At 39.4% G+C, this 53,496-nt stretch overlaps 2 protein-coding genes and 1 long non-coding RNA gene across 14 annotated transcripts; 2 read left to right on the top strand and 1 right to left on the bottom strand.

Annotated features, from left to right (window-relative positions):
* The first annotated feature begins 850 nt into the window (after positions 1–850).
* LOC307117423 lies at positions 851–3,298 on the top strand. The gene is made up of 3 exons (XR_013815432.1): positions 851–974; positions 1,744–1,793; positions 3,196–3,298. It is a non-coding gene; the product is annotated as an uncharacterized lncRNA (long non-coding RNA).
* Positions 3,299–21,583: 18,285 nt separating this feature from the next.
* On the top strand, positions 21,584–26,673 carry LOC307118064 (tyrosine-protein kinase STYK1). 2 transcript variants are annotated; one of them, XM_079803421.1, is made up of 10 exons: positions 21,584–21,789; positions 21,897–21,979; positions 22,116–22,265; positions 22,386–22,583; positions 22,767–22,948; positions 23,034–23,117; positions 24,405–24,622; positions 24,714–24,754; positions 24,894–24,990; positions 25,144–26,667. In XM_079803421.1, exons 2-10 carry the CDS (start codon positions 21,928–21,930, stop codon positions 25,343–25,345), a joined length of 1,224 nt encoding a protein of 407 aa, XP_079659547.1. In that variant the 5' UTR covers positions 21,584–21,789; positions 21,897–21,927; the 3' UTR covers positions 25,346–26,667. The 2 variants fall into 2 exon arrangements, with proteins under 2 accessions (XP_079659547.1, XP_079659546.1); XM_079803420.1 differs by having other exon boundaries at positions 21,631–21,789; positions 21,897–21,983; positions 22,111–22,265; positions 25,144–26,673.
* On the bottom strand, positions 25,488–46,107 carry tmem269 (transmembrane protein 269). 11 transcript variants are annotated; one of them, XM_079803442.1, is made up of 8 exons: positions 45,728–46,107; positions 40,270–40,333; positions 36,529–36,577; positions 32,696–32,802; positions 32,359–32,456; positions 28,655–28,798; positions 27,899–28,099; positions 25,488–27,236 (listed from the first exon to the last, which is right to left on the bottom strand). In XM_079803442.1, the coding sequence occupies exons 4-8, from the start codon at positions 32,734–32,736 to the stop codon at positions 27,127–27,129; spliced, it is 594 nt and encodes a 197-aa protein (XP_079659568.1). In that variant the 5' UTR covers positions 32,737–32,802; positions 36,529–36,577; positions 40,270–40,333; positions 45,728–46,107; the 3' UTR covers positions 25,488–27,126. The 11 variants fall into 11 exon arrangements, with proteins under 11 accessions (XP_079659568.1, XP_079659562.1, XP_079659560.1 ...); XM_079803436.1 differs by having other exon boundaries at positions 32,696–32,843; positions 45,728–46,025; XM_079803434.1 differs by having other exon boundaries at positions 45,809–45,933.
* Positions 46,108–53,496: the final 7,389 nt, after the last annotated feature.

Here is a 53,496-nt window from a genome sequence, read left to right as displayed (position 1 = left end):
TATAGCGGTGAATGAGAGAATACAATAATTATATATTTTTTGTGTGCCCATTTGCTCAAATAGCAAAAGAAAAACTCCACAATAGTGATTTCACAACTTTCAAAAAGAGGAAAAAATAGAGTATAGAATAAATAGAGTAAAGTATTAGTGTTATAAATGTATTTCGAATTCGCCTCATAGGAGGAGCTTCTGCCAGCGGCTCTTCTCGTTGAGAAATGACTGACATGGGCTGTGTTTACACGTCTTTTTGTGTTAAAACTGTTAATGTGTGACAAAACGTAGTTTTAAGACTTTTTTAGTCGGTAATGTAGTTGTTTAAAGCTCAAATCTGTGGTTTATTTATAAGAAGAGTGCCTATTTTAACATTTTATCTGGTGTTTTCGGAGATGTGAGCTCCAGTGAGTCAGCGGCGTTCAGCGCTTGTTTACCCGGCGAGAGTAGACTTTCCTCGGCTAGCCCTTCTGACGTCTGCCGCTGGCTCTGATGTCTCTGTGGCGTCTCCAGCTATAATTAGTCTTGTGGAGATTTAACGGCCCATATTTGCTCTCATGGATCTATAATTTGTTCCCTGGCAAATCGTTTAGGCTGAGGGCAAAGTGAAGTTTCATTACTTGTTTATTTTTCGGCTATAACTGTACGTTGCAAAATAAAATGACGGATCATGAGATATAAAATGCTAACGGTAGGCTACACACACACACCTACTGTTAGCATTTTATATCTCATGATCCGTAATTTTATTTTATTTATTATTATTTTAATGCCAGAGTAATACCAGTACAAGTGTGGTGATATAAATGTAATTTTTAAATGTTTAAAAAATATATTTATAAACTTTGCTTACACCTCACACAATTTAAATTGTTTACTCGCGTGCCAAGCCCGCGCAAATGAGGTTTGTGTCGAGTGCGCGCATAACGGACGTCCCTGCCTGTGGATCGGATCGCCAGACACCAGCTGCGAGCTTTCCTGAGGTAAGAAGTTTTTATTTGACAAATTTGTCACAAATGTCTTTGATACTTTTAAAACGTAAACCAATATCCATTAAATATAGCTACATATATGAAGAAAGTAAATAATAATATCGAATTGCTATTACTAACGTATATGACAGTCTCGGGGAACTGTTCATTTTCCTCAAGAACCGCTTTCATAACCCATTAAATTTGCATACAATTGACTAACTGTTACCTGCATTGTACATTATGTACCAAATGTTGTATTTACGCGAACAATGGTTTCCGTCTTTTCACGGCCAGTTATAGTTACATATTTTCGTTGACAGTTAAATGTGTGTGACGCCATTTGAAGTAACGTTAGCGGTGTCAAAGGCTGTCTCGCGCGCCCTCTCTCTCTCTCTCTCTCTCTCTCTCTCTCTCTCTCTCTCTCTCTCTCTCTCTCTCTCTCTCTCTCTCTCTCTCTCTCTCTCGAAAATAGAACATTTACGCCAGTGTATACACCAGAGGATTAATATATATTCAAGTAAAATAATAATTAGTTCAAGTATGTTCATTGTGGCTTCTTATTTATTATATTATTTCATATGAATTCATTTTTACATGCCACTGAAGGCTCTATTATTGTCTTCTCTCTTTTTTCAGTGTTGATAGTCATTTGATTGTGTAAGTGGTCAATCTAGCAGTCATCCTATATCTGTGAATTATCATGTGCATAACATTTAGGCACCATTATAGTCAATAAACATTAATGAAAATTTCTTATTTTTCTCTCTTGTGTCAACAGGAGCTAACAACACCCCAGAAAGAGCCACAGCACTGAGCATCTTTGGCTTTGTAAGTATATATTTTGACTAACATTATGTGATTAACGTCTTTTAATGCATTTGCCTGCATTTCCTACTTGGCATCTATTTGTTATCTTGTTGTGACTGTTTAGTCTCATGTGGGATATGTCACTGCATAACATGACAAAGTAATTAAAAATGATTCATTGTATGCACTTAAAAATTTGTGTAACACTTTACAATACGGTTCATTAGTTAACTACATTAGTTAACATTAACTAATAATGAACTGCACTTATAAAGCATTTATTTATCTTTGTTAATGTTAATTTCAACATTTACTAATGCATTATTAAAATCTTGCTAACATTAGTTAATGCACTGTGAACTAATATGAACAGCTGGATTTTTATGAACTAACGTTAACAAAGATTAACTAATGCTGAACAGAGGTGTTGTTCATGGTTAGTTCATGTTAACTAATGCATTAAAGGGTTAGTTCACCCAAAAATGAAAATTCTGTCATTAATTACTCACCCTCATGTCGTTGGAGACCCGTAAGACCTCCGTTCATCTTCAGAACACAAATGAAGATATTTTAGTTGAAAGCTGATGGCTGAGAAAGGCTTCAGACAGGCCTCCATTGGCATTCAGTACATTGACACTTCCAAGATCCATGAAAGGCACTTAAAACGTTGTTACAAAGTCCATCTCACCACAGTGGCTCTACAATAATTTTACGATGCGACGACAATAGTTTTTGTGCGCAAAAAAAAATCAAAATAACACCTTTATCCAACTTGTTCTCGACTTCCGTGTGTGCCTCCACGACGCATGCGCGAGAATATGACGCAGATCCGGCGTTCGGGAATCCATGAAATGCACACTTAAGCCCCATTTTGAGAACTACGCCGAGACCTAAAGCACGATCAATGTAGAATCCAACAGCTTAGACACGCGCGTCTTCCTCTGCTCGTAAACAAATCGCTTCTGGGTCATATGTCCGAACGCCGGATCTGCGTCATATTCTCGCGCATGCGTCGTGGAGGCACACACGGAAGTCGAGAACAAGTTGGATAAAGATGTTATTTAGATTTTTTTTGCGCACAAAAACTATTGTCGTCACATCGTAAAATTATTGTAGAGTCACTGTGGTGAGATAGACTTTGTAACGATGTTTTAAGTGCCTTTCATGGATCTTGGAAGTGTCAATGTACTGAATGCCAATGGAGGCCTATCTGAAGCCTTTCTCAGCCATCAGCTTTCAACAAAAATATCTTCATTTGTGTTCCGAATATGAACGGAGGTCTTACGGGTGTCCAACGACATGAGGGTGAGTAATTAATGACAGAATTTTCATTTTTGGGTGAACTAACCCTTTAACTAATGTTAACTAATACAACCTTATTGTAAAGTGTTACCAAAATATGTATACATTATTTTATATGCAGATCATATCCAACCAGTGACCAGAAAACAGAGAGACTGAGGAATAGACAGAGAAACGGACAAAGCTGGACTACAACTAAAACCTGAACTAAAAACTAATCATGCAAGTATGTACAGGTGCAAGTATTTAATTATTTGCAATTTCTGAGAGACTTTTATCTTTTAATTTTCAGCCAACCTCGTCTTATGCTGCCTTCATGTGCTAGAAATTTCCTACTTCCCACTTCTGAAGTTGTGATTACGAGCTCATCACATTCAGATTTTGACTTGAGAGGGCGTTCATGTCCAATTTTTTAACTAGGAAACTAGTTCAGTAATTCCTATAGCACGTGAAGGCAGCATAAGATGTCAGTTGAGCAGGAGGTGACGTTTGCCTACCACACCACAGGTGATATGAAGTATATCATATCATGAAATTGCTCTTATAGTCAGGGTGTCCGCGGGGTTGTAAAAGGTAGTAAATGAAATTAGCCAAAATTAAGGGCATTAAAAAGTAGTAAAAAGTACTAAACGTCATCTGACGAGGTATTAAATTTTCGAGCCCAATTTTTTTTAGATAAATTTGTCAATTTGGCCTTTTTTTTCTAAAATTCGCGTGGATTTATTTATATGTTTAGAGTAGGACCTGCGCGATATCGTGTGAGGTGGTGTTCGTTCGCGCGCGCTGAAACAAACTGGGTCCGCGGCTGGCTTGCTGACAAACATGTACGCGAGCTCGCTTCCATTCAGTAATTAAAGCATGGGGAAATGCAAGTTTTCGGACCTCTGGCTGGAGGACTCACGATTTAAAGACTGGCTTAGGCCAGTAGTTTGCAACAGCCACGAGGCTTATTGCCACGTCTGCAAGAAGACAATTAATATAACCTGGGTGGGGGTGAATGGCGTCAAATCGCATATGTAATCAAATAGTCACCAAGCTAGGATGTGCGGACGTAGCGAGCAGCTTCCCATATCAATGTTCTGCTTTACAGATGCATCAACGACCTCAACCTCCACTGCTTTGCCCTCAACCCCGACTGCTCTCCCGATTCAAACCACTGCCAGTAGCCTAACGTTAGTCTAGCAGCATCATCAACAGGTGCGTGACAGGCGTCAGACAGCAGACGCTATGCCCTATCACCACCGCTACATTGCGAGCTGAGGTGCTGTGGTGTTTAGACCTTGCAACTAAACACCACTCTTTAAATTTGAATCTATGGCATTGAAGAGCTGTTTCGAAATATGCAAGTTGCTTAAAGCTTGGCTTACACTGTGCGATTTCTGTGCGATTTCAGCAAGGTTATCTACTCACACTGTACGAGTAGATCGCATGCGATGTAAAGCCAAAGCTCACGGTTTATATGCTCACACCATGGCTCGGATCGTCGAGCGCGACTTGTCTGCTCACTGTATGAGTGAAGATTTAGCATTTACTATTTATGTATATAAATGATTATTATTATTATTAGGGTAGGCCTACTTTTATTATTAAATTGATAATACATTTAATTTGCTCCCGTGATAATTTCATAATGCATCAATGCACAACCGACATGTTGCATAATAAAAGAATAGATAGATTAGCTTACTCCTCATTATTTAAATACATTTTGCACAATTAAACAAGGAATTATAGGCCTATAATTAAAATGATTATCAGTCTATAATATGTCAGAACACTACAATAATATCAGTATTATCAGAAAGTAAGAGCAGCTTTATTTAAAAAAAAACTTGTTTAACACGAAATGGGCCTATACTTCTCTTTTAATTTGTTTCACAATATGGGCCAAAAGAGAAATATTAAGAATATAAATTCAGACAGTTATAGGCTATACGTTATCAGCATATGTTAAAGCAGATTTATATAAATAAAGAGATATCTCTTGTCTCTGTGAGAATATGCGCCGAAAGCTTGTCAGATTTTACGTTCACTTTCAGTAGTGAATAATTGACCAGGTTTGAGACTTCACCGACTCTCGCACACATTACGTTTTTGTGTGATATCCACTGACTCGCCTTCATGATTTAAAACGAAAAAGAAAAAAAATCTATATTGCGCCGTGAAAATTGCTCTGTACACTGCATGAACTATGAAGAAGAAAGGTAGTAAAAGGTATTAAATTCAACTTAAGAAGTTCTGTATATACCCTGATAGTGTATGGAATGCTTTTTAAAGAAAATTTGCGGGGGGGGAAAGGAAAATGTTTAGATGAAGTAATGGAGATGGTGTGAACATGGCCTTTACATGTTCCAGCGTGAGCTGGAGGGAGGTGTCTTCCGTCAGCAGCTTGCTTTCTGATTGGGTATTGTTGCGTTTCACATGATAATCTCCAGAGCGCACACGCTTGTCCTCGGGATAGAGATATATAATATAAGTATAACTATGAATAATAATAATATAACAAGTATAACTATGAATAACTGCTGTTGCACAAGTTGTTACCTCATCTGTCCATGAACAAATTTAGATGAGATAAACCATTTCTCACACATTTTCCCTCTGTTTTGTTTCAGATCAGCCATCAGTAGTTTACCAGTAGGGAGGCCAGCCAAGACCAGCTGGGGTATTTTGTTCATATTTTTTGTTGCCATATCGTCATGATCTCTGCTTTGATTTGTTGTAATGAATTCAGTTCTCTATTTTTTTTCTGTTTTTTGTAATTGATTGTGACGGTGAATAAAAAATATACTGATGTACATGGACTCAAGTCTCTTATTTGGAATTTATTAAATGTATTATTTATTTTATTGCATTCATGTAAAATATTCAAAATAAAGTAATAACATATTAACATGCATATTTTGTAAAATAAAAAGTAAAATAAATTACAGTAAAATTACTGTAAAAAATATTATACTGTAAAAATAAATTGCGGTAAGGGCATCATACTGTAAAATTAAATTGCGGTAAGGGCATCATACTGTAAAATTAAATTACGGTAAGGGCATCATACTGTAAAATTAAATTGCGGTAAGGGCATCATACTGTAAAATTAAATTACGGTAAGGGCATCATACTGTAAAACACATTTACAGGTAAGCTACTGTAAAGGGGCAATTACAGTAACTTACTGGCAATAGTGCTGCCAGTAAGTTACCGCAAAAATACAATAAAATGTCTAACAGTGCAGCACATGTCCAGGCCCGTCTTAAGTTTGCCAATGACCATTTGGATGATCCAGAGGAGTCATGGGAGAAAGTCTTGTGGTCAGAAGAGACCAAAATATAACTTTTTGGTCATAATTACACTAAACGTGTTTGGAGGAAGAAGAATGATGAGTACCATCCCAAGAACACCATCCCTACTGTGAAGCATGGGGGTGGCAGCATCATGCTGTGGGGGTGTTTTTCTGCACAAGGGACAGGGTGACTGCACTGTATTAAGGAGAGGATGACCGGGGCCATGTATTGCGAGATTTTGGAGAACAACCTCCTTCCCTCAGTTAGAGCATTGAAGATGGGTCGAGGCTGGGTCTTCCAACATGACAATGACCTGACCAACACACAGTCAGGATAACCAAGGAGTGGCTCTGTAAGAAGCATATCAAGGTTCTGGCGTGGCCTAGCCAGTCTCCAGACCTAAACCCAACAGAGAATCTTCTCAGCGACAAGCCAGAAACCTGACTGATCTAGAGAAGATCTGTGTGGAGGAGTGGGCCAAAATCCCTCCTGCAGTGTGTGCAAACCTGGTGAAAAACTACAGGAAACGTTTGACCTCTGTAATTGCAAACAAAGGCTACTGTACCAAATATTAACATTGATTTTCTCAGGTGTTCAAATACTTATTTGCAGCTGTATCATACAAATAAATAGTTAAAAAATCATACATTGTGATTTCTGGATTTTTTTTATTTTAGATTATGTCTCTCACAGTGGACATGCACCTACGATGACAATTTCAGACCCCTCCATGATTTCTAAGTGGGAGAACTTGCAAAATAGCAGGGTGTTCAAATACTTATTTTCCTCACTGTATTAGGCCTACAGTATAACATACAATATATTACAGTAGGCTTATTTTAGATAGTTATAATATTTGTGCACCGGGGTCTATGATTTCTAGGTTAAAGTTATGCCACTGATGCGAACATGAGCGGTCCGTGGCGGCACCTGTTACCCGTGGCTGTTATGAACTGCAGGCTACATCAATAAATTACGATACTTTCGTGCTATGGGCACTGCCACTGATACAGGCAGCGGAAGAGTCTATTTTACGCTGAGCTTGCTTCTGCTTTTCAGACATGGAAGTGTGACAAATGTACAGTGCCACCGCTCCCATTACACACATCACGCGCTGCGCATAGGGCACCAAGTGCTCAGGGGGGCACCACAAGAAAATGCTCTCTCTCTTTTTTCACTTTTTCTTCTTGTAGAGTAGAATAAGTTATTATTAATGTTTAAAATCTATCTGAATTGGTAGCCTATGTCTGTGACTGTCTTTTCTCTTTTTCTTTCTTTATAATTTTTTTTTAAGTTATAAAGTTCAGCAAATTTTTGTTAGCTTTTATTCACATCTTAGCCTAGCCTACATGCAAACATACAAAATATTTGGGCCTAAATAAACTCCTTTGTCGATGTTATTGTTTTCACTTAGTGATCATCATTCTTCGTTTCCATGGCAACATTTAACTTTTCATTGAATATACTGCTTCTCACATCTTCTCTTGCCCTTAAATTTAGCATTCATTAACTCAGTTCATTACAAGCCGTTAATTATCAAATGGCGAGTCCTTAAATCATTCGGGTACATCGAGGCATGCATCAATATAATAAAGTAGGTGTGTGTGTGTGATTGTGTGTGTGTGTGTGTGTGTGTGTGTGTGTGTGTGTGTGTGTGTGTGTGTGTGTGTGTGTGTGTTTGTGCATGTGTGCACGTGAGTGAGTGTGTGTGTGTGTGTGTGTGTGTGTGTGTGTGTGTGTGTGTGTGTGTGTGTGTGTGTGTGTGTGTGTGTGTGTATGTGTGTGTGTGTGTGTGCGTGCACTAATAACAAATAAGTATAGATAAATACAAAGCAGCGGGCGAAATAAGTAGCCAGGCCACCGTTTTGCCCGCTGCTCCCGATGGCCAGACCTGAATTCTACATTTAGCACAGTTATTAACAATAAAAACTATGGCGTCCTCTGTGTTAGCCTTTTAAACTATAAGTTACTTCTCAACGTGCACACAGGCTATAGCCTACATAAACGATGTAAAACAGTCCGCGACCTCCCCCCGCTAACGTTATATGGCACAGTCCACGTAAATTGGGGGAAAAAATAGAAGGAAAATAAAATCGGTTAGATTTCAATTTATTCAAAAGATAATTTCTTAAGTCATAATTTAGCAAAAGGAAATTTGAAAAAAGGAGAGAAAATGGCAAAAATCCACTGATGAAGTAACCGAGAAAAAGGAAAAAATGGACGTTTGTTTCAATATTTTATTTTTTGCATTTGCACTATATGGTCTGAAAATTGAATTGTGAAGCGTTACACGGACCAGGGGATCTCTGGATAATCCGTAATTCGTTTGGAGTTATAAAACGAAAATACCGTTTTTCTGTTTTTTGTTTCAAAACGAATAACCAAATAACCGTTTTTGGTGTCAGAATCAAAAAACGAAAAACCAATTAAAAACGGTCCGTTTTTCGTTTTGAACTTCAGTCAGTTCGTTTTTCGTTTATAAACCAAAAACGGAAGTCACGTGGTCTATTCCTTTTTTGGAAGCGAAAGTTACCGGTAACACTTTCAAAATAGAAGTAACTATGGTTAACGAGGTGATTGTAGACTAACTATAACGTTTTTTAGTGCCACTAAAGTAGCACTGGGTGTGAGAAAGAAAAAAAAACACTTAAGTTAACTGAAATAAAAATTAAAACTAATAAAATAATAACTCTGGCTGTTAGGGAGAATTAAACATTTGTAAGAACATTGGTGACCTGTAACTTCAGATTAAGACAAGTGAACTAATTTTATATGTAGCTTAGGATAGCAGGAAGCCTATTTATTTATAAGTTTCTATTATTTAATTCACATTTTAGTTTTGTAACATATGTCTTGCTATGTGGAAGCTCAACCAGCAGAGGTCACTCTACCCCCTTCTGCGCACCGACTCTTTCTGTGGGACAACAGGCAACAAGGGTTTGACCTTTTGACTTGTGTTTATATCAAAGAGAAGGCAAGCACTGCTACCAACAGAAGCTAATCACTGAGTTTGAAGGGTGTGCAGAACTTCACGTGCCTTCCAGCTCCTCTTTCTATGGCACTATAGCTGTTAAAAACTCCCAGCTTCCACCATCTACTGTTACCCCTTCTGTGTCAAAACAAAACTCTTCCAAAACAAATCTATAAAGTTGTATACCTTTTATTTTCATTCGCATTTTTCTCCAGTGTAATATACTTATTATGTTAGTAAAGTAGATGAAATATTTTTTATGCAGCTTGTAGTTCTCATTAGTTATGTAGACCTACTTGTGTGTGAAACCTAGCCTTACTCAGTCAAATTATCTCTAGCCCTGGGACTTTCAGATCTTTTAGTGCTTTTTTGGGTTTAATTCTGTTTGATGAACCACCAGGGAAAGGCAGTGCTCTGTACTCTAGGTACTTGTGTAAAGTAAAATAAAAGTGAAGTTAAATTATTTAGTTTTGGTACTCTGGTACTACCCTAGTACTCGTGTCAGGGCCTCCCAGAGTTTCCCCAATACCTGGAGGATGTGAGCCTGTGCACTGTGTGCTGGGTTTAAGGACTGATGATAGTAGCAAGACTGGCCCCAGTCACCTACCATCACTCTCTCTTCAAATAAATGCTGGACTGACAGGACACCACTCCTTCCTCCGGCACCATAAAAGGGCCTTTGTTGTCACTTTCAGATATTTACATCATGGTTTATGGTAAGCCACATCTTTGAATTGTGGCACTACTTTTGTGGAATTAGATGATGTCAACTTATGTCTTTAAATACAAATGTACATCACAATGTACAAAGGTACAGTGAAGCAGGGCTCTGCATTGCAACTCTTTCACTTGCATATATGCCCTTAAATGATTTACAAGCATATTGGGTCAGTGAAGACTAAAACCTAGGCAAGGCAAGGCAAGGCAAGTTTATTTATATAGCACATTTCATACACAGTGGCAATTCAAAGTGCTTTACATAGAAGAAATTAAAAAATAATAAAAAGAAATAAGAATAATTAAAACAGTTAAGAAAAAAATAAAATAAAATACAGTACAGTACAGTCGGACGAACATTGGCACAGTGCTCATTCATTAAATGCATAGCTAAACAGATGTGTTTTGAGTCTGGATTTGAAAGTGACTATTATTGTAAAACGAGTAAAAACCATGTGAAAATCACCCATTAAATGAAGCCTCTTCTAAAGATGTGTTTTTCATTTATAGGCCTATGCAATGTGAACATGGTTGTACAGTGGTGGTCCAGACACAAAAAAATCTCTGTAAAGCTGCTTTGAAACAATCTACATTGTTAAAAGCGCTATATAAATGAAGATGACTTGACTATAACATTTACAGTAGGTGTAAAAGAGGTAATCTAGTAGGGCTAGTTCATCTAGGGTTTCAGGCAATAAACAGGATGGTGTATCGGTCAGAATACAGGAATAAAGACGAGGAGATATTCTTTCTTCTTTAGATTGTATTGGACTTCAGCAGTGCTCATCAGAACATTCCAATATCCAGTATTGTCATTATAGTCTGATAATAAAACAAATAAATCACCATTAGGTACTGCCATCTAAACAGTTACAGTACATACATTTCTATGCAACGTAAAGAATATATCCACACATATAATACAAATCAGGTTCATCTAACATAAATATCTCAATAAACATTAATATGCCCCTTAGAACATAATCTACAATTACATAAACATGAAAATTACTGCTTGGAGAAATATAAAGCGCTTCACCTATTTCACTGACCAGTTCACATTAAACTGTATTAGAAAAGGTTTACAAAAGGAGCAATGGCGACATCTTCTGGCCAGACAAGGCTACTACTCAAACAGCGTCTGCACATGGTCTCGTGAGCACGATATTAATTCCCTTAACTCAATATTATAAACGTAACGATGAAACTTATATATCAGAAGGCTCACACTAGTTAACTTATTATTTCCTACAGTGTTTTACAACATAAACATTGTTCTATCACTATAAATCTCACTCATCACGCTGGCACATGATAATGCATAATAATTTCTACAATAGAAACATTAACACAGCAAAGTAGCAGTCACTTACTTTCCGTCATTAACTCAACGCATGAACATTGGAAGCTGGATTGTTCAGTAGGGACTAAGGAAGCTGCACAGCACAGATACGTAGGCTAAATGATGTCGTTAAACTTGAACTCGTTTCCATACCCGCTATATCTGACGCTAACCACACATTTCTCTTCCGTCACCACAGAATAAGAGTCTTAAAGGGGAAGGCACCCTGAAATGTCAGAGCCTTTTATACAGCCGCCCCCAAATGTGCAAGCACATTTGCTCCCTTTAAAAGGCTTATCAGTCAGGCTGTGAGGGGCTCACAGAGGCATCGTCCATCCCCGACGGGAGAGCTGGCAACATCACCAACCGAGCTACCGGTCGGGTGTACACATGTCCTTTGATGTCCACATCGGCAGATCTAATGCGTCCATCGTCGCTGCGGTGACTCTTGATTACATGCCCAATGGGCCACAAGGCTCGAGGTAGCTGCGGGTCCACCAGCATGACAACAGCCTTTTCCAGTAGTTCAGGGGAAGAGGAGTGCCATTTCTGTCTAGTTTGCAGCCCAGGGAGATATTCCCTGATGAATCTGGACCAGAACTGATCAGCGAGAACCTGTGAATGCCTCCAGCGTCTACGGCTCAGGAGCTCCGTCTCAGGATAAACCACTTGGGGAAGAGATCCATCAGGCCGCCCCATAAGCAGACTATTGGGTGTCACGGGGTCGATATCCGCGATGTCGGCAGATACGTAACCCAATGGTTTGGAATTGAGAATTGCCTCAACTTCCAGGAGAACGGTGAGCAGGACGTCCTCATGAACAGGTTGGGCCCCCACACAGGTGTAAAGTGCAGACTTGACAGAGCGGACCTCTCTTTCCCACACTCCACCGAAGTGTGGAGCTGCGGGAGGGTTGAACTGGAACTTAATCCTCTGTCGCGCGAGTTGTTTCTGCAAGGTTGGCTCCATACTGGCAAAAGCCTCTCTTATTTCCCGTTCTCCTCCTTTAAAATTGGTTCCCTGATCTGACAACAACTCTGCAGGTGTCCCCCTTCTGGCGATGAACCGTCTCAGGGCCATCAAATAAGCATCCGCATCCATATTTCTGAGGAGATCCAAGTGTACCGCCCTGGTTGTTAAACACTTAAATATTATCCCCCAGCGTTTCTCCTGACGTCTGCCTATCTTCACTAACATGGGCCCAAAACAATCCACGCCAGTGGAGTGGAAGGCTGGTTTGTGTAATCGGAGACGAGCAACGGGAAGGTCCGCCATTCGGGGAATGGAGGGTTGAGCTCTCCAATGCTGACAATCGGCACAAGAATGCTGGTGTCTGCGAATTGCCTCCCTCCCACGGATTATCCAGAATGACCGCCGCATCTCCGCAAAGACTCGCTCTGGACCAGGATGATGCAGGTCGCTATCATACTTTTGGATAAGCAAGCGTGTAAAGGGGTGTGAGGCATCCAAAACCACAGGGTGCAATGTCAAGTCGTCTTGACCTTCCAAACGTCGCAGCCGACCTCCTACTCTTATAAGGTCCGTGGATTTGTCCAACTCTGGAGCCAAGGTGAGTAACCGACTCCCATGTGCGACAGGCTTCCCTACTGCAAGGAGTTTGTAGTCCTCTGGGAAAGACTGTTGTTGGGCTCGCTGGAGAACTATCATCTCCGCCTTTTGGTACTCTTCAGCACTCGGTGGGAAACTAGAAGGGGTTTGTCCTAGGATTTCTTGAGCAGTGGCATCTATGAGCTCCTGCCAGTTTCGGTACAGCTTGTCATCCCTGCTGATTGACATTGGTGAGGTAATCGTTACTCCACAGAAGGTGGTCTTCCGGAGTTCCGCTTTATCCTCAAATGGTTCGGTGCTGGGTCTTTCTGGCCAAATAGCTGGGTTCTGGAGAAGGAAGGGAGGTCCTTGAGACCATCGGTTGGGATCTATTAAGGCCTCCAGGGTCTTCCCTCTCGTCAGATCGTCAGCAGGATTATTTGCAGAGTCCACGTAGCGCCAAGTGCACTTCTCCGTTAACTCCTGGATCTCAGCTATTCTGGCGCCCACGAAGACCTTGTATCGACAAGACTGAGAGTGTAGCCAGGTCAGTACAGTAGTGGAGTCGGACCACATCACAGTTCGAGCCACTGTCAAAGTAAGTTCCCTCTCGAGAACGCGAGCCAGCTGTGCTGCAACCAGAGCTCCGCAAAGCTCCAGGCGTGGGATAGAATGCAGACGTCTTGGAGCTACTCGTGAACGAGCAAGGATAAAAGACAGGTGGACCTGTCCTTCCTTGTCTTCGGTTCTCATGTAGGCTACGGCTCCATATGCTTGCTCAGAGGCGTCTGCAAAGATGTGCACCTCACGTGTGGCACCCGCAAGGTTAACGTCCGCCGGAACATATGCACGTGGGAATGTAAGTAGAGGTAAGGACTCAAGTTCAGCCTCCCAGCTGAACCAGGCCTGCAGGAGGTCGGCGGGTAAGTTTGAGTCATCCCATCCTCGCTTCTTATCCCACAGCTGCCTGATGATGAGCTTTGCTCGGGTGGAGAAAGGTAACATATAACCCAGGGGATCATATTGTGTAGCTAGAACTCTGTAGATGTTCCTCAAGGTTGGTTCCTCGTAGGACACAGGCCTATGTTTGTAGCCCAAGGAGTCGGTTGCCCAATTCCAGCTGAGACCAAGTGTTGACTCGAGAGGGTTGGACTTATCCTGTGCCAGCCACAGGTCCAGGCTTTCCGATCTGGCCTCTTGAGGCAAGTGACGCAGGACGCTTGGATCGTTGCAAGCCCATTGGCGCAACTCAAAACCTGCAGATATCAGAAGATCCCTGAGTCGATCAACAAGTCGTTTGGCCTCACCCGATGTACCCATGCTCTGCAGGCAATTATCCACATAAAAGCAGTTCTCAACCGAGAATTTCAGGTCATCGTCAGGCCCGCAGTGGTCAACAACATGGCGCTGTAAGGCATATGTCGCACAGCACGGGCTACAGGTTGCGCCGAAAGGCAAAACTTGCCACTCAAATGTTCTTGGGGGCTCTTCCACCTTCAGGTCCCGCCACAGGAACCTTAGAAGGCGGCGATCTTCAGGGATGAGGCGGACTTGATGGAACATCCCCTTGATGTCTCCACTAACCGCGATGGGGTGTTCACGAAATCTCAGTAAAACTCCCAGCAAAGGGGCACCAAGAGTAGGGCCCGGTAACAGGTACTGGTTCAGGGTCTGCCCAAGGTACTGGTGAGAGCAGTTAAAGACCAGGCGGGGTTTCCCGTTGTGGCTGACGAGATGATGTGAGATATACCATCCTTCTTTGGTTGAGGTATCCTCAGTGATTTCCCTCACAGCACCTGCTTCAATGAGCTTCTGCATTTCCTTCCTGTATGCATCCGCCAGCCTGGGGTCCTTTAAGAGTCGCTTCTCAGTACTACGTAACATGGGCATAACTGCCTCCTTTGGCGAGTGCAATGGTGGCATGCTTGCCTGTCGCAGCAATGGTGTGGCGTACCTAAGAATTCCATCCACATTAGTACGGACAGTCTTAGATTCAAGCAATGCTACAGCCTGTTGATCCTGCTTTGACCGAGTCACCTCTCTTTCTGGTCGGTAAGGTACAGTGTCTACTTGCCATAGCCTCTCAACATGCTTGTAAAGCTCATCCATTGATGGCGCATATGAAGTATACAGGCACTGTGCAGGTTGGATAGGCCGCCCCATGAATGGGGTGGGGCCCTGAAGAGTCCACCCAAGCCGGGTGCGGACTGCGGCTGGGCCACCTGATGGACCAAGTCTGACTGGCTCAACAGGTGTTATCAGCTGAGGGTTATCAGATCCTACAAGGAGTGTTGGCTGAGCATCTCTTAAGGCAGGTAGGGGAATACCACTTAGGTATTTGTATTTTCTCTTCAGGCGGTCAATGGGGTAAGTATGCTGTGCTAGGCTGAGGCGGCCAGCTGTGAAGGCCCCCTTGATCTTATAGCTTATGTGAGGGTTCGCCACTGGTGAGACGCTGAAAGACACTGTGTGGCCATGGAGGATCTGGATGTCCTGTCGGACTGTACGCAAAGGAAGCGCTTCGGGTTTGCCCTTTAGGCCAAGAAACTTAGCTGCTGCTGGCAACAACATGGTCCTCTCTGACCCATCATCGAGGATCGCAAAGGTGTCCAGCGTCCGATCTCCATAATGTACAAGCACCGGGACGACCTTCAACATGACTCGATTCCCGGCTCCAGGTCTGTCCAGGTAGAGCGAATCAGCCGCAGAGCTAGTTAAGCAGCTCTCTTCTTTAGCAGCTACATCTTTATTGCCCCTCTCTGCTCTTGTATTTATCTCGTGAAGAGCCAGTAGGTGCTTTCCCTGACAGATGTTGCAAGGTTTCTTCAATGTGCACTGAGCAGCTTGATGAGTTCGTGCGCAGCGCCAGCACCGTTTGTTAACCCGGATCCATTCCCTAAGCTGGTCTCTAGAGAGTTTGGTGACAGCACTGCATTGACTAAGATAATGTTCAGTACTCTCACAGTAGGCACAGTAGGCTTTACTCTTGGCTCCTCGGTTAGTTGAACTCTCTTTAAGATACGAAGAAGCTGTCTCTGCCGACTCACCAGCTCCATGAAGGACAGTCACCGTCTGTCTACCAGGACGACCATCAGTCTTCATGTTCTGCCTTTCCTTTATGCTGCGTCCAGTAGCCTGACTGTCGAAGCCCTGACACCATGATTCATAGCGGAGCCATTCTGACAAATCATGTAAAGTGTGGGTCGCCCCTAACTGCTTGAACTGATGTCGACGGAAATCAGCTCGCTGCTCCGGAGGGAGCTTACTCAGCAGACGAGCAACATGTGATCCGCAGTTGAGTTCGATTTCCCCTTCAGGTCCCAGAGTCTGCAATAAACCCACTAAAGATTGTATCTGGAGAGAGAATTTCTGGAATGCCATAGTATCACCTCGCCTCACCTCGGGAGTCTCCAGGACGTTCGCTATCTTCTTTAAGGCAAGTTGATGAGGCTGCCCGAATTTGTCATGGAGGGCTGACATAGTGTCACTATAAGGGGTGGGTGAGTTTAGATAAGCATCAGCTATCAGCTTGGCTTCCTCCAGCTTTAAATGATCTACAAGTATCTGATACTTGAAGAGTTCTGTAGCCGTGGATGGGAGTAGGTTTTCTAAAGCTATGCGAAGCCGTGCGAACTCACTGGGATCCGGGTGAATGAACCTTGGGATTGTGGGTTGAGGCCCTCGATACACTTGTTCATTCCCCAGCGGCTGCATAAACGGGTTAGATGGCGGCATACCATGTACCGCTCCGTATCTGGCCTCTAAGGGATGGTAGGCACGGGCAGGTGCCGATTTCATTACAGGTGCATGAGCTGGGGCAGGGTGTGTGAGCAACTGAGAGGGCCGTTTAGAGTGGTATGATGATATCCCTCTATCAGAAGCAGGAGCGGGGTACTGAGGATGCAGTGGAGGCTTACAAGGCATACATACTCTACCTCCGGGGGAAAGGTCGAGCTGGTTACGGTCTAGCCCTTGTTCTTCGACCCTGAGATTGCACATGCCTCCCGTCAGGTTCTCATCAGGTTCAGGCCAGGGTGGAGGATCAGGCCAGTCCTCATCCTCCATTTTCTTCGAGTGTGCTGCATCAGTGAAACTTCTTGAGGCCACAGCACCGGCCTGTGGAGATGTGGGGTTGCTGTAGTTTGCGGCTGGACTATTAACTTGGGCCAGGTTTTCCCTCAGCGAGCGGGCTACTTCCAACAGCTCTTTCATCTCATGCCGTGCTTCATTGAGTTCCTTTATGCCAGTCTGGAAGGCCTGTTGTGTTTGGAGCAGCTTAATATTCTCCTCCCGAATAGCTCTAATTTCCTCCGAGAAACGAGAATCCAGATATGGGCTCTGATGGGATGAGGGTGTTCGCGCAGGCTGAATAAACCCATCCAAATCTCTCCTCTGGCCGTGGTCTGAGACTAACTGATAAATCTCAGGGTGAGCAGCATTCCCAGGGAAACCCCCAGAGTGAGAGTGGGCTGTCTGGAAAGGGGTCATCTGGTCTGGACCCTCCCGAGTGGGGAACACCCTCCTATCCAATGCAGGGGATGACAGATCCCATTTTAACTGATCTCTTTGACTATATCCCATATAGTCCACTTCGAAGTCCTGAAGTCTGACAGGTCGACGTATTTGACGTTTAGGTCTCACATCAGGATACATCTCTTCATCTGCCTCCATCCTGGATACTGTATCCGGCTCGAAGGACCAATGTAAAAGAGGTAATCTAGTAGGGCTAGTTCATCTAGGGTTTCAGGCAATAAACAGGATGGTGTATCGGTCAGAATACAGGAATAAAGACGAGGAGATATTCTTTCTTCTTTAGATTGTATTGGACTTCAGCAGTGCTCATCAGAACATTCCAATATCCAGTATTGTCATTATAGTCTGATAATAAAACAAATAAATCACCATTAGGTACTGCCATCTAAACAGTTACAGTACATACATTTCTATGCAACGTAAAGAATATATCCACACATATAATACAAATCAGGTTCATCTAACATAAATATCTCAATAAACATTAATATGCCCCTTAGAACATAATCTACAATTACATAAACATGAAAATTACTGCTTGGAGAAATATAAAGCGCTTCACCTATTTCACTGACCAGTTCACATTAAACTGTATTAGAAAAGGTTTACAAAAGGAGCAATGGCGACATCTTCTGGCCAGACAAGGCTACTACTCAAACAGCGTCTGCACATGGTCTCGTGAGCACGATATTAATTCCCTTAACTCAATATTATAAACGTAACGATGAAACTTATATATCAGAAGGCTCACACTAGTTAACTTATTATTTCCTACAGTGTTTTACAACATAAACATTGTTCTATCACTATAAATCTCACTCATCACGCTGGCACATGATAATGCATAATAATTTCTACAATAGAAACATTAACACAGCAAAGTAGCAGTCACTTACTTTCCGTCATTAACTCAACGCATGAACATTGGAAGCTGGATTGTTCAGTAGGGACTAAGGAAGCTGCACAGCACAGATACGTAGGCTAAATGATGTCGTTAAACTTGAACTCGTTTCCATACCCGCTATATCTGACGCTAACCACACATTTCTCTTCCGTCACCACAGAATAAGAGTCTTAAAGGGGAAGGCACCCTGAAATGTCAGAGCCTTTTATACAGTAGGTTTTAGTCTTCACTGACCCAATATGCTTGTAAATCATTTAAGGGCATATATGCAAGTGAAAGAGTTGCAATGCAGAGCCCTGCTTCACTGTACCTTTGTACATTGTGATGTACATTTGTATTTAAAGACATAAGTTGACATCATCCAATTCCACAAAAGTAGTGCCACAATTCAAAGATGTGGCTTACCATAAACCATGATGTAAATATCTGAAAGTGACAACAAAGGCCCTTTTATGGTGCCGGAGGAAGGAGTGGTGTCCTGCCAGTCCAGCATTTATTTGAAGAGAGAGTGATGGTAGGTGACTGGGGCCAGTCTTGCTACTATCATCAGTCCTTAAACCCAGCACACAGTGCACAGGCTCACATCCTCTAGGTATTGGGGAAACTCTGGGAGGCCCTGACACGAGTACTAGGGTAGTACCAGAGTACCAAAACTAAATAATTTAACTTCACTTTTATTTTACTTTACACAAGTACCAAGAGTACAGAGCACTGCCTTTCCCTGGTGGTTCATCAAACAGAATTAAACCCAAAAAAGCACTAAAAGATCTGAAAGTCCCAGGGCTAGAGATAATTTGACTGAGTAAGGCTAGGTTTCACACACAAGTAGGTCTACATAACTAATGAGAACTACAAGCTGCATAAAAAATATTTCATCTACTTTACTAACATAATAAGTATATTACACTGGAGAAAAATGCGAATGAAAATAAAAGGTATACAACTTTATAGATTTGTTTTGGAAGAGTTTTGTTTTGACACAGAAGGGGTAACAGTAGATGGTGGAAGCTGGGAGTTTTTAACAGCTATAGTGCCATAGAAAGAGGAGCTGGAAGGCACGTGAAGTTCTGCACACCCTTCAAACTCAGTGATTAGCTTCTGTTGGTAGCAGTGCTTGCCTTCTCTTTGATATAAACACAAGTCAAAAGGTCAAACCCTTGTTGCCTGTTGTCCCACAGAAAGAGTCGGTGCGCAGAAGGGGGTAGAGTGACCTCTGCTGGTTGAGCTTCCACATAGCAAGACATATGTTACAAAACTAAAATGTGAATTAAATAATAGAAACTTATAAATAAATAGGCTTCCTGCTATCCTAAGCTACATATAAAATTAGTTCACTTGTCTTAATCTGAAGTTACAGGTCACCAATGTTCTTACAAATGTTTAATTCTCCCTAACAGCCAGAGTTATTATTTTATTAGTTTTAATTTTTATTTCAGTTAACTTAAGTGTTTTTTTTTCTTTCTCACACCCAGTGCTACTTTAGTGGCACTAAAAAACGTTATAGTTAGTCTACAATCACCTCGTTAACCATAGTTACTTCTATTTTGAAAGTGTTACCGGTAACTTTCGCTTCCAAAAAAGGAATAGACCACGTGACTTCCGTTTTTGGTTTATAAACGAAAAACGAACTGACTGAAGTTCAAAACGAAAAACGGACCGTTTTTAATTGGTTTTTCGTTTTTTGATTCTGACACCAAAAACGGTTATTTGGTTATTCGTTTTGAAACAAAAAACAGAAAACGGTATTTTCGTTTTATAACTCCAAACGAATTACGGATTATCCAGAGATCCCCTGACCTTGACGCCACCTACTGGCTGTTTTATTTTCATATTTATACTTTGCATGGACTTTTTATTTAAAATATAAATATTTTAACTAAGTTTAAGTTTAACTTTAACTTGTACATAGCCTATTTCTAAATTCAAAAATTTCAAACATTTATACAACATTATTTACCCATGAGCTGCATGTAAATGTATCTAAACACCACTTCAGATAGAGCTTCTGTGCCACTTCTACTTTTGATGCTGATTTAATTAGATTGGTAACAGTCTGGTTATGTCTTATTGCTCTAACTGAATTTATTGTTTAAATTAACATTTTAAAAACAACTTTTCTATTTTAATTGAAGAAATTGACAAAAGATGATGCATACATTTAATAAGATTAGAAAACATTGCTCTTATAATGGTAAAAATGCCCCTGGACATTAATTTAAAGGGACAAAGATGGTCCTGTAATGGGAAAGTTATAATTGGAATACGTGTTATTGATCAGAAAGTGCTCCTGAATTTTTGACTGTGCTCCTAATTTTTTTTAATTAGGAGCACAAGTGCTCCTCAAGAAAAATGTTAGCGTAGAGCCCTGTATATATATATATATATATATATATATATATATATATATATATATATATATATATATATATATATATATATATATATATATATATATATATATATATATATATATATATATATATATATATATATATATATATATACAAAAATGGTTCTTGGCTCGTAATCATAGGGGAACCTTTTTAAGTGCTATATAGCACCAATTTTGGTGCTTCAGTGGTTCTTCAGCGGTTCTTTAGCGGTTCTTTGACTAAGGTGCTATATAGCACCTCTGAAGAACCGCTGAAGAAACACTGAAGCACCAAAATTGGTGCTATATAGCACTTAAAAAGGCTCCCCTATGATTACAAGCCAAGAACCATTTTTGGTGCCATATAGAACCTTTTTTTTTTAGAGTGTATATGAATATATAAATATTTAACTGCCCATTTTTAATTGAAGATATGTCATAATAGCTACAGTATGATACATAACACCTATATGTTTTAATTAATTGCAAAAATTTCTTAAATGTACATCTAATTCATTGAATTATTGAATAATATCGCCACAAAATACAATAAATATTAAATAAAAAAAATAACAACACTAGTACTAACATGCTACTCTGTGCCAATTCTGGGATTCCATCTAACTCACTTCAAAATAAAAACATACAGTTTTTACACTTATACTTAATTTCACAAAATGTTGCTATTCAGATGAACTGACAACAGAGCATATCTATTCATTAAATTTGTTGAGGTGAGATTTTGTGCCATCTATGATCAAGAGAAAAAAATAAAGGTGGGGGAAGTGCATCTCACGTCATTTTACCCTAATTCAAGAGAGAGATGAGTGAAAATAATCTGCAGTTCAGAAAAACACTGCACTCCTGGCAACAGTTAAAAGGCTTCTATACTTAAGTTAATCATTAACGTGTAGGGCAGTCACCCTCACGGTCATTGCTCTGAAAGTCAAAATCAGACTTTATGCTAACAGAAAGGCAAACAAAAACGGCTACCGAAAGCAGTCACAAACCTCTTTAAAAGTTTCTTTTCCACCTTTACTCCAGTAAGGTAAGGATGATATGCACTCACAATATATGTTGAGATATTTAGATATTATGTCTTGCGATTCATCTCTAATAACAAATGTTCTTTTCAAATTATTGTCTTTTATCAAGCCTGTTTTGGAAATGTTAAAGATACCCCCTTATGGCTGTACAAGCCCAATGCAACAGCTCTTCTGGCTCTGACCCAGCCGGTTGTAAGTAAGAGTCCACCTTTCTTTCCGTACCTACAATTGACTCCAACATACTTTAAATAATTTTAACTTTGATTTCAGATATAATGAGGAAATATTTAGCATATGTATTTCACCTTGTGTTTGTGTGAAAGGACAGATGAGGAAGGATCAGGTCCATTTGCGGTCATCATTATCCCAAGCTTGCTGGCTCTCAGCACCCTGATTGTTGTGTCTCAGATAATATGGAGCTTTGTTACCAAAAAATCATCAGCTCAGATTATCACAGACTCATCTTCAAATGTAAATGGTAAGTGAAAGAGGCAACACTTTGAACCCAAATTTCAGATGCATAAAGTTTGTTTTTTTAGTTTTATTGCATGATTTTTGTGAGGACAAATCATGAGAAAAAGTATCAACCATCTTTAAGAAGGGGAGCTCGTACCCTTGGATACAGGGGTCGGGACCCCGCGGCCTGCACAGGAAGCTCTGGGTCTATGGGAGATACCTGCTCAGTGCACCCTGGTGGGGCTTGAGCCGCTTCAGATGGGACATTATGGGCCAATCTGCAAGGGTCAGCTAAAACAAGACAGCACATCCACTGCTGTGGTGATTAAAACTCTTAAAGGTACAGAACAACACAAATTAATCATTCTGAAATGCTTCTTCTGAGAATTTAAGTGTTTCTTAATTTGTTGTCCATGGTTCTGCTCCACCATGCTGATTATTTACATTAGTGAAATAAAAGTAGAATTTATGATTTTATTCACACTGAAAGACTGCAAATTTTGGATATATGCTGTTGTTTCAGACAGGTCAAATCAATCGGAGGCTGTAGAATTTGTGGATTTTGTCCTCTTCCATGCAGCAGTGAGCAAACACGAAAATATAGTGAAGATGCTATACTGCCAGACACACCGGACGCCCATGTACCTGGTTTTGGAGGCAAGCTTTCCAGGGAACCTCCTGCATTTCCTCTGGAGTCTTCGAGAAGTAAAAACACCTACGTTGACAAAGAATATACATGGATTAAGTCACATCACTCATTTTTCTTCTCAACTTAACTCTTTCTAAACAGGACAGAAGTGGCGCAGGTGACAACGTCCAAGTGTTTTCAGAGAGTTCTGTTTATCTAGTAGCTAAACAGGTAGCAGCAGGTCTGGTGAGTCATTTATGTCCTTACACTCATACTTAAAGGTGCAATATGTGTGATTTTTAGTGGAATTGCACAACCCAACGCTCACCACTCCCTTTTGGAGCACAAAGAGAAGCTACAGGGGCCGACACAGGACAAAAATGTTGTCGTCGGAGAGAGCAGAGAGTGACTAGCGCTCTGTAGAGAAGTTTGTCCATTTAGGGCTACTGTACAAACATGACGCGCAAAATTTCGATTTCACTAGCTGTGTCTGATTTCATTTAATTTCAAATGCTGCTTCCTCCGCAGGACACTCGGGAGTGTCCTTAATTAGAATTAAACGAGACGTCCTTCGTTGGACACAAAGGCAGGAAGTATCACGTTGCTATGCCAACACGTTCACAGTGGAGTTGCGCTCTCACACCAGTGATATGAATGAAAATTATTTATAACTTGAAAATGACTTTGAAATGTGTCTTGCCTTGACAGCAAAGTACTGTTCTAAACGTTTAAAAATCACTAAACACTTGTAACCTACCACAACTATCTATTTGAGGTAATACAGCTTAAAAACAAAAACAAACTTGAAACTACTTAAATTTAAACACCACATCTTCGCTTGCATTGCATGTATATCTGCCGGGGTCAGCATTTTTTCAAATAATATTTAAAAAACAGGACGGCTGTTAATGGCGACGCAAAGAATTGTGGGTTATCTGCAGCAGCAAAGGATACACCTTATGCACACTCAGAATTCCTGTGAAAGAAGGGCGCATTTGAAGGTCGCATTTGGAGTATCCTACGTACTTTTCTGAAATGAGACAGCCTTGATGACGCATGCAGCCTTCGAAAGCGACCTCTGGGGCCAGTTGCATAAACTAAGCCATTATGTTAAGACAGTGTCTTAAGATCTAGTATGAGCCACTAGCAGTTAGGCAAGTGGCATTCAGTCTCACTTTTCGTATCAAATTTGGCCTGTCTATGTTTTTATGTAACTGATTTAAAAAAATTATGAACAGTCTTAAAGAGAAAAAATTTATGTCTAACTTGTAAGACTAGTCTTAACGGTTTATGCAACCGGAGGACGCAGCCTTTCGAAATGAGACACCTTTAATGGACCCACAGTGTATGTAGATAGAAATGGCTCATTCTCAGGTAATAAAAACATAACGGTTCATTAAGTAAGTTCTTTATACTCCACTGACAACATAGTTCTGTCAATAGATCCTCATAAATACTGCACACTGAACCTTTAATAGAACATATATCACCTGAAAGATGTTCATTAAATCATTTATTTATTTTTTTACTTAGGACTACTTACACTCCTACCACAGAATTATTCATGGAGATGTTGCAGCCCGGAACATGTTGATCGGTTCAGGGTTCTCCGTCAAAGTATCCGGATTGGATTGGGCTTTTAAGAGCCGCCAGAGGAGGATGGTGGACAAGGAACAAGAAGTCAATGTGCCGGTAAAATGGCAGGCACCAGAACGGATAATGAGGCTTCCCCTAACAGACAGGAGTGATGTGTGAGTCTATCAGGACATTTTGACAACTTAAAAAATTCTGCAGTTTGACCTATGTGTTTGATTTCTAATTTGTGCTGTCATACTTCTTCAGATGGTCTTTTGGAATCATGCTTTATGAGATGATAACCCTGGGTAATATCAATACACCAGTTGTTACTTTCAATTAAAAATAATATGAAGCAAACAAATTAGCAGGTCTTATACGTACCTACGTCTTATACATATAATTAGGCCTACTGCAGTTATATTTACCCTCCTTCTCTTTTGAAAGGGTCTCCTCCCTATCCTGACCTGGATCCGTCTGAAGTGCTGCCCAACACTTTAGCCCATTACCGAATGAAAAGATCAGAAAACTGTGGAGCCCCATTGTAAGCCTTTGTATTTGTCCTTTTTTTTTACATAACAAATTGGCCATGTAAATAGTTGTCCTGCTCCTCTATGAGCTGCAAGTGTTTAAGAAATTCTGAAAATCTTGTTTAAATGACATACATTTATATTAGCCTATCTGGCATATCTTGCAGATATGACTTAATAAAGTACTGCTGCATGTGGAACTTCAAGGACCGGCCTGTGTATTCTGCCATTATTCGGCTTCTAGACTCATACAAGTACCTCGCTGACACAAAACCGCTTCGCTCTGAACAACAAATGGACATCTGTGAATACAGGAGGAAAGCAGGACTGTTTCAAGGAGATCTACACATTCAGAGGATTTTCAATTGATCATTTCTACAGTGCGTATGAAAAGAACAAAAGACTCGGTTCCATCCACTAGTCTGGTCTAGCCATGTCATGACGAGCAGAATGTCACTAGATGTCGCCCTATTTCTCGTAATTGTCAAAGATGAAGGGAAATGAGGCAAAACGTTTCTAAATATATTTTATTGCAACTATGTACAATCAAAAAGTATTTTCAGAATCTTTGTCATTTTAATTTCTGTTTTTGATTAAAGTAGTGGCTAATGAAATGTTATTTATTCACCTAATGCGACAACGTTACGACCGTTTTATTGTGTTAGTAACTATGACTAGCTATCAGGGTATATAAAAAAGAAATTATATTTACAGTGTGGTGTTATAGTATATGGTAGCATAGTTTTACCCAAAGTTCAAAGTACCTAATCAGTATAGGTGTACTTAAACTGAAAATAATATTTTAAAACATTAAGTTCACTACAGTATTAACAAGTAACAAGGCTTGAGTATTTTTTCTAGCGGTCTCTGGTTTCAGTGTTTCATCTATCTGTAAAAGCTTTTTATTTTGTACTTGTCTTACAACAATTTTCATGTTAGGCCTACTGTCTGCCTTTACAGACGCTTTGAATATAAGTATCTGCTAAATTGATACATGTAAATGTTTTGACAATTCAAGCGAGATTTTACCATTAAAATAACGAAGTAAAACTACCTTTTGTCTGTCACAGGACATATCATCTTAAGAGACTGGGTTTAACTTAACTTTGATTGACTACATTTCTAGTTACTGCTTTTTGCATGGAAATTGATACCATGGTACAAGGGTATACCAGCCAAATACTTACAGTTTGACCTTTAAAAACCACAAAGACATTTTCTTTTTAACACCAACTAAATTTTAATAAAAAGTAACCACAAGTGGTGCACAGAACACAAAATAATGCCTCAATACTGTTATGTTGCAGGGTACCAATCTCCCATTGAACCTGTGAACACTACATAGCAAATCCAATGGAAGATCACTTGCTAAAGAAGTAATTACTGAGTCAGGAAACAGGACCCCTTAAAACAGAGGCCGACTGATACAGATAAACTCATTTATCAAAATAAACCAACTGCCACATTCTTCATATTTGAGGCATTTGTTTTGAAAGGCCTAGCTAATATTATATGGGACATAAAGAGTTGATCAAAGTCACACATAAACCAGGCACCAGATAAACTACATGAGCCACTACATTATTCACACTGTAGTGTTTTTACATGAAATGACACAGATCATATGCATAAAATTCCCTTATGGTATTTATTTTTTAAAAAGGGAAATGTAATCAGAATAAAGAAAGCAGAAAATATGATTAAGAGTTGAGTTGTCTTTTTCGGATTAGCCTCTTAACCGAAATAAAAAATAATAATAACCATAATTCTACAAGTATCAATTCCACAGCAAATTTGACAATCTCTACTCTGCTTCTTGCCTTTTAAGATTTAATTCAGTCAGGCTGAACTGTGCAAAAAACACCACACATAGTGTATCATCAGAGACCATCTACTGTGTCAACATGACCTTCAAACACATGAAAATATGTGTGAAGCAGAGGCAAAGAGCATTTCTCATCCTTAGCGATGAAACAACAGCAGCAAATCAAAATGTCCGTACTGTAGGCCTCCTACTGTAGATCATGTGGATTTCATGAAGCTCATCACCTCAAAACAAAAACAAAAAATTCTGATTTTCTAAATTGATTTTTCTTTGCAGAAGCCCAAGGGGATTCTCTGCCGAGTGAGCCTCATAGGCCATTACCCCTTTACACTTTGCAGCTCCAAAGGGTTGTTGGAAACAGTATGTAGGAAACTGACCATAACAAGTAGTAAACACAAGCAGGATGGAAGGAGGGGCAAAACACCATGGCAATTCCTAAACAGAAAAAAAAAAAAAGTGCAATTATTTGGTGAAAATTGGTAAATGTGTAATTGTACATGCTAATTTCACTATTTTTTACTCTGAACACTCACCTCATGACTCTTTAAAGGGATAGTTCACCCAAAAATGAAAATTAGCCCATGATTTACTCACCCTCAAGTCATCCTAGGTGTATATGACATTTGCTTTCAGACGAATACAATCGGAGTTATATTAAAAAATGTCCTGGCTCTTTCAAGCATTATAATGGCAGTGAATGGCTTCTGTTTTGAAAGCCATAAAACGGCATCTATCCATCATAAAAGTGCTTCACACGACTCCGGGGGGTTAATAAAGGCCTATACACAATGTCATATACACCTAGGATGACTTGAGGGTGAGTAAATCATGGGCTAATTTTCATTTTTGCGTGAACTAACCCTTTAAAATCAGCAATAATTTAATTAGATTTAACTTTTATCTTAGGCAAATCTCAAAATGAATATTAATTGTTTATACTGTATTGTACATTACAATGTTGTAATGCCTAAATTCATTTGCAGAAGTTAAAATGCCTGAATTTTTTTTTTATTTGTTTTGTGTGTTTCATTTTTTATTCGTTTAGACAAAATAGTGTATAATTTATTCGTTTGCCATTTATTGGTTATTGGCTTTACCTCCGATGTAGACCACCTTCTTCCAGGCCTGAGACTCCAGTACTCTGTCATGTGGGTAGAAGCTCTGACTGACCATGAAGATAATCATGGCCACTGCTAAGATTCTCAGTACTGCCATATTTCCTCCAGTCAGCAGAGAAACACACACTAGGATGGCAGAGGAGTAGATGCATGGTAGGCCACGGTACATGAACGGGATTCCTGCAGAAAACAGCAGACACATCTCTAACTGACAGCCACTTTATTTAGGGATACATACCATTCAAAAGTTTGGAAGTCTCTTATGCTCACCAAGGCTGCAGTTGATCAAAAATACAGTAAAAACAGTAATATTGTGAAATAAAGGTTTTCAACTTGACTATACTTGCAAGTTATTCTTGTGATGGCAAAGCTGAATTTTCAGCATTATTACGCCAGTCTTCAGTGTCACATGATCCTTCAGAAATCGTTGTAACATGCTGATTTAGAGTCAATATTTTTTGGGAAATAGTGATACTTCAGGATTATTTGAATAGAAAGTATAAAATAACAGCATTTATTTGAAATAGAAATATTTTGTAATATTACATGTGTTTACTGTCACTTATGATCAATTTGATGCATCCTTGCTGAATAAAAGTGGTAATTTCTTTTTCTTTTATTTAAAAAAAAAATCATTATATCCGAGTGAGATTCACTTGGGTTGACAACCAGAATGGTTCAGCTAAAGACAGTTGTGTGTTATGTGTGTAAATAAACATGGTGGAAGTTCCTCACCACTAGAGAAGAAGCAGAGACGAGTAAAGACAGACAGCACGTACAACATGCACAGGATGTTATCCAGTAGACTGGATGTCCTTAAGATGAGAGATGTTGCTATTCCAAATGTTGTGAAATCAGCAAAATCATCCAACTTTGCACCTGTAATAAAAACAAAACAAAAAAAAACCCCACATTGTTAACACTTTCTCAAAATTACAACAGTCATGGCACAAGACACTGAAAAACTGACGGCAGAAGGTCTTGACTCCATTGCAGCTTTAATTGGCCAAAGACCACCCAAGAGGACATCTAACTGACATGTAAAGCAACCAATCACAGTTTTGTTCCGCATCATGTTTAGGGGTGTGAAAATGTAAAATCGATGTCCCTACAATAACAGACCGCCGTGCATCTAATAAAATATTCATTCAAGAACGCTGTGCAAGTTTATTGCAAGAATGGCGCCGCAAACTTTGCATACTTTTGAAAATCAAGCGTTTAGTTGATCCTGATAAGCTCTCATTGTCACAGCTGTAAACAGCCGTTAAAAAACGTGACACACACGTCTCCTGGGAATCCTGTAGAATTCAACAAAGTCGCTGAATCATTTTCTTTTAAAGAACCGATTGACGGAAATGAGTTGGACTTTCAATCACTAGTGCTGACAGTTATTGTGATGCTATTTTAATAGTCTGTTGTTGGATTAACAGTCAACCATCTGTTCCATTCCTATTATTATACATTGAGCAATACCTATTTAAAGCTTTAAACTATTAATACAATCTGAAAAGAGTAACAGAGATAAATCTTCATGCCAGTCCACATCAGCTCATTATAATCAGCTATAAACAACATTCAGGAGTTTCTTTATCGCTAGTGAAGTGGGGGCATGTTTTCACCAGGTTGGGACATTTGAGTGTGTGTCCAAACAAGTGGACTGGTATTCCAATTCCGTGGTCAACGATTTGAGCAATGTCAAATATGTTGGTGGTCCAAAGCATGAGGATAAAACAAACAATCAGAACATGATCCCCCTGAATTAGGCTGCTTCATCACAGATGGACTGTTCAATTGCCATAAAAGGGAGGCAAAACAACATCCATCAGTGAGGTCATGCAGAACAACAGAGCGACAACAGTAAGCAAGAGTACAAGTGACTTGGCATTGTGAGGGAATTGCAGAGCTATTTCAGGCAGCTGGGTGAACGTGACCACCTGCACACAATCGACATGTTTCTCACTACTGAGTTGGCAAGGTTTCGTGGTTTAAAAGAGAAAACCTGCTTGGTTTTTTGTTTTTTACAGAAAATGTAACCGCCCTCTAGCAGTTAAAAATGTCCTTCACAAAGCATGTGTATGAACAGATTTGTGTGTGAAATCTGCGTACAAACATTTTCACGAAGAAATCATGATTAATCAACTTTCGTTCAAAATTTTATTCTACATTTACGTTTATATTTCATTATTATATATATACACACACACACACACATACATTTACTGTATATATCCACTGGAAAACCCTTATTTGGACATGGTTTGGCTGCGTTTTATGCAAATTCATAACCTTGGGCATGCAGTCGCTCATTTAGAATACTCCAATTTCAATAACGTAAGAACAATATTAAAGCAGCACTAGGTAACTTTTCAACCTTTATAATATATTTTCAAACCTCTTGTGATGATACATCGACTTACAATAGGTTGAATGACACGTCTGCCATAGCCTGACGGGGTCTGTATCGTTTTTAATCGTACTTTTAATCTTCGGGTTTCGGGTAGTAACCCGAGAAAAAAAAGAACTACAAAATTCTACTCCTTTACGGCATATACGTCACTTCCACCACCACCCCCACTTCCTTAAATTCGGACGTGCGAGAAAAACCATCATTTGTTTGCCGAATGTTATAGTCATGGCCGAGGCAGCACAGAAAAATAAGAAAGCAAAGGTTTTGTCGGAGGAAAGCAAAAAGAGGAAACGAGAAAGTGATCGGATTAAAGGCAGGACGAGGATCAACATTGGGCCAGCGTTTGCTCGTTGGCGGAAGCTGAAGGAGGAGGGGCTACATTCTTGCAAGTAAATACGCAAGACATACAAAATCATATTTTAGTATACCTAACATGTCTGTGATATTGGTTTATTTGTCTTTCCTCAAGCTATAATGCAAATCGATTTTTCAAATTTGCAGATTCATCTAGTGTAGCTTAATATTATAATATTTACGATATATGGTTATTACCTACCACTCAAACATTGAATTGAAGTATCATATAGATTCTGTAAAACGGGAACCAATAGACTAGGCCAGGGGTTTTCAAACCTGTCCTGGAGGACCCCCAGCACTGCACATTTTGTATGTCTCCCTAATCTAACACACCTGATTCAACTCATGAGCTCATTATTAGAGACTGCAAGACCTGAAGTGGGTGTGTCAAATATGGGAGACATACAAAATGTGCAGGGCAGGGGGTCCTCCAGGACAGGTTTGAAAACCACTGGACTAGGCTACTATAATGACGCTGGCTTGTAAATGTGAGCATCGCGATCATTTGGCGTTTGAAAAAAATAAAACCCATGAAATTATATTCATATGACATGCTGAAACATATGCCACTGTACCTGGGATGAAGACATTTCACACGCGACGCAAGCAGAACACCTGCATGTGAACTCCTGCAGTGTTCAGGGCTATCATAGTTGTCATGTCAACAAATGCACGTGCGATGCATCCCCTGATGAAGAATGACAGTTTACGACAGTAGTAGAGGACAATACTGTTTCTCAACTGTAGGGGGACCCCGAGAGCAAAAACTACCTACTAAAAACTGTTCTACTGCTTTAAGAACAAATCCATGTGCGTACACTTTATAATGCTTTACAGTGAACTCTATAAGAGTTTGCTTTTTGCAACATTTTAAACCCTCAGTTCTCGCCATCTCCGAAAAGCCAAGCCTCGTCTAAAAATATAAACACTTATTATAGGTTTACCATAGTGAATTAGGGTAAGACAAAAACACGTTTTGGAAGGAGGATTGATGTATTGATGAAAAGTTACATAGTGTACCTTTAAATTAATGTATCATTTTGGATTAAAGTTCATTTTAGATGTTGACTGAGTAACAGAAAAATTATGTTTATTTATTAATGTTTTTTTATTTTATTTAATTTAGCAGAAGTGTAATATAGCAGTGGAATAAAATGGTTGGAATAAATGATCAATTTAACAATTCAAAATTCAAAATAAAAATGGACAAATTAACAGGTATATTTTCACTGTGCCTTATGTGCTATTGTATCTGCACTGTTTGCAATTTTTTGTAGTGCTGTGTATCTGTGTAATCTTTTCTGTTCTTATCCTAGTTCTAATTTAATTATTACTAAATTTTCGTTCTTAGTTCAAGATATTTCTATTGTTTTAGTAGTTGTCCAGTCTTGTCTAGTCTGGTGTTGTTTTTATGTAGCGGTGACTCACTGCATTTCAAAATGTAGTTCAATAAAACAACAAGATTTAATGCGCATCTTAAATTACTTTTCAAAATATAATTTTACAACTGTTTTTCTTTACAAACATGTTTATGTTTGAATTATTAAATTGATCATTTCTTCATTCCCTTCAGTTTATTTATTTATAAGGGGACTGTAGATAAAAGTATCTAAAGCAACAAGACTCACCCCTGGCACCACTCACTTGTACTTAAGAACACTTCAGCACTACTCACCCAGTGCAGAACACGCATTCAGTTGCCTAGCAACCGCTCCATCTGCCAAATCCAACAGGTAACCGATCAGAACCAGCCAGCACGCAGCATGATGATGGCTGTGAATAACAATGGTGGCAGGGACATAAAGAAAGAAAGCACAAAACAACAAGCCAAAGAAATTAAACTGAATTTAAGCTAAAACTTCTTTTTTACTGCCTTGTACTCTAATAACATTCTCATAATGAGTTATTGTCACCTAGTCAAATAGATTTTTCTCAAAATGAAAACTCAAGTTGTATTTCTTTATGCACTGGATTTTCTCTGTGAAGTACAAATCAAAAGCATGAATGCATACCCGTTGAGACTGCAGAGGATAGAGGCCATGCCCATGAGCATGTTGGCAACAGAAAGAGCGTTGGCAGCATTTTTCCGGGCAAACTCCTTTAGATGCACCCAGTTAGCCTGTTCGTTTAGAAGCAGTTTGTTAGCGTCCTGGAAAAAGGCTACCAAAAAAACAACAACAACAACAAAAAAACATGAGCAATTACACAACAGCGAGTTCATTGCATGTTTGAAGAGTTCTCAGTTACGTAAAATATATTTTAAATAAGTGTGAATTGAATGGATTCCACTGAAATCAACTAGTTAAACTTTATTTAAAATATCTGCTAATTAACTCTAAAGTGCAAGTTCTTCCATAGTCTATAATCATGTGATGTTTGTAATTATTCACTTATCCTCTCTAAAACATACACTCTAAAAAAAAATGGTTCTTGGCTCGTAATCATAGGGGAACCTTTTTAAGTTCTATATAGCACCAATTTTGGTGCTTCAGTGGTTCTTTAGTGGTTCTTCACCGGTTCTTCGACTAAGGTGCTATATAGCACCTCTGAAGAACCACTGAAGCACCAAAATTGGTGCTATATATATAGCACTTAAAAACGTTCCCCTATGATTACGAGCCAAGAACCATTTTGGGTGCCATATAGAACCTTTTTTTTTTTAGAATGTATTAACATAGTATTATTAACATTAAATAAAGGACCACAATTGATTCTCTTACTTATTGCAAAAAGTGTTAATGCCATGTTTGTTAAAAAAATAACCTTTGTATTCACATTATTATGTGAATAATAAAACAACAATTATATAATAAATAGTATAATTATGTGAAATAATATGTCTGTTACATTTGATCTGAGTTTGAGTCGTTTCTGTTCTGTTGCCTCCGTTAGTGTTTGTTACCATGGTTTTTCATTGATTGATTATGCACTGCACCGGTTTCTCATTTTGTTCAGTGGTTTGTGTTAGTATATATTGAGTCTGTTTTCAGGAGGTCTTGGTTCCGTCTTCTTTGCTTTTAGCTGGTTGTTCTGTTTGTGGTTTTTGATTCCAGTATATCCTCAGTACCTTTTATTTCTTTTTTTTTTTTTAGATTGTTAATAAATAAGAAACTGCTGCCAATAGATCCTGATCTCCTCATCTCTGCATCAACCACGTCATGACAGAAAGACGGGACCCAACAGAAATGGATCTAGCAGTGGTACAAATCGTCATCCTTTCACAGAGGGGTCGTTCCCTCAAGGAACAGACACAAGACTTCTTAGACCTGCTATTTCATCCACTATGACAATGCCAGTGTGAGTGTGTTTTTCCAGGCAGGGCTCAATGCGAAGATGAAAGCAATTCAAGAATTCGTCGACTGGGTGCTACTTCAGTCTGGATGCCCCTTCACTAACTGTGAGAGTGAGGAGGATTACTAATCAAAAGCGCCCACAATCCACTCGATTCCTCAGGAGGCCACGGTCGTTCTGAAGCTCAAGCTGGAAAAGGAGTCTGATCAGTGTGAGCCGACGCCTGTAGTGGTATTAATAGAGTATGAGGGTATGGAGTGGAGCCCTGCACATACTCCAGAGCCAGAGGTGAATGTGATGAATTGGACACCTAGTGTTACTATTGAAGAATGTGAACGGATCAGATTCAAGTCTCCTTCGTCGTCCAGTTCTAAGTCTCCTTTGTTGTCCATGTCCAAGTCTTTTTTGTCAGCCAGTTCCAAGTCTCCCTTCATCATTGACGCTGCAGTCTGTTTCGTTGCGCAGCATGAAGTCTGTGTCAATGTGGTCTTTCCTTTGGCTTCACCTCAAGCCTCCGAGCCCCGGACTTCACTTTGCCTTGTCTACCTATTGTCTTCACATTGGCTCCACCGTGGCTCATCATCTCTCAAGCTCCGCCAGGCTCCCTCACACCTCCGGCTTCACTTGGTCAGTCATCACCCTGGTTGCGCCACCTGGTTCCGGTCCTCCAGCTATGACTTGTCCCGCCACCCCTTTGGCTCCACCAGGCTCTTCCTTCCCTCTGGCTCCACCGTTGTCCTCGCTTCCTCCATCTTTGCCACTGTCTGCCAAGTCCCCATCTCCCCCCTCAGTCCCACAAGCCTGAAGTTCTGCCCCAGCCCTCCAGTACAGTGGCGTTGCCTTGGGTCTTCGGCTCATAAGCTCTGCCTGAGTCTCTAACTATCAGGCTAACTATAATTGTAAGCTATAATTTTGAAATCAGGTTAAGACAAATCATTGTAATTAAAAACGTTTTCATAAAATTATTTATGTAATGGGGGGTGGCAGGGGGTATGCTGAGGTATAAATAAAGACATTTACCAAAAGAAAGAAAATCTTGCTCACTTGTTTGATAAGATCAAAACAACCAAATGTGATTACAAATGACTGTTTATCCCTCTGTGCACTAAAACCACAAACCCCTATTACCATAGCAAATGATACATTTTCAACAGAAAATAGAAAGATGTTTTGGGAAAGAACATTACTGGAGTTATGATTCATTTACAATTCAAACATCACATTGATCAACAACCATTATCCCTCTAATCTAAAACTAAAGCTTTAGAAAAAGGTTGTTTATACTGCACTACAATTTGTTAAAATGCAATCTTTAAACAAATCTAAAAAATGACATACAATTTTTACAAATCTTTAAACTTTTAAGGTTTAAACCTTCACTCTTGGACTTTTGGCGCGCACCCGAATTTAACTGACGTCAGAGTTCAGTTCATTTGGATAAGAAAATCGGGTGTTGCTTTGACGACAGTGTTTAGAAAGTGGTCAGCAATCAGTTGATTGAGGGAGTATTAAAAATGGCTGACAAACATTTTTACAATGAAATGTCTGTCTTTGTAAAACAAGTTAGGCTTGCTCACACCCACAACTACTGACAATCATGCTGTGCACTACAGATTCCAATCTTAAAGCAGCATTCTCATAAATTGTTTACTAATCAACCATTTGCTACTGAAATTGTTCACTACACAGATGATTGCTATACATTCAGGTTCACATTGTGCTACAAAAGTAAAAGAATATTAACAGTGAATGTTCTCTCAACAGGTAAATAAACAAGAAATATTTAAAAATTCTAGTGCTTCTCCTTAAGTGCGACCAAAACTGGTTTGCCACTGGAACACTGCTGTGATTTTCAATGAAGTAACACAAAGAAGTCTTTGTGCTGGAGCAAATCAGTGGGCATAAAATCTCAAGTTGTTGAATGCGTGTTTTCCTAGAGAAATTCACATTATCATTAGTCACATTTTATTCATTATGCAATAAGCTATCAAAAATCTTCATTGGAATGCTTGTGGGAGACTCAAGTACCCCATTTACAGATTTATGCAAAAATTTATATATGACAAAAAACACAAACATTTGTATGCAAGACAATCCCTGCAATTTTCTTTGCAGGTCAACTTTCATTCTTTGGCATGTGCTGCTTTTCTAGGTGAGGGAAGCATGCAAGAACACATGCACATTACGTGTAAATATTTTAAGCTCAGTAATACAAAAAATCTTGCCTATAGCATTCACAAAGACATAAAAAAAAGGTTTAAAGGTGAAGTGTGTAATTTCTGTGTCACTAGCAAACGAACACCCCGTCTGCCACTGGTCAGCAAAACCGATAGCTCTGCTCTAAACCCACGCCATTGGTTGAGCCAATGTTGCTACATCAGACTGCTCAAACCGACAGAGTGATGTTTTGATAGTGCCACAAAACCATAGTATTTACATTTTAGGGGGGATCAACAAAAAAAAAGGCTTATTATAGCTGTTTCTGATTATTAAACTACGAGTAAATCACACACTTCACCTTTAAGGAAGGGTTCCTACTATTGTGTTTTGTAACCTGAACTTGATGTGATTCCAAAGCCAGTGGATTTCAAGCGACTCTTCATCTGAAAGAAAACAGTCCATGAGACACAGCACATGCCAACACACATAATTCACCATAGAGCTTGATGTTTGTTTGTTTGTATATTAAGGCAATTAGACCTCTCATTTCAAATGCTTTTTTTGTAAAGTCTGTAAGGATTATTGAAGCATGTGAGATATCCATTGAGAATAACCTTAAATGAATAAATAAAGCAAGTAAATATGGATTATATTGGTAGTGAAGACTGGAGTAATGGCTGCTGAAAACTCAGCTTTGTCATCACAGGAATAAATCAAATTTTAAATTATACATTGAAATAGAAAACAGTTATTTTAAATTGCAATAATATTTCCCAATATTACGTTTTTACTATATTTTTAATTAAATAAATGCAGCCTTGGTGAGCATAAGAGACCCCCAGTTTTTAAACAGAAGTGTATAGACCTATTATAGTTCAACCAAATAGTGTCTCAAGTGATTTTTATTGTAAATGTATATGCAAAAAGAATTTTAACTAAAATCAGGATGGCCTATTATATGTGAAAAGTTTCAACAAAATGCCTCTCACAAAATGATGCAAAATACACCAGTAGTGGACTAACTGATTAAATGTGGCATTACAGTGTTGTAGTAAACTATGAAAGTAACGTCTTCTTATATTTCTTATAGTAAAGTGCCCCCATTATGCTTTTTCAAATATTACCTTTCATGTAGTAGTATAGCTGTTAGTGAAAGTAAAAGGTCTGCAAAGTTTTAAAGATCAAGTGCAAATAAAGTCCGCCAAAAGAAAGAATCCATTCCGAACTGTCGAAAAAGAGTTGTCAATAATTCCAGTCTCCCTTCCATAACATATTTACGTACCTGTATGTAACAAATTTGCATAATGCCATCCTGTGGTCTTTATTGGCTGCCCGCGAACAATATCTACTTTGACCCGCCCTCAAACGCTGTAGTTTTTTTGTGTTGTGGACATGTCGAGAAGATGCTGTTTTCTGTGCAGCTAAAGCAAATTCTCTTTGTAAAAACTTCCAAGGGATGAGGATGTGAAGAGTCTGTGGTTAAGATGACCACAGCAGTATAGAGTTTTTGTTGTGTTCCATTTTACAAATCTTAGCAAGATCAACTTGGGATTTACAAAATGCTAACTTGCTCCTTTTAATCACAACCTGCAAGTATAATTAATTATTGATGTATATATTTCCACCGAATGTGTTTTATATTGTGTACACCCAGTGCATCAGCTAACTCATGTTAACTCATGTCACCCAATTCTGTCATCATTTACTCACCCTCAAGTTGTTCCAAACCTGTATGAGTTTCTTTGTTCTGCTGAACACAAAAGATGATATTTTGAAGAATGTTTGTAACCAAGCAAATAGAGCAACCATTGACTACCATAGTAGGAAAACATACTATGGTAGTCAGTGGTTCCTCTATCTGCTTTGTTACAAACATTCTTCAAAATATCTTCTTTTGTGTTCAGCAGAACAAAGACACATCAGGTTTGGAACAACTTGAGGGTGAGTAAGTGATGACAGAATTTTCATTTTTTGGTGAACTATCCCTTTAATGGGTTTCATTCACTAATAATTGTGTGGATTATTTGTATTTGTACGGACAGGAGAATCTCTGCCTAATTCACAACGTACGTACATTAATTTATCCTTAATCTCTTTCTAATGTTAGTGAATTTGGAGTATTCTAAATAATCCTTTAAAACCTTTCGTCACTCTTGTCAAAACATATGCCGCTCTCTGCAGACACGCTCTCACCAGAACCTGTCAAGAGTGTCATTCAAACACGATAAACACCTTTTATTTAGACCCAGACGTCTCATTGGCCAGCTGTACAATCATGTAAATCTGCGTTATTCAGAGAAACTTTTCTTACTCTTTCACTGCATATGATAAAAATATATATTTAAGATGAAATTAAATTGTATCATTTATACATTTTATATTATATAATATAATTAATATAATATAATAGTGTTAAAATAAAATATAACTTCTTAACACGAGTATAAGCACAGAGAAAGTGCTTTTTGCGTATGTGTGGTTTCAGTTGTTCCTTCATTTTCCCCCCGCATATTTAGAATACATTTTAGTACATACGTTTTTGGTGAATCATGATTTGTTCATGAAAACATGCACAAATTTGTATATATGCATGCTTAGTGAATGAGAAATTAGTTACTGAAATAGTTCTGCTTTTCAGCTGTGGGCCCACTGTTACCTAAGATTGTGTCAAATTAATGCAAATTAATAATTCTTACTACCTTGAGTAAAGGATAGAGCAAGATTTTGTTTTACAAACTGTAATGTTACATCAAATTATTCACATTAGTGCTCGATCGGCTATTGTATTGATACAGTTAATGATACAGTTCCCACATGTGCAAATAAAATGAGAAATATACACATCGGCTTGTTGATGGAAATACACTTGTTAATGCTGATGTAAAGGAATTACACAGTTACATCTCATAATGTACGGCAAACTGAGCAAACACTTACCACTGAGAAACGTCATGCTCAAGTTGTTCTTGTGATGGAAGTTTAGGTTGATCAACTAGTTCTTCCAATGTTTCATCATCTGATCTGACTCAAATTGATATGGTAAAATTAATGCCATTGTTACTGTCCTTACAGTGAGTACAATTGCTGAGGATTGAGGAAGCCTCCAGGGTTGAAATTCAAATATGGTAAAGGGCGTTTAGTTTCTGACAAGAGCTGTAAGCAGTATACAAATGGCAAAAAGACTGGGCCATCGGACCAATCAGTAGGCTTGTGGTTTCGAGACAGAATCTTCGAACAAATTGTTTCAGACTCTTTGAGAAATGAGGTGATGTGCAATATTATGAGAAAATGAAAGTGTTTTTTGAACATGGATGGATGTAAACCTATTGTATGAGACTTTAAAATTAGGAACCTTTAAAATAACATAATAGGGGCACTTTAAGATAAGTGAGATACAGAATTACAGTAGCTTCCTGTTTACAGACCTTTTGATAAAACTAGATAGACAGTACGAAAGCTCAAATTACATATTACCTAGAGAAAGAGCTAGAACTTAGTCCAAAGTCTAAAAGGAGTTGATACGAGGAAAAGACCTCCTTTTTGTTGTGGCAGTGTAAATACCATATCGACTTTTGCTAAAAGACCCCGCGTAGCCATTACCACAGGTCTTCTTGCAGGTCTAGTTCCTCTGCTCCATGTGACAGAAGCCCGGATTGACAGGATTAATGATTATCTGTTTCTAGAACACTAATACTGTCTAATACTGTCCGAAGGAAGCCCATCATTTCAGTTGCGTAACTGAACCTCAGTGTAAATAGACAAGTTAAAAAGTATAAGCAACTTCAGAACAAATACCATCATAAGTCATGCAAAATGATAGCCCATATTTTTTTAAATAACAGACATACAGGCCAGGCCAACCACTAAGAAACTACTATTTGGGATAAATAAATAGTCAAAATGGGCTTAAATCCAGCTAAAGATACAGAGTTAAAGTCCAAACTAGAGCTGTCCTCGGCATATGAGGAAGTCCACGCTTTACTTTCAATCTTGTGCCAATCATTACTGACCACAGAAACACAGCTAGTGCCACTCATTATTAACAAACCAAAACATAAACAGCCATTTTCTTTGCTATGCAGTGAGCAGAAATTACAAGTAGCACTGTTTTGTATACTGTGATTAATCTACATACCAGATGTAGGAGTCAGAAGGATCATGATGGTCTCCAAATTTCTCCAAGTCAAACAGCACTGCAACTGAACCACATAAGAAAATCAGTTTTAACATATGGCAATAAGAACATAATATCATGTATTACAGCAAAAACAGTGTATTGGGCAATTTCAAATCTTGCCTCACAAGTAGACCAGCCCACCAAGACACCACTGTAATATGTACTATTGTAACATGCCGTTTTTTCCCTTCTTTGTTTTAGTGCCAATTTCACTCTTAAAGACCCACCTTACAACAATTGTTTTTCTTGTGCTGGTCAATTTAGATATTTTTGGCCTAATTTGCTTCTATAACCAGTGGAAAGACAACATTATTATGATTTATTTTATCCATTTGCACAGATTTTAATTCCAATACATAACTTTAAAAGCATTTTTCCCTCAGGCACTGAGACAAAATTCTCCACTTCAGTATCATTTACAACAACAACAACAACTCATCTATATAGGTTTATAGATATAGCTTTTTACAAAGGGTTTATTCATGTTGTAACGAATGTCCACTGAAGGCAAGTTGATGTGAGAACCCATGTGCAGTTTATTTAAAGTAAAACATGAACAAAACACAAAATAAACAAAGACCTGATTTGAAACCTGGACATAAACTTGAACATGGACTGAAAAAAACTCACCAACAGTGGGTTACAAAGCCAATGCTAAACAAGAGACAATGGGAACATGAGGGCTATATACACAAAGACTAATGACTAAACAAGACACATCTGAACACAATGAACCAATAAGAAAGTGACACATGAACCAAAGGGAACAAATCAAAACATTACACATGAGACTAGGGAAGCACATGAAAGGATCACAAGATAGGGTCAAGAAACAATGGGAAAACTTAAAAAATAAAAACCATGAAAACATGGGCACGAAACAAAACCAAAAACTGACATGACAGATCCAGGGCCTGGGTCGTGGAGCAGTGGCTGAGACCAAGGACCGTGGAGCAGAGACGGGCCTGGACTGTGGAGCAGAGCTGGGCTTGGATCCATAGACCACCAAGGCAGAACAGAAGGCCACCAGGGCAGACCTGATGGTGCAAAAGAGACCAGGCAGAGCTGGTGGAGCTGGAGAACAGGGCGGAGCCAAGGGGTGCACAGAAGATCACTGCAGCGGGGCAGAAGACCCCCACAGTTCAGGAGACCATGGCAGAGCAGAGACATGGACAGCCCACCTGGCCATGACAGAGCAGACAGTTCACAGGTGGTCACCGCCACCTCTGGAGGAGCTGTATGTGGCCCACACACAATGGCGGTGGCCATTACAGGAAGTACCGTTGGTAGTTGGATGACCTCCGGGACCCCCGGACTAGGAACCACCAGAGTCAAGGCCTGTTCACACCGGGACGATTTTCGCGTGCGTTTATCGCCGACGTTTAACGCCTCGTGACTAAACAATGGGCGGAATGAACTAAAGCTGCTAATGCTGCTTGCCAGTTAGCAAAAAGTGTGTGAATGGTTTTGGCCATAGACATAATATATCTGTGATTTTGGCAAGCATGTAAATACTATCACTCTTCTTCTTCTGTGTGACAAGCGAGTGTCAGAAGCGTAAAGTGCCGCAGCACCACCTTGTGTACCGGGAGCGCTATCTACTGATTGTGCACGTTCACTCGGCGCATCGCCAGTGAAAATCGCTTGGGTGTGAACACTCAAGACGCGCCGAAAAACGTCACGAAAAGCGGGTGCGATATTCGTCCCGGTGTGCACAAGCCTTCATGGTTGATAGGTTCAATGTAGAACCAAGCTCTGTATCCACCAGAGTTTGGGTACTATAGGCCCCCCCCTAAAAATCTTCTTGGTAAAATTGAGCTGTCATGAGGTGAGGAGGCTCTGGCGTGTTGGCCAAGATGCGACAAGGCTTTGGCGTGGCTGCCATGACGTGAAAGAGTCGGACTCGGAGGCTGCAAAGAAAAAACACAGCAACGGGGCAGAAGACCCCCACAGATCAGGAGGCCATGGCAGAGACATGGGCAGCCCACCTGGCCGTGACAGAGAAGACAAGGACAGACTTCGTGGCATGGGGCACAGTTAGTTTGTGGCAACTTCCGTGGCTTAGACAGATCAAAGGTGGTCACCACCGCCTCCTGTGTATGTGGCATTCTAAGAATGGTCATGACGGCTGGAGGCTCTAGTATGGTGGCCATGATGGCTAGAGACTCTAGTGTGGCGGCCGTGACATGACGAGACTCTGGTGTGGCACCCGTCATGTGACGAGACTCTGGCGTGGTACCCGTGATGTGACGAGACTCTGGTGTTGTAGGCACTGTGGGATTGAGGACCCCCTTGTCCGCAACTAGTAACAGTAAATTAACCTCTCAGTAAGAGTGCATAGTAATTGTACTTGGCCAAAGTCCAATGAGGAGTATTGTCCAGCATTAGGTAATTCATTAAGTCATTTAGTACATGCCGAAAAATATCTTTTAAGGCAAGATATTCAAAGTACTTGGCAAGAAAGTTCACATAATTCAGCAACATAATCGTCCATGGATTAATCACCTTGACAGAGGAGAAGCAAAGCAACTGGTGGGTTCATGGCTGTTGGTCTAGCTTTCTGTAACTTATGTCCACTGAAGACAAGTTGAAATGAGAACCCATATGCAGTTTATTTCAAATAATACATAAAAAAATAAACAAAGACCTGACTTAAAACATGAATTAAATTATAAACTTGAACATGGACTAAACAAACTCACCAACGGTGGGTTACAAAGACAAAGCTAGACAAGAGACAATGGTAACCTGAGGGCTATACATACACATAGAACCAAATGGCTCGTTTCCACCGAGCAGTAAAGTTCAGTATGGTACGCAATTTTTGCCGTTTCCATTGTCAGAAGTTGTGAATGGTACCCTAATTCTGAAACATACTGTACCACTTTTTTGGCACCCTTTCGTTGGGGTACCTAGCACAGTAGTCTGGTACTAAAGGGTGGCACTAGACTCACTGTAGAACATTGATTGGTTGACAGAGAATCGTCACTTGTGCGTGCTTTTTCAGCTAAAACAGCCTTGACTAAAACAAAGCGTCTTCTTGTGACAAACAGCCACATGCCGAGAAGCAGAACAAGATCTGCTGTATTTCCTCCACTGTTGTTTACTGTGTCGCTTTCTTCTTCATGCGAGAATGACGTCGATTGCTTCACCATGATATTAAGTAAGGGTGGTGTTGGCGGTGGAAATGCAAGCTGGATCAGGGTTTAGCGTCCCGAATCGTACTGTACTTAACCGTACCGTTCGGGGGGAAACGAGCCAAAAGGAACCAGGAATCAGAACCTAGACATGTCGCCGTTTGGCTTTCCGGCGTAATTGGGACTTTCACAACAGGTACAGAGCAGCAATAGTAGTTATCTCCAACATGGTTGATGACGGAAAACAATGGCAGAAAGAAATGTTGTTGCTGTTGTTGTTGTTGTTGTTGTTGTTGTTGTTGTGAAGACACTCCTCATCGCACAATGTTTTTATTCATGCAAATGACGCAAAAAACAAGTAATCCCGCGACTTGCGAGTAACGTGATACGAATATCCGCTATGTAATCTACTCACGCAAATAATTAAAGTCTAAAGACCTAGACATGTCGCCGAATAGATGCGAATTTGCAATGGGCGACGCAAAATGGGCGACACCTTTGCCGCGAACGCACGATATTCGCCTCAATCGCGTCTTCCGCGCGAAGCCAATCGATGAAGAGCTTATTGACATTTATGGCGAATAGATGCGAATTTGCACTGGGCGACGCAAAATGGGCGACACCTTTGCCGCGAACGCACGATATTCGCCTCAATCGCGTCTTCCGCGCGAAGCCAATCGATGAAGAGCTTATTAACATTTTTGACAGGTTACCAAACTGGGCACCTGTCATCCTCGGCTGTCATCCAGGTGCAGTTTATGGAGAAGACGGTGAAATTCACAGAGTTGTCACCGAATATTCGCTTCGCTTTTGGTGCACACACCATAACATGTTGTAGTAGGTGTAACTTGCAGGGGCGTAGTTTGTATTGCGGGACACAGGCAGACCCTGCGTGAAACGGCTGTTTGCGAAATATGCTGTATTTTAGTATTTCCACTAGGTGCCACTAGGTGCCAAACTACAAATTTCACCTTTAAACAGTATGGCACATCACTTGTTTAAATATTAGTAATAAATATTCGTAGCCAATTAAAGTAAATAAATAAAATATAATTATAATAAATATAAGTATAAGTATAAGTATAATAAATAAAAAATATGTTCTTTAAAAAAACATGTTGAAATAATGCAATGTTTACAACCTCTACTCAGAAGGTGTGTCTTTAACAGTCTATAAGTTTTCGTTAAAAAAAATCCCTATAGAGAAAATGAAATACTGTGAAAATAGGTTCAGTTGTGACTTTTTTTTCTTTCGCTTTCGTCTATTTAGTTTTGTATCAAACATAATGTGATTTTCGTTGATCGAGATCTGGCAGCAACATCATATTAATTTTTCCTGCTTTGGCGAGCGAATCGCAGACGGTCCCTGCGCATGAAATCCCTCATAAGCCAGCAAACCAATGAGAACGCGGGACAATGATGACGATACATAACAACAGAGCGTAGGCGCCAAAGCTGTTGTGGATCCGGCAGCTTACCATCGTAAATAAATAAATGAAAGGCAGTTACATACGTATTACCGAGATGTATCATGTAAGCTTTATGGTACACCTCAAAGAAGGGAATTTAGTGTTGATACTAAGAAGAGAGTCCACGAATGTCTTGGGCATGCAGAGCATTCGCAGTTTATGGCCGCTCGCCCAGAGATCCATTCAAACGCACGTCGACTCCTGCCTCAGGAGTCAGGACCACACGTCTGTAGCACAACGCCATAAATGACATAGCCAACGGAGAAAACTGTCTCTGCCTTATTTAGAAAAACCTGCTTATCCAACAAGTTGTTAACACTTGCCAGGTCACACTGACTAATGCGTTATTAATAAGGAAGTAGCACATATGTATTGAGAAACTGGCATTTATGACTAAAACATACACAATTCTTCTGCGATTGAAAAGGCTGGGTATGCGTAATGTCTGCGCGTAACGTTACTGCGTGAGCTCATTGCTGTAGCCTTAATACAACTGCGTATTCAACATCAGACAACTGGAATGTATCTTTATCCAGTGTTTCTGCACTCACATACGCTACAGCGTTAGAAATCCGCGTCTGAATGTTTCCTGCGCTTTATTACTATACATTATATACTGAATTAATATACTCTGCTTCTTATTCTGTCATTTCCAGCATTTTTCCATCAAGTCATTAAATTAAGCGGACTGAGCGCGAGACATTCAATATAACAATACAGTCACGTTGCTTATATGAACAGGAATATAAAGCCCCTTATCTCAAAATGAATTGTTTTAAAAATTGATATGTCACAATGAACAAAACTTACCTTCAAGTCAGGCGCAGAGCGACAAATAACGCCTTTTGCTGGATTTATATATCGACGACACAGTATTTTAATTTTACTCACATTCAGTGGTTCCCCAAAAACAGTTATGCTCTTTAATGGACGAAGATGACATTTATAATAGGCTATAGACTGCACCTGTCACAGACAACGCACTTCGCATTTTCAGCGCGTCTCCTTTTAAAGGCAGGATTTACTGGAATATTCCACCGGAAATGACATCGAAATAGTTCTAGCACTTTCTCTACGCCTGTTGTTCGGCATCAACTGTACCTAGTCTGGTCGATCGGCGAGAATAGGTATTTGCAGAAGAGAGCAGGGGGGAAAAGCCAATGCAGACACTTTCTGATTCCCATATGTGTACAGGAACACTACATTAGAGTCAACATAAGTCATATTCACATACATTTTGTAATCTTTTTCATTATTATAAAATATTATTTTAATGTGTTGTTTAATGTATATCACTGTATGTTGCCTCTTCACAGTACAATAAAACAAGTTATTGAGTTAAAGGGATAGTTCACCCCAAAAATGAAAATTCTGTCAACATTAAATTTTTTCTAAACCTGGATTATTATTCTTTTCTTCTGCTGAACACAAAAGAAGATATTTTGAAGATTGTCAATAATCAAACTGTTGATGGACTCCATTGACTCCCAATGGGAGTCATTTTTATTCTCCATACTATGGATGTAAATGGGGCCCTTACACTGTTTGGTTACCCATATTCTTCAAAATATCTTCTTTTGTGTTCAGCAGAATAAAGAAATTCTTACAGGGTTTGGAACAACTTGAGTAAATTACAGAATTAAAAATAATAAAACTACTTTAAAATGTTAAAGTAACCTAGTATTTGTGGGATAAATAACAAACTGGTTTTCTTTTTGCCTACTCACAATATGATTTAAAATTCCAAATTAAAATATCTTAAATTAAAAGACAATTAACTTAAAGTGTCTGAACTTCATGATCAGCCAACTTTCATTTATGAGGTGTTATTTATGAGGACAAAGCAGTATGGTTGACTTGTTAATTTAACTATAGGCCTATAATATAAACATTTAACTATAGTGTACATTACAAGTATACAGGTGTGCACAAGTTTGTTGATACACAGGTATCATCATAGGAACAGAGTCTTGAATTGAAACTTTCATTTTCGTCTAATGTTCTTAGCATGTCACAACAAAATGTATACTACAATATGAACTGAGGAGGCTAGGAAGAGTAATGCAAGCAAATGTTTATTGTGTTTTTTTTTCTAATCTAAATTTAAATTGAAAACTTAGTTTAACAAGTCAGTCATGTTTGTGACCTCAAATGTGAGGCTTGAGAAAATCTTGCAGAAACTTTTCGGACACGTGTAGCGGACCTTGTAGTCCTGACAGATCCATCCACTCTGTGGCTCATTCACACACTCAAAGCCCAGTAGTGGATCATATCTGCAGAATCAGAGTAGATGCCTGTCAATCATTACAAAATTACATATAACATTTTTATATACTATATATTTAAACCTTACACTTGAAAGTTGCTTCCAGGCAGTACAGGGGTCCCACTAATGGTTGTGACCTCAATGGCGATGGGCTGAGTGCAGACCTGTTGTGGGTAGGCTATCAGGGTTAACGACAGCGTCTCATAGTCTCCCAGTCCTCCAGGATTATCTCGGTCAAACCAGGGTGTCCTACACCCTAACAGAGGATGACCAGTTGAGTGGATATCATTCATTCATGACCAACAAAAGGTCATTTCATTGACTTCAATTGTAAAATCAAACAAACAAAAACAGCTCAGCTGCAGTTTTTGTGTGTGAATGTCACTTACTTGAACACCATTCCTCTGGGCAGGAGAAGCGCACCTTATAATCAGCACAAAACACTCCTCCTTGGTTCGCATTTACACAAGAAAATCCAGTTATCGGATTGTATCTTTAGAAAATACAGAAAATAACTTTAGAACATTTAAAAAAAAACATTTACACAGTTTCATTTAAGATCCTTTGATAGACTCACACTTGAAAGACGTTTCCGGTTTGAGATGCTGGCTGGGCAGAGATGGTCTGAGCCTCTATTCCGAGTGGATTCGGACAAATGTACCCGGGATACAAACTGAGAAGATTACTCAAGAGTTCAGAATCGCCTCCATTTGTATTAGGATTGTCAGAATCAAACCACCTGGTTACACACTCTGATGAATACCATACAGAGGGAAAAAAACAGGGATAAAAACAACAAAATGAAAAGAGAAAGACACAGCAACTTTACAATATAAACAAATCAACTTTAAATAACAAAGTGAAGCTGAATAAATGACAATTAAGTTACATACGTGTGCCGCAAAAACTCTTTGGACATGTGAAGCGAACCCTGTAGTCTTGACAGGCCCCATTCACACACACAAAGCCCTGTAATGGGTCATATCTGCAAAAAGATAAAACATAATATTAGCCATATATTAACCATTTTGCAAAATCGTCCTTGAAATTATAGTATAATAGTTTATTTTTATTGTAGACATTTTATATTGAGGATATGATGCTGTTCACCATACACATGAAAGTTGCTTCCAGGCAGTACAGGGGTCCCACTAATGGTTGTGACTTCAATGGCGATAGGCTGAGCGCAGACCTGTAGTGGGTATGTTATCAGGGTTAACGACAGCGTCTCATAGTCTCCCAGTCCTCCAGGATTATCCCGGTCAAACCAGGGTGTCCTACATCCTAACAGAGGATGACCAGTTAAGTGGATATCATTCATTCATGACCAACAAAAGATCATTTCATTGACTTCTATTGTAAAATAAAGAACACTTCACTTTATTTTAGTGCTTTGATATATTTTGTTTCACTTGTACAACTTTAAGAAGTTGAGACAACTTAATAATAGCTAATGGTCTCCTTAGTAACTGAAGTGAAAATATTTCACTTTGATTTCCATAATCAGCTGCAGTTTTTGTGTGTAAATGTCACTTACTTGAACACCATTCCTCTGGGCAGGTGAAGCGCACCTTGTAATCGGCGCAAAACCCTCCTCCTTGGTTTGCGTTTACACAAGAAAACCCAGTTGTTGGATTGTATCTTCAAAAAATACACAAAATAGCTTTAGAACAGGGGTCAGCAACCTATGGCACGCGTGCCAGGAGGGGTAATTGACATTCCTCATAGTAACTATGAGGGGTAAATGACATTCCTCATAGTAACACAGCTTATTTAGTTGGGAGTTATAAATACTATTAAAGTGTGAGAATTAAACTGCGCAAGTCAATAAAGCCATGCAGCTCTGACAAACCATTAGCACGACCACTGCGCATCACGCGCACGCAAGTTACTGACTGATAGCTTACAGCTTGTTCCGCTGTAAATAGTTAAAAGGCACAATATGTAATTTTCGTCGCTAGAGGCCGTTTATTCAAAGCAAAGGCATAGCTTGATGACGCCTTGATTTCGTGGAATCATGGAAGTTTTTGTCTTCACCTCTACAGCCATTGGAGTGGAACAAGGCCACTGGAGTGATTGCTAATGAGACAAGCGCGACACATGGCTCGGAAACAGTGGAGCTTTTATTATGTCACAGATGACCACTTCCGCTTCTTCCGGTCATGCGTATGTGGGGTAACGCAGCGCTGTTTAATCATATTAGATACATTTGAGTGTGTTGAAAATTATTTTATAATGCTACTATGTGGCTACTATGAGACACTTGTTGCACACTGCAGTAAGCTAGATCAATATTAGGCATGGTAAAACATGGTACTCGCGGTAAATCAAGAAAACAAGATTTAAACAATAAGACTAACTGTGTTGAGCTATATAATAATAATGATTCGTTTTCTGTCAATGAATGTATACAAACAGTTTCTCTCCTGTCTAATAAAACACATAATATATTAAAGCGTCTTTAGTGTTTCCATGGTTTCTACAAAATAAAACAGGAAATCTATAAATTAGGAAATCTAAAATCATGCTATAAGTTTCAACCAAGTATATATAGCCTAGTCTGAAAGAGAGGGCATTTTTTTTGACATTCCAGATGAAACTGGACAAAATGTATCTGGTTGTTGAAGTCACATATGTAAATTTTACCCCTCCCAAAATGGTAAAAAAAAACAGATAAACATGCGAGAGCGTTATAACTTTATGACAGCGCTACAACACAGATATGGCCCGCTGCAGAGGAGCAGCTGAGTATCTCTTCGGCAAGCCGACATGCAAACTACCGCAAATGAAACTGAAAGTTCAGCGTCACATCCTGAAGCTCAACACAGAGTCGGCTTCATTAAAATCAATAAGACTAAATGATCTTACGAGTGTTGATGCTGCTCTCTCTCAAATTTAAAACACATTTTATGAAAAATTGCTTCAGAAATATTTATGTGTTCTGTACTATTTCTATGTTAGTCAATATGAATATTTAAAATATGTTTATGTGTTTCTACATAATGTGGGGGAGGGGGGGTGGCCTAGGAATTAACTTGGAAACATAAAAATGGCACATCATGACAAAAAGGTTGCCAACCCCTGCTTTATAACATAATAAAGAGAAAACATTTACACAAAGTTTCATTTCAGATCCTTTGATAGACTCACACTTGAAAGACGTTTCCGGTTTGAGATGCTGGCTGGGCAGAGATGGTCTGAGCCTCTATTCCGAGTGGATTCGGACAAATGTACCCGGGATACAAACTGAGAAGGTCACTCAAGAGTTCAGAATCGCCTCCATTTGTATTAGGATTGTCAGAATCAAACCACCTGGTTACACACTCTGATGAATACCATACAGAGGGAATAGTTATGGCAAAAAAATACATGTATTTAATGTATTTTATAAGATGCAATAAAATCAAGAATCTGAGATTGGTTAATTCTCTTTAAACTTCATTTAACTGAGAAAAGTAGAAAAGATTTTCAACACTTTCACTGAACAACTTAATTGTACTGTGTAAATATAAACTAATTTTGATTTTGATGGTTGCTACACACTCGAAAAAAGTTGGGACAGAGGCTAAATAAAAGTGTAAGCTTATAGAATATCCATGTTAAACTGTTTTTAAACCACAATAAGCAAGTGAATTTGTAATAGGTTAGGGCATCGTGATTGAGTGTAAAACGAGCATATCCATCTTTTCAAGCAAAGATGGTCATCATGGCTCATCACTTTGTGCCAAATATCATGAGAATCATTTCTCAGTTAAAGATTGCAAAGAATTTAGGTCTTTCACCATCTACCATACATAATAGTGAAAAGATTCAGGAAATCCAGAGAAATCTCAGTACATGTAGGGCAAGGCAGGAGACCTTTGTTGAATGTGTGTGACCTTTGAACCCTCAGACGGCATTGCATGAGAAACTGTCATGCTGTTTCGAATATAGCCACATGTGCTCAGGAGTACTTTGGAAAACCGTTGTCACTTAAAGGATTAGTTCACTTTTAAATACACTTTTGCTGATAATTTACTCACCCCCATGTCATCCAAAATGTCCATGTCTTTCTTTCTGCAGTCGAAAAGAAATTAAGGTTTTGGATGAAAACAGTCCAGGGTTTTTCTCCATATAATGGACTTCAATGGGCAACAAACGGTTCAAGGTCCAAATGACCTCAGTACAGCTTCAAAGGGCTTTAAACGATACCAGACGATGAATAAGGGTCTTATCTAGCGAAACGATCAGTTTCTGCGAGAAACCGAGCAGTATTTATGCTATTAATTTACCTCTTAACAGACGAACGCGATCGCCTCTGAGCTCCGCCATAACTTCCGGAAAGTGAGGTCAAATTCGATCGTGGTCATAGATATATCGATAGTAGATGCCTCATTCTACTGATCCGTGCAGGCGCTAATGAGGCATCTACGTATACATCTATGACCAGTTCTCTGGGCCCGAGCTCATCTCAGATGGTATAAAACATGAACCCACGTTTTAGCTTGTTTTTGGGGAAAACGGACATTGAGTTCTCAGTCCCAAAGACGAAAGATACCATCCAGACTTTCATAAGCCACAGTTTATATTTACAAAATACAATTAAGTTGTTCAGTGAAAACATTGGAAATATTTTCTTTGTACTTTTGTCAGTTTAATAAAGTTGAAAGAGAATGAACAAATAGATTTTAGTTTATTTTACAAAATGTCCCAACTTTCCTGGATTTGGTGTATATATAAACATACAGTATTAAAGTAGATGGAATGAAAATACATACTTGGAACACAAAAACTTGTTGGACATGTGAAACGGACCCTGTAGTCCTGACACCCTCCATTCTGTTGTGCATTCACACAGGCAAAGCCCTGTGATGGATCATATCTGAAAAAAAACAGAACAAAATATCTTCATAAAAACTTTTTTGCATAGTGTAACCTGTAAAATGGTACGAAACACAGTATACTTTAATGTATGACTGCTCTTGAAGCATGTCTATACATCAGGTTAAGATACTTGGCAGAAGCTAAGCTGCTCTTTTCAACCATAGAAAAATTATTTGGCTATTTATGCAATAAGCAACAAAAGCGAAGGTTTCAGGAAAAGCACAGTACTACAAGCAAGTACACAACTGCTACGTGTTACATTTCTCTGAATTTAAATGTGCATGCATGCAGGGCAATGAGCATGCCATGCATTCTCTGAAAATTTGCTTTAAAACCGAAGTATATGCGGTACTTGGGCATACAGAAAGATCCTAACTTTAGAATCATATCTAGTCTGTTTGGGAACCATGGCAATTTCAGTTAGGACCACATTTAGGACAAAATCTATTACAGAATAACCTTTCCTAAGTGCATTATTCTAACTACAGAAAGGAAAGGGGTAACAAAAGCATCTCAACTCGACAAAAATGTCTTAACTTTAGGATAATACCTCTGGTGTCCTACCTTGAAAACTTTTTGAAAGCCAACAGTTAAAAAAAATCACATTACAATAGCTTTGTTCGAGAATCGTGTTACATTTATTAATTCACACGTGAAGATCCGCGATGTTTGATGGTGGAGAGACTTCGGAATACCCCGCTAATATTGAAACTCTTGCCCGCTCTTTAAAGATGGCCGCCGGTGATGACGTTAGAGACTCCACCGTAAGACATCTAGCCTTTATTATGGATATCTATGGTTAGTTCACCCAAAAATGAAAACTAGCCCATGATTTACTCACCCCTCAGCCTAGATGTATATGACATTCTTCTTTCAGACGAATTACATCAAGATAGTTATTTAAAAAATGTCCTGGCTCTTCCAAGCTTTATAATGCCAGTGAATAGTTGCTCCATTTTAGAAGTCCATAAAAGTGCCTTTATCCATCATAAAACTGCTCCACACGGCTCCGGGGGGGTTAAAGGGTTAGTTCACCCAAAAATGAAAATTATGTCATTACTCACCCTCATGTCGTTCGACACCCGTAAGACCTCCGTTCATCTTCGGAACACAAATTAAGATATTTTTGTTGAAAGCTGATTGCTGAGAAAGGCCTCAGATAGGCCTCCATTGGCATTCAGTACATTCACACTCACAAGACCCATAAAAGGCACTAAAAACGTTGTTACAAAGTCCATCTCACTACAGTGGCTCTACAATAATTTTACGAAGCGACGACAATAGTTTTTGTGGGCAAAAAAAAATCTAAATAACGACTTTATTCCACAAGTTCTTGTCTTCCGTTTTGGCCTCTGCCGTGAAATCACGAAGCACCATGACGCATGCGCGAGAATATGACTTAGCGCCGGCGTTCGGGAATCCATGAAATGTACACTTTAGTCCCATTTTG

The sequence above is a fragment of the Gobio gobio genome (assembly GCF_949357685.1).
Source record: "Gobio gobio genome assembly, chromosome: 21".
Lineage (NCBI taxonomy): Eukaryota > Metazoa > Chordata > Actinopteri > Cypriniformes > Gobionidae > Gobio > Gobio gobio.
Note: the sequence above shows the minus strand (reverse complement) of the source record. Positions and strands in the feature narration are given on the sequence as shown.

Coding starts and splice junctions, on each gene's coding strand:
- LOC307118064 (XM_079803420.1), top strand. CDS start 21,928: ATGGCTGTACAAGCCCAATGCAACAGCTCTTCTGGCTCTGACCCAGCC. Junction 22,949..23,033: donor TCCTCTGGAGTCTTCGAGAA/GTAAAAACACCT, acceptor CTTTCTAAACAG/GACAGAAGTGGCGCAGGTGA. Junction 24,623..24,713: donor CTAACAGACAGGAGTGATGT/GTGAGTCTATCA, acceptor ATACTTCTTCAG/ATGGTCTTTTGGAATCATGC.
- tmem269 (XM_079803433.1), bottom strand. CDS start 36,622: ATGTGTGTTGGCATGTGCTGTGTCTCATGGACTGTTTTCTTTCAGATG. Junction 32,844..36,528: donor TGGAATCACATCAAGTTCAG/GTTACAAAACAC, acceptor TTTTTTTGGTAG/CCTTTTTCCAGGACGCTAAC. Junction 27,237..27,898: donor GAAGGTGGTCTACATCGGAG/GTAAAGCCAATA, acceptor TTTTCTGTTTAG/GAATTGCCATGGTGTTTTGC.